The sequence below is a fragment of the Lepisosteus oculatus genome, chromosome 3, assembly GCF_040954835.1.
Source record: "Lepisosteus oculatus isolate fLepOcu1 chromosome 3, fLepOcu1.hap2, whole genome shotgun sequence".
Taxonomy (NCBI): Eukaryota; Metazoa; Chordata; class Actinopteri; order Semionotiformes; family Lepisosteidae; genus Lepisosteus; species Lepisosteus oculatus.
Genome location: NC_090698.1, coordinates 4,225,818 through 4,297,906, shown reverse-complemented (window position 1 = coordinate 4,297,906; position 72,089 = coordinate 4,225,818). Strand labels below are relative to the sequence as shown.

At 39.4% G+C, this 72,089-nt stretch overlaps 1 long non-coding RNA gene across 1 annotated transcript; it reads left to right on the top strand.

The window, feature by feature from the left end:
- Nucleotides 1-23,939: 23,939 nt before the first annotated feature.
- On the top strand, nt 23,940-63,032 carry LOC107076642 (uncharacterized). The gene is made up of 3 exons (XR_001477822.2): nt 23,940-24,112; nt 58,536-58,713; nt 62,346-63,032. It is a non-coding gene; the product is annotated as an uncharacterized lncRNA (long non-coding RNA).
- The last annotated feature ends 9,057 nt before the right edge of the window (nt 63,033-72,089 follow it).

Sequence of the window (72,089 nt, the reverse complement as noted above, 5' to 3'; positions counted from 1 at the left end):
TAATCGTAGTTCACCGAACCCCAGATCTTCATTACAGCAAACTTTGTAATTTCCAGCAGCAGGAGTTACAGGTTGATAAATGAGCTGGTTCACTTTTCTTTTTTCCCCTCTTCACATCAGCCTTAAGTTGGAAATGACTGATCGCAGGCATAGATATATCATATTAAAATTTTACAGTCCTGTTCCCAATGTAAATAATGCAATGCGAAATGGATGTCTGGTCCATTGTCACAGTGACATAACAATTATTCATTTCTTTATTTTTGGTGCCATTTGCTAAACTGTTGGTAGGGCCCCTTATTCATAATCCAATGAGCAATTATTCTTCCTTGGCAAGCTTAGGGAGCCCAGTAGCATGCAGTTCACAATGCACTTTCCGATACCATTGCATTCTCCTCTTCACAGGAACAGAGGCCTAGGAGCTGTGCCGGGTTGTGATTAAAGCACAGTAAAACATGGGAAAGAGGAAATAAATGCATGTTTTCATCCAGGGGTTAGGAGAAACTAGAAGGTCCTCAGAGACTGGGCGGGGCTCCTCAGAAATAAAGGGACTATTCACACTATATTCTACCAATACGTATTCAGTTCTCTTATACAGTAGAGCGGCCCTGTCAGTGCTTAATGTGGATTTGCTGATCTGCGGTTGTACTTTGAAGTGTTAATTCATTGACATTGCCATTTCCAAGTTGGGCTTAATTTGTGTAAATTTCAGGTGCTTATTAAGAGATGAGAGGGGCAGTTTGATGTAGACCGGTATAACATCCACCTCCGCCACCACAGCCAGAAGCAGCAGTGTCAAGCAATAGTTAAGACTCTGGAGACAGGTGACTCAAAGGTTGCGGGATCAAAGCCTGTTCAGGGCCCTGCTGTACCCTTGAGCAAGCTGCTCCACTCTCAGTGCTGTAGGAATGTGCACAAGCGTAAATTGCACTGGATAAAGGTATCAGCCAAGTAAATGAATAATAAATAACGTGCTGGGCCTCTGCCAGTAGCAAGAACTTCACAAGTTCTGGTCTGAGAAGTTCTGTCCTCAAGACAGCCAGTGGTAGTTAATTCAGCTTACTGGGAGGGTCCTAATAATTTGCCTGTTGAATGTATTTTAAGCACACATGAAATACTGAATATGTAGACCTGATAATTGGGCATTCCCAATTCTGCTCCTGGGAACCCACATGCCTGCTGACCTTTGTTCCTCCTGAGCCCTCAATTAACTAATTGGAGTCTTAATGGACCTTATAATAGATTTGATTTTAACTCTTTCTTTTCATTTCCTCAGCACGCAGGTGCTTGCCTTTCGTGTATTGTGTTTCGTGAGTGTCTTAATATTTCCAGCCTGTGAGTAGAACAAAAAAAACAAACTTGCAAAGGTCCTAACCACGTGACTTCTCGGCTCAGTTCATATTCATTTAGACAAGGAGTCCAGCCTTCACCCAGCGGCCGTGGGGATCCCTAGGACAATGATGGTGAACCCCTACTCGATAGACCCCTCACTTTTTGTAGCCAGAGTCTCAGTTAAAGGGTTATTGATGTGACCCATGGGAATTAATTCAGTGAATGAGGAATAGGAGGAATTGGTGAGGCATGGTACAAACCTTAGGCACAGTTGGTATGTGTGGCAGCGTCACCAGACTGTGGCACTGTTCTGGCTGAAGGATAGGAAGGAATTACGCATGTAATTCATGTTTACTGTCGGGCTCTTTCAGAACACACATGTTCGGCACAGCTGGGAGGATACACAGATCTCATTTCTGGCTGCAGTGAGTTCATTTGAGCTTTAATTTTTCTTTGCTTTTTGATTTGGAAGGCAGGATTTACAGTAGTTTCTGGTACACTGTATTAAAGCACACTTGCAAAGTTGTCCTATAAAGACATCTGAGAAGACTAGATACAATAAAGTAATTCAAAGCAGTCATAGAAAATGTATTCAGAAATTTGTAAGGAAGCTTTTTATTATAGTAAACAGGCTCTTGAGTTTCATAAATAATGTCAATACAGTTAATGAGATCTTGGTCTGTATTAATGCCAGACACCTGTGTATGATAACATTTTCAGTGATGCATTTAAAAGCCTCTGCACTGGAATCTTTTTTTTTTTGTTTAGCTCATGTGAAATTCTGATGTTTTACAGCACAGAGGAAATTGCTAGCTTGTGAAGAAAATGAATGTGGCACTTCAATAAAATACAAACGAAACAAAAAAAAAACCTTCCAAAGCAACAGATAAGACAACTTGAAGGTAAGATGTTGTCAGCAGGCAAAGCCTTCATTTACTGCTTTGAAGACTAACCAGTACATGAACACTGACTTAGGCACAAAGCCGGAAGGATGGGCAAGCCACAGCAAATAATGTTTTAAAATAAATAGACAAACTTTGAGCATATAAGCACCTTTAATTGAATGCTCAGTGTTGATCAAGTAAAATGCATTGCAAATTTAAAATGAAACAAGGAACTTCAATATCATAGCAGAATGCATCAAAATTGGAAAGACTACCAGATAAGTAAGTTCCCAATTCCATCGGAAAGAGATTTCTACAGTCAAGGCACAGCACAGGAGAAGGCTCTGTCGCCCACAGTTCATAGTCTTGCAGAAGTGACAAGAATAATGTTTGATATATCAGCATTAAGCATAGTAATATATGGTTGCTTCCTTGTTATTTGGCAACTGCACTATTTTAGCATATGCATTTCTAGCTGTCTCTTTTGGAGTGGAAGTAGTTTGTAAACTGAGGCATCTCGCCTTCTTAAAAAGCTTTAAAGCTTATTGGGCACCATGTTTCATTTTGACAGGTTATCACTTCACTATGGTATTTTAAACTTTTGTATGCTTTGCACCTAAATATAATACTTCAACCACCCTTCAAATTGAAGCACAGTGTTATTTTAAATTTCAATAATAGAACTTACAAAGTCTCTTCCTCATTCTTATAAGAAAGTCTGTTTTATTGCAAGCCACAGAGGGCATTTATTTTACAATCAACTGTCTGACAGATGTTTGTTCATTATTTATGAAGAATTTTAATATTTATTTCATTTTTCTTCAACCTGCTTTTATTTCTGGAATTGAGAATCATAAATCTTTGCTGATTAAGTTTGCTTTATGAGACAGACCGGTACACTAGCAATGTGTTTTATCTACTTAGCCATGCTTGGATTTGATGGGTAGTGATTGCCTTGCAGTGTACAGATAAGATCACTAAATATCTTTTTGGATGGTTTTTCCGATGTATGAATACTATTGCAATATAAATTCAATGCCACAAAATAGTTCTGAAGGCAGTGGTGCTTTTTCTCAAATACCCCAAAAACGATTAAATGTGACTCACTGTATTTGTGGGTAGACCCGTCCTTTGTCCTTTGGAAATGAATAGGAGTTTAACGTTGACCACTCGTTCTCTCTAAGCACAGGCTGAGGACCATGGTCCACGTGTGGCAGGTTCGACCATCACTCTCCCGTTAATGTCTGCAGGGGACCCTGACTGGGGTTTCTCAAGCATCTGCGCCCTGTCAGCTCGGTTCCTGTTCGAACTACAGTAGTTGGCCAGGGATCTCTGTGACTTCCTCGCCTGCAGGCCGTCAGTGACATCCAGGAGGGTCACAGCCCACTTCCTGCCTGCAGAGCTTGAAATGTGCCCATGGGTAAGTAGCTCTGTGGGTAGGAGGGACGGGGAAGGATCACTGGGAGGACAGGGATGGGGACATAAAGGCAAAATGAGCATTTCAGTACCGAGTGGGTGAAAAAAATCCCTGGCACTTATACATACTTACAAAAAGTCTACCGCTTTCCAGAATGAGAGTATGTTTGGTTAACACATGGTATCATTTTTAACTTTTCTCTAACACAAAAATCAATTTTTGTGATTTGTGAGCATCGAGAAAATTCCAGATCATTGCCCTGTAGAGTGTTTTTTTTTAAATGGATGTTTGAATTTTTTAAAACAAAATACAGTGCTCACATCCATAAATTAGTTGCTGTTTAAAGTGTTTTGAGACTTCGCCAGCCCACACTTTCAAAATATGCAATGGGGAATATGTTTAGTGGGATTAAAAGAAATTTGTAAGATCTTTCTCCATTTTGCTAAATAATACATTTAGATAATAAATTCTGTACTTCACAAGGGGATACACAGGGAGTCTCATCTTTGTCTGATTGAAGCACGTGACCCCAATTCAGGAGTCAGTCCCAAAACTTCCTTTTGGGCTCAGACCAAAATGGCCTACTGTATGTGCCTCGTTCTAAAGTGTGCCTGGATAAATTTAAATGCAAAGCCAATTCCCCTTCTCACAGTGGAATTGCTGTGCATTATTTAGTTTGTATGGAAAGGCAGTGTCTCACATGCATTCAAATGTGGCTCCCTTAATAAGCTCAGGGACATTAAAAAACAAACTCTTAGATCCTCTTAAATCAGCAGCATTAAATACACAATATATGCAGACTTGTCTTTTACATTAACTATACATATACATATATACTGTACATGTGTATATATACCAGACATACAGTATACTTATATACATACTGTATACTTGGATGCATAAAACAATTTTGAATTACATAATGTCTGTTTGAACAGAAAATACTGTTTCGATTTAAATTACACAAGCATAAGTGATGCCTCTTAAATGGTTCATTGCCTGAAAGTCACAGCATGTATTGAATTAGTGGATTAATATAGTTTGAGACATAATTAGATATAGAAGCATTGTGAGATTTCTTTTACTGTTATATGTATTTGAAAGTAAAACTGAGGCTAAATAGAATAGCTTTTTAGAAAACTTGAAATACTGACGTTTTTTCCTCCAGTATTTTTTTTTGTATTATATTCTTGAATTAGTAGTTTGAAGCTAAGACAAATTGGGACCTTACACTTGCTTAAATTAATATTACATGGCCCGAATGATCATTTCTATGCTGATGACACTCAAATCTATGTCCATATGAAACCTGACAACCTATACTCTCTAATTGCGTCTCTGATTTAAAACCCTAGAGGACTCACAATTTCCTTCACTTAACTGCGACAAGACTGTGATAATGCTTCTCGGCACCTCCCATCATCTACGTAAAGCCAATGCAGTAACCCTGCATTATCAGTGGATGGCACTGTGCTTGAACTTTAACCGGAACTGAAGAATTTAGGTTTGATATTTCATCCTGGCTTGTTTTTTGACCCTCATGTGCAAAATATTGTTGAAATATCATTCTTGGATCGCAGAAATATTTCCAGACTACATCCTGTTTTCTTTGATCGTAGCAGAAAAGCTGTTCAACACATTTGTCTTGTCTGTAAATGCGTTGCCCTACTTGCTGGGATATCTAAATCCACACAAAACAAACTCCAATATGTTCAGAATTCGTCAGAAAGAATCGAATCCTGACCATGCAAGCGATCACATTATGCCTGTCCTTGCACGGGCTTCCTATCAGGTTTTGAGTTGACTTCAAAATTCTCATGCCCACCTACTGTATAAGGATCTATAGTACATGGCTTTGCACCTCAGTTTTAATCTGACAGATTATTTGTCTACTGCTCACCTAATAACCTTTGTTTGTCCGACTCCAATCTATACAGTACAGTACTGACTGTCCTCCCAAGCCTATGTACATTCTGTGGGTGATGAGGCCTTCTCTTGCTACACCCCAGGCCTCTGAAATTTAACACCAAGGATATCAGAGAATCTTCTACCCTGAGTGCATTTAAATCTAGACTCCAAACCCTTTTTTTCCGAAAAGGCTTTTATTTAAAGTCTGTGTCTGCTCCATTTTCTAATGACCATGTTGCACCTCACACCACTTGTATTTTCTTGTGTTTCTATTAACTGTTTTTTACACCTACACCTAGCTCTTTGAGATGTAGGTGTAAACATCTCAAAGGATACTTTTAAAGGCGGTATCCTAAATACTATCAAATCTTTAAACTATTGAGCTTAATGATCCAGATTCAGCCTTGGGGTTTTTTCAGGACACTGCAAAAAACAGGACACTGCTAAGGTTCGGGTCAGTGTTCCACCACAGAAACACAGAAAGAGATCCATCAAAGTAATATTTACATTTTACCCGAAAAGGTACTCTTGTTCTACCGTGCTCTTTCCTGAGACTTTGTTTTTGTCTAGAATGAGTATTAGACCCCCAGAAGAAGAAAAACCTAATATATTTCTGATGCCAGAATGTGAAGTGAGGATCAGTCCAGTCCTCAAACCCTTAAACTACGCAGAAGCTTAACACTAATTGTTCAGTCATAGTTCAATGGTATTTCTCCCTCTACATGATCTCCCCAGGGAACCATACTCTTGTAGTAGTACCCCTTCAAGATTAGCTTTAACTCCAGAACAGAAAGAAACAGTGACCAGTATAAGGACAAATACAGCATTGCAAGACAGCTTTAAAGCCTTCTTCTTATTAGTATTCTACAGCTGAAACAGTTTTTACTTTGAGTGACATTCGTGACTGACTGTGTGATTTGCATTTACACTGCCTGTATGATGTTATGGTTATGAAGAGGCAGATTGTGCACTTGTTTGTCAGTTTTCAGAATACATCACCCATCATAGTATATTTTCTTATAGCTAGGCCATATACATTGTTGTCTTTCCATTCAGTTTAGCATAGTTTTTCCAGGGAATTGGTGAGTACATACAGTACTAAGAGACAGTAAAAACACAATAAATGAAAATTTGAACCAATGGAATTGGTTGCATTTTAAATGTATTTCAGTATATAATGTTTGTACTGTACTGTATAATATGTACGAATATCTATATACTCTTCTTTGCACAAACAGTATACATTTAGGAATCTGGATATTCCTGAGAAAAACTCACACATTTTGTTAGTATGAGATCGTTGTATCTTTAACTGGTTAACTCTCAAGGGGATCTAAACTGTCACTATGTCAGGATGAAGGAATGATCAGCATACTCAGAGGAGGTATTTTTGACAATTAGATACAGTTCAACAAACAATATGTTTATTGCATTTCATAAATTAGTGCACAGGATAGTCCCATGTGCAGCCTGCCAATATTTATGTCTGAAGCTGTATATATGACTGTAGCAAATAATTAAAACTCCTATAAACGCACTTGTATGAGTGCACCAACAGTTCAGCATTCCTCCGCGCCCTTGACTTCAGCGAGGGCTGCTTTATTAATCTCCAGCTCTGCGACCTTTGGGAGGTTTGCTTGGCGTGGCAGTGAAATTAGAATTGGGAATTCGATTGGTGGGATGGGGGGTGGGGGTGGGGGGGGGGAGATATATTAAAACGGGACGTCTGTGTTATTGCGCTCATGGGCAGAGGGAGACCCAGGCTCTCATAAATAAAGAAGGCTGGAAGCAAAACTGCAGATCCGGCGATGGCTCCTCCAAAGGACCGTTTCTTATTTCTGCCCTCACCATCGCTATCAGTATCTCCTTGTAATACAGTGGGTGTTTGGAGGCCCTGAGAAAAGAACGGTCAAGTAGAAAAGTCTGTGCTCGGAAAATTGTTATTACAGCTGTAAAACCATGGAGGTCAGCAGAAATGTACTTACTATGGGAGCCAAGATAAGGAAGTTACAGTGCTCATTGTTCATCCATTGTATGGGATTCTTGTCGAAAGATGTAGCTATACAGAATTCCCACATGGCTTATTCAGCTGAGGTGCAAGTTCAGCTCTGGAGTCCACACATTGCTGGTTCAGTTCTGGGCCGTGTCTTCAGCTAGCTCTCCATAGGCATGCTCCAAGTGAAAGGATACCGCTGGCTCAGTGTTTCTCCTGAGTGGGTATAAATTGGTCCAGAGATAGTTGGCTTGCCAAGCTACAACAACACCTACAAGCTTGCAGTCTTGACAGTGAGTGCAACATCTCTCCATCAATCACTCCTAGCTACTGTATGGTGCACAGCTTGCAGTGTGTAGACATGGATAGTGCCCATCTTCTTCACCCCTCCTGTGTTGGAACGAGCATTGTACAATAAGGGAATGGGATTTCTTTTCTGGCTGCTTCGATCTGCTGAGGTTAACCTTTGACTGAAAATACAGTGCCTGGGACCAGGTCTGAAACCTAGTACTTACCTATCAATTACAAGACCTTGTGCAGATGTAAATAGGTAAATGCCTAATATACAGTACCAAACATCTTTATTATGTTCTGATTCTTCCTGAGAGGAGTCTAGTTAGGTTTGCTTTTCACTGCAGAAGTTGGTCCCAGTGGAATCTGCAAGCATTGAATCTTATAGTTACAGCATTCAGCACTTTGCCCATCTGTTATTTTATTCATTCACTGTGGCATTATCTTTTGAGCATGTTTTGATTTCGCTTACTACTTCTGATCATGTTTTTGTTTGCCATTTAACACAGCAATGGAGCTGAGCTACTGGGATGGTTTGTCAAAGATGATGTGTAGGGATTGTGCCATTCATAAAGGAGACAAAGGGGCATTCTGCTGGGGTATTTGGTTCAGTTAAATATGTGAAATAAGTCTTTCTCGACTAGACAATACTCAAGGAACCCCCAAGCCTCCAGATGCCCCCTACCCCCACCCCAGAAAAAGAAAGAGAGTGTTGATTTGCACCTTGTAGCCATGGTAGATGGTATTCACCATTCTCAGAGTGGCTCTTTGACCCACGAATCCAGCAGTTCTAAGCAAAGCTGTGACAGCGACTGAACAAACAGCGACAGACAGAAACACGCCTGCCTGACTCCCCAGTCCCATGTCATGGTTGTATGATTCATTGTTGATGAAGGAGGAGGGATGCAATGAGCAGCACACATAATCAAAACTGGCACACATTCTGTATGTGATAGCATAAAAAAACTCCCTTTCCATTGTAGCTACTGTTAAGTTAGTAATTGTCGTGTGTTATCTTACCTGTGGTATCCAGATCAGGAGTGTGTGGGAGTCATTTATGCTGTTGTGTTGTAGGCCTCCTCTTGCTGCAGATATAAATATCAACAAGTGAATCTGTGATTGACTGGACCTGAAGAAGCAGGAGGAATGTTTGGGTTTGGTGTTCAAAACTGCGCCTGTGTCCTTTTTTAAGTATTGGGAAAGAAGAAGTTGGGAATGTTTGTTCTTGAGAAATAATTGGAAGAAGAGTGGATTCTGAATAGTTGGATAGAATAGGTGAGCAAACATGTGAAGAGAAAACTGGACTCCTTTTTGCTACCGTTTATTATTATTATTAACGGTATTATTCCTTTTTTCCATATTTTGAGATTTTTCACGTGTTGATTTCTATCAGCATCACAAAGGCAAGGTTTTTTTTCCGTGCCGCATTACACGGAATTAGTGCGGAATTATTGCAGTGTGAATTAAGCCATCTGAGCTTTTATTTATCGCCAGTTTAATTAGTCACACCTGAGCTTCGCCCAACATGTCCCACAGGATCAGACCTGAGAATGAATAGCTGAACAAACAACCATAAAGCCTGCAAGGGAGTTGTACTTTGCTCTGGAATGTTATCATGCAGCCTTTAAAAGATGGTAGTATGTTGTACACCTGAAAAAGGAGCATGTGCTTAAATTTTTACCTCAAGTACAATGAAAGCTTTGCTACCTGGCATCCTTGGGATATGCACAGTGCTGGTTGAGTAAATACAGTATACCAGTTTTAATTAAATGTTAGTCCAAAATATAAAATAATTTGAAATAAGTCTATGAATAACCTATAAAAACTGGCAGATACTTTAATAGTATTGGTCTATACTCACTTTTCACATGTAGACCAACTAAATGCGCTAATAGAAAGGCACAGCTGCAATATTGCAATAATGCCTTTACATACTGTCTTTGTATAATATTCACTTTTCTGAGCTTCACTGTTTAACCGAAAAATTACTTGCAAATGAACAGTGCATTATCTGTACAGGACTTTTCCAATTTGTATTTATGCAAAGTACAGCATTTCTCAATTTCTTTCTCTGTTTTGGAACTTGACACAAACCTCAGAAGAGGCTGCTTTCTGTGTCTATTGTGTATCATCAATGAGCCAGTGTTAAAATCTGTCATTAGCGCACTGCGTTTTTCTCCTCTTTCAAGGTGCGGCACACTTCCCTTTCAAGTGGATGACTGGTGTCAGTGTTAAAGAGGGTTGCTTCCATTCTGTCTGAGGCCACATCATTGCTAATGTCCCTGAACATACGGCACTTAGACGTAAAAGGAAGCTGAAAACTCAAAATAGTCTGTCTGGAAGGGACTTATTTACAGATATCACAACCTAAATAAGGCTTGACACTCTTGTACTTTTACAACATGATGGGGCTAGTTACTAATTTTTAGACTTAGACTTTGGTCCTTAATAGACTGTGGAACATTCAGAGATGTTATTTTTGACAGCAAGACTTTGTGTCCTACATGTACAGGGAGGCTTCTGGGTTGCAGTTGATTTGTCCAAAGAGAGAATACCACATTGTTGTTTGTTAGAAGCTAATCCCTGTGGTAAATTGGGAGTGATCTCTTGTTTTCATTCTATGTGCCCAGTAGAAAGTGTATTTTCAGTGTATTTATTTATATCACCAAGTAACTCCAGCATCTTAACACATAGGAATTTTTTAACTGCATGAGCCAAGCATGGGCTATTTTTACACACTTGCAGTAATATAACCTATCACTCTCTTCATTGCCATTTGAACTTTGAGGTTTCGGTATTGATCTTCCCTGAGCTATGGTAATGGATAGTCATCAAGTATTTTTCCTAAAGGTTTATGTGTAATCTTATGTGGTTAAGATGTTATAGATTTGTGACAATAAAAGGCGTTCAAAAGGACATAAAAGGTCCTTACACAAGTGTGTATAAATCCTTTTTTGTTAACATTGAGAACTATAGAGAATGGATATGCACATCAGAAAATGAGAAGAAAGAAACATGCATTGCCAGGACTCTGCCTTACATATTATAGTGTGTGCATTTCTTTTCCTGAATTGCAAACCTTTTTTTCAAAATGTTTTGCTTATAAGGTTGCAAACTGTCCTGAATTATAAGGATCAGTATTATTATGGTGTTATTATGGTGACCTGAGCAGCCTTTAATTATCCTGAACCACCTGAAGCAGGTGAGGTAGTACATTGCCTTCAGGTGATTCAGGTCTCCTGTTGAATTAAATCCATGGACCCCGGCATGAGTGATAAGTGGGTGGAGCAGTGGCTGGCTGCCATGTCAATGCTAGCATTCCCTGCAGAGTTGCTGGGGTGAGTGTGACACCTACACATGTATAGGCAATGTGCATTTTTATGCATGTAGATCCTTGGGATCCTTGTTAAAGGTGGGTGCCCATGACGACTAACTTGCTTTCCATGTTTCTGGCCATTCAGGACATTTAGTTACCATTAAAACTTATAGTGCTCTAGTGCTTTGGAATTTTAGGTGAGCATAAGATGTTATAGATTTGTTACAGTGAAGTAAAGTGAAGGCATGCTTTTTATAACATGGGTCACGAGGACTAGGATGTACAGTAAGGTTAATTTAAAGAGCCTTGTGATTTCTTAAGCTCCTAAAAAACAGTTAAATAAACAGTTAAACAATTAAATCCATTGCATTTGTTTGTGTTCTGGTTTGCGTCATTGAAAGCTGCTGAAAATAGCTACTTTTTAAAATCAGACTGTATGGTTCAGTCATGGTCAGAAAATATATTACATCACAAGCATGAAGTAAGTACGTAAGTAAGTGTGCTAGGAATTGAGGTGGAGGAGTGCTTGCGCATACAACTGAACTGTACTGGAATGAAATGAGACATTAAATGGGCTCATCAACCGATTGCCTTATTTGAGTCCTCCAGTAGATTAATCCAGTTCCAAGCGTAAATCTACAAAGTTTTGGTAATCTCCCTCCTACCATTGATTTAAATTGGTAAAGAGACATTGTGATTTGTGAGATATAGTGCAAAACATGCACCAAGATAATGCAAATGTACAAATGCTCTAATAGATTTTTCCATCAGGCAGCAGTTCAAAAATCAATGGAAACAAATGCATTTCTGCAGCTACCACGTAAATGTCTCAGAAAACTTTGCGGCAATTGATGAGCTACTTTGGGAGATATTTGCAGAATATTAAATATTAACTGAAACTAGAAGAGATGAGAAGGAGAGAATTACCGTTATAGTTTATTTTTAATCTTTGCTTTCTAGTGTTAAGCATTAACACTTGAATGGTTTTGGGGGTTTTTGGACCTTTTTTATTTTATACCCACTCAGTTCGGAATTGGAATTTGTTTCCTTACATCCCAGCACAAGATACTGGAGCTCCTCTGCTGATCAGGCTCATGAGGATGGACAGAGGTTCAGAGTTAGTGACTACTGAAGGAGTGGTGTTTCTGTCATTGATGTCATTGCAAACCTACAGGCACCAGGAAGAAATTGGAGTAACAAGCTAATCACAAACTCTTTCCCTGCTGTGCTCTACTAACTATGCAATCTAGGGAATGCTGGTCATAATTTAGGATTATGACCTAGGCTCAAACTCGCAAAGCCTGTAGCATAGCTCATCCAGCAACGTGTTAGTCTCCCTTTTTTGTTTTAATTACATGTTTTATTTTAAATATCTTTTTAGTACAAAGAAAAACAACTGCACAGGTTTTTTGTTTTTGCTTCAGCACAAGAAAAAGAAAAGGAGTGGCTTGGTTATTCAGTGCAGTATTTCAATTGCTTTTCAATTATGGAAGCCTGCAGTATGTTCCGAAATGAATCAGGTTGCAATCAGATAGTTTTGGGCTCCCAGCTGACTTCAATTCACATAAGAAGAACTCATGTAATTTGTCACATGTTGGCAGCTTTATAGAGATTGTTGAAAATAGAAACTGTGGATTTGAGACGTGCAAAAATAGAATTACCTTCCAGAACATGACTTGGGCCATTTGCCAGATGGAATTTTATTTCAGCTGTGTTCAGTCTGCAGAGAATACAGTATATGGGTGAGCACATGTACGCTTGTGTTACAGTATTCATTATTTTGTTGTTAAAAAGCACTTGAAAACATACAGCACAAAAGAATGGATTGATATGTTAATAAGGGGTCAGACTGTGAACATAACAAGTAATCGGTTTATTCCCTGCTGAAAAGAGAAGAGAGAAAACACAACGTTTCGACTGTGGAGCCAGACAGGGCAGACAGCAAAGATTAAATAGCACAGGAGAACAAAAGCTGGGAGAGGGGAGAGGCAGAGAGGCCACTCAGGAGGTGCAAAGTGGAGAGGGCTGAAGAAAGGTGTGAAATCAAAACCGCCTTGAGAATAGAGAAGATCACACAAAAACAAGCCTCTCACTGAGAGAAGAGGGAAGGTGTGAACCCAGTTTCGGGATTTAATCTTTGCTGTCTGCCCTGTCTTTCTCGCACCTGAAGAAGGCTCCACAGCCGAAACGTTGTGTTTTCTTTCTTCTCTTTTCAGCATGAAATAAGCCTATTACCTACGCCTGCTGATGCAGCCACCCACCCGAACTGCTTCAGACTGTGAATATGTTGACAAGCAGCAAAGGCCAACAGTTTAAGAACTCTGTTTGGCTTTAACGGCATGGTGATGTGGTTCTGATCTTCTGTCAGCACAGTTTGGCCCGGTTCTGCTCCCAGCCACGTGATTGCGTTATTTACATGAACTGTATTACAGTATGCCAGTACCTAAGCCCTTTGAGTATTCAGAGAAGTGGGTGTACAGTACATGATGTGTGAAAATCTGCTGCATTTATTTGCAGAGCTAGTGATCCTTGTTTGCTTGTTATGTGTATTCATATTTGAGTTGCGTTCTGATATGTACTGTATGTCCATGTCTGAGACTCTTCATTTTACCCATTATTGTAATAAACGCTCGCATTTGTTTTCATTTGAACAAAGACAGTTTCATTACTGCAATCCTGTTCTTGCTGGACTGCCAAAAGTACTGTGCAATTTCGAGACTTGAGGATAGTCCAAAACTCCTCAGCCAGTAGTGATAGTACCTACTGATTGGGCTTTACAATAGCATGACAAAATCAGACTTTTTGGCCTCAGACCTGTTTTGTTTATGATGTCAACCAGCTTCAGCATTTGTTGAATCATCCTCAAACCATAAGATGTGGCTTTTACAAACTGTGCACATTCAGCTCCACAATCTTACTTTAGACATCTCCCTTGTTACCAATATTCTTCCTTAACCTGAATTCAAGTTTGCTGTTTAGCTTTGTAGGCCAGCATAGTGGCACAGTGGTTAGCATTGCTGTCTCTTAGCACTGAGGCCCTGGGTTCATATCCTGGGGTGGTATCTGTGTGGAGTTTGCATGTTCTCTCTGTGTTCTTGTGCATGTGTCCGGATTGTCTGGTCCCCTCCCACGGTTGACAGACATGCTGGTAAGTTAATTGGCTTCTGTAAAATTGGTCCTGGTGTGAGTGAGTGTGTTTGTGTCTGGGTGCTGTGCAGTGCACTGGTGTCCTGACCAGGGTGTAACCTGCCTTGTGCCCGTTGCTTGCTGGGATAGGCTCTGGCTCCCCTACGGACCCTGTACAGTATAAGGTGGTTTAGAAAATGCATGGATGTTTGACTTTGCCTTGATGAAAATGTTATGCTGGCTACATGAAACTGCATTGCAATGTAATGTTCCCACATCTGAAACTGAGATGTACCGCTTCATTTGAAGAAGAAGAAGGGGTGTGTGGCATTGGGCACACAATAAAGGAACAGAAACCCAGTGACTTCATGAGTGAGATTGGGAAATGATGATCTGCATTCTGTGATTCTGGAGATAGGAGGTTAGTGCATTCTTGATGCCATGCAAAAAAAAAAAGCTGGGAAGTACTGCAAGAAATTAATCAGAAAAGACATTACTGGAACAAAGAAGGCTTCAAAATGCCAAGCTCGCTACACATTATAATGTGAAATGTATTGTAGTGACAGTGCTGTTGAATTGGTCAAAAAAAGAATACCTAATAGCTGTACAAGTGAATTAATATGTGGATATTTTAGTATTATATTCCTGTGTCCTATTGCTGGATTTCAAAAAATTAACCTCGGCTGGTAAATTATTTTTTACCAATACTGTATATTTATTTATTACATTTCTGCCAGAGGAAATATTCTGAATCCTTTCACGATTACTGTTGTGACTACAGAATCCCCTTTCTCTCTCCTTCAGAAGCTGAATTTCTTACGGCTGGGTTCTTGGCTTTCTGCTTTGATCTGAATGAGATACTGTACCACATTGAAAGCAGGGTCAAGCTAAAAAGACCTGCTGTGGTTTTTGGGATGTTGTGCAGTGGCTCATGTTTCCTCTCTGGAAAGACTTTTCTGCTTGAGGTTTCTGCTCTCCAGAGGCCAGAAAAGCCCAGAAAATTAGTACATTCAACTTCACATTTCATCACAGAGCTATTAAGCAGTTTACCTGGATGGAGAAAAAAAGACAAGAGCTCCAGGAGCAGCCAATTGAAATTCTGATTAGAAGGGAGCAAGGAAGAGAACAATTGATTTTAGGTGTACAAAATCCTGTACATCATCCCTTACAAAGTGTGTTTATATTATAATAGTGATATTTGTAATATTAAGCATTATCTGATATATTTTAAATGCATTAGTAACGGAAAAATATTGAGATTTAGTGTCTTTACCTGGGACCATTTTGTGTGAAGACATATTGTTTGGTTTTTCTTTTCTCTGACAGGAATTGCTGGGTCCTGTACTACTTTTGCCAGTCACAAAGGCAGAGCACGAAAAGTCCTATTCCAAAGGATGAGCCCAGAATTAATAAATCAGCACCATGTCCATACTAGACGCTGTCAGAGGGAAGTCTCTCATTGCTTGTGACAGTCCTCCCCATGTGCTTTACTCTGTATCCCAATGTACCAGACCAGCAGGTGTCTGACTTTTCTAAGTCGCTATCCTCTCATTGACTCCTCAGAGCATTCTAGAGATACTTCCTCTGCCATCTGGGCAAACATTAAATTAGTATGGGATTTAACCGACAGCTATGATAACAATCCATGATATGTCTGAAACTGCTGTGCCTCTAATTAGAGAGGGAGGATGAGAGCAGGTGTGATAACACGATCAAAGTAGCTATCATAGGAATGGGCCTCTTCTTGGGCAGTGGGCTAGACACCTGTTAAAGGTCAAAGGTCCTTCGCCAGCCTTTGGGGATTACGACACTTGCTAGCATGCTATTAATTTGAATCACTGCGGTTCCAGATGAAGCGTTTTATGCCTAAGAAGCGTGCTGCAAGGGGAAAACGCAAACAAACACTTTGTGTGAAAGTTATAATTTTTGGTAATTGTGCTTGGCTTGGATTAAAACGCTATTTAACGAGGTACAACAAGATCCAAGGACTGAATGTTTGGAATACTTAGTGAGAAACGTTTGGGTTAACCAGCCCGGTTTATGGGCAGCCTCCTGGCCACAGATCGAGGAGGCTCGAACCCCATTCAGACTGAGTGAACCAGGGGCAGCTACAAGGTGGAGTTGGGGCGGAGGAGGAAGGCTTGAGACAAAGGCGAAGTGAGGCGTTTGAGTTCTTTTGAGTTTATGTACAGTAGCTAGTTTGGTGGTGATGGTGATTAGGTGCAGGGGGTGTGTGAGATTGACTTGTTGTTGTTATCCCTCCCGAATGTCAGTTGATAACTTCCATTAAATGCAATTTCTTCCCCCTGGAGATGCAATAACTCCATCTAAGAGAGAGGAGGCAGGGCACATTGTTCATTTGAAGCCCACTGTGCTGCTTAATAAAGAACTTTCTGAAACTATTCAGCCGTGTAGTGATGGCTTGAAAAAAAAAAGCACTGTAAGAAGGTAATTACATTAGTCTCGATGATGCTATTTTAAGCCCGTGAAGCTAATTGTGCTCATTTGATCTTCAGAAGAAAGACGGGGCTGCCGCAGGGCCAGAGGTGAACTGGAGGTGCAGGCCTTTCATCAGGAGCCTTCCCAGTCTTTTTTTCTGGAGCGGGGATGTTCGCGGTGCGTATCTCTGCACGTCGTGTTCTTCCCGGTGGTCTTCCACGCGGCTTCAGATCCCGCCCTGTACGGCAGGGGCGCGACAAGCCACGGCCCCATCTTTCAAGACGCCCCATGATCCGGAGGGAGGAAAAGCTCTTCTTTGCCACCCTTCAGCTTCTAGGCAGTCAGCCTCCGCCTGAAAGCAGTGGTGGGCGAGAAGGAGGGTGGCGACTAAGTCTCACAAGATTACCAGGGTCATGGGTGCAGAATTTTGCAAGAGTCCTTCACGCAGAAGCCAGGCAGTGAAACTAAAGAGCTGTCAGATCCTTCACGCTGGCTCTCTGTGGCGGCTTGTGTCCTCCCTCTGTCTTTGCCCTCATCCTCTTAGTCTTGAAGTGTGTTTCCATAGGAATAAAAAACTCAGCTACGGTCCAAAGTAGATTGTACAACACTTTTTGGAAAAAGCAAACCAAAGGTTATTTTCCTGTCTTCTAATGTCATTTCATTTCATACTGTACTGTATATCTGGACCTTTAGAAGTTGCCTTAGTACTCAGTTAATGGGCGTGACACACTGTTGATTTGAGATGATAAACCAGCTGATTACTGCCAATCAGCAGTCATTGTGTCATTAATCTTCCAAATAGGCTGTTAGTCAGTTGTGTCTATTAAGAAATCTTCACTCATAGCTTCTTGAAGGAAAAGGTGTTGCATTGTGATACAGTAAGTGGCCCGTCCAGATAGATGATTTTGGTAATTCCAGATTGTGAACACCTGTATACGGTGGGAAGGAAAATTCATTCTGAATGCTGCGGAAAAAAATATAATACTCAATTTAATGTTTGAAACTATGCAGTCTATTTAAAAACAATCATGAAGGAGAATCATATATTTCTTAAGATATGGTTCAGGGATAAAAGCTTTTAACTGCTGATGAGGACCTTGTTACCAAGGAGAATGAATCTGTTTTTATTTGTCCAAATTCAGAGAAACAGAGTATTAAAACTATAAATGCATCCCTGCTTCACACCTTTACATTTGCTCTCAAGTGTGCTAATTTATTAGAAAAGGTTCAGAATGATCAGAATGATGGCGCTGTCTATAATCTGTCAGAACATACAGTACAAACCGTTGGTTTTAAAAACATTGCATTTTTGAGTTTTTTCTGAGATCTTTGAAGTGCAGCAGCTCAGTGAGATGTATTGGCTGTTTATAAAACATATACATTGAAAACAACATGACACTTAGCAAGCTTTTATCTGATAAACGTCCTTCTATGATACTGGCTTGTCAGTCAGTCAGAGTTCACCTATTATTTTTTTTCTAATTAATTATAGAAATGCCCTTGATAGACCTAAACAAAAATCCTAGGTAAATCAAAACCATGCTTTAGATGAACACAGCGATGATTTTTACATGAATAATAGGACTGATTTTTTCATATATGTATACAAGTACTTTTTGGGATTAATTGAGATTCGATTCAAATGTAGTTTATTAAATGGATCAGTATGTTGATAATGACTATTATTTTTTAACCTCTAGTTTTTAGTAACAGCTGTGTTGCCAGTAGCAATTTTCATTTAGGTTTCTGGGATGGATGACAATTAAACCTCTATGCGGTAGCTGCACTTTAAAATGCTTACTTGTTATTAAAAAATAAACATTCTGAAAAATTGTGTATAATTACCGTGCTTTATAAACATGTACTGGCTTGATATTTGGTTTTACAAAAAAAAAGGTGTAGATACATTCAACAGCTAAAATTTTGTTACAAAAAACTTAATTGTCTGATGAGTAGCTGGAACTGATCTTTTGTGTTTAGATTCTGAAAAAATGATAATGTTGCAGGAACCTCTCCGGGCACGTACAGTACAGTACATGACACATACTCCAGCCTCAGCTCCCCAGATTGGAAATGATGTCTTGTCAAGGGTTTGCAAGCTAAAAAGCAGCATGTGCAAGTGACTATCCATCATCTAACAACTTTCTGCATACCTGCAAGCTGTTTTGTAAATTGCTTTGCTTTCTGTCAAAATTAAAAATGCATATATTGCATTTATGAAGGTATAGCAACTGACGTTTTCTTAGGAAGTCTTCTGTGCGATCCTGCTGATTGTGGGCTTGTAGTCGTTGCAGGTTGTAGTGGTGTAATTTTTTCTGACATCATCTTCCATCATTGGCCAAAAAGTAAAGCAGGGCCAGCCTTGTCTAATGACACAGGTGCGGGCTGACACTGGTGTACAGGGATTGTCAGCTGTGCCAGGTCTCAGGTCTTTAGTCTCTGCTGGCAAGAAAGATTGGCAGTTTGTGTTGGTTTCACACAGACCTGTCAACCTTCCAGAGATACAGTACAACTGGGTAAATTCTGTGGTTTGTTTTGCAAGTGAGGTAAATGCTTACAATTTTACAAACAATGCCTGAGTAGCAAATGTGTAATATCAGCAACGAAGGGTGCTTGAGACCTAACCTCCCAGTAGTGTAGTGTTTACATATTAGTTTGCATACAAGAATCTGCTATAATGTCTGAAGGAGCAACCCTAACCCTTTGTATAAAGAGACCTACAGTATGTTATCAATGTGTGATTTTTTTAGAAGTAAAACCTGTTCCTTGTGGTCTTTGCTGAAACTTGTTTATTCTGTTTTGGACGTGCAGCAAATATTTATTCTCACGAAACTCGCATGCCTGAAAGCTTCTCATTTCCACTGTGTTAACGAAAGCCGTCTGAGACAGCTCTGCAGACATGGCAATCGGTGGTGGGCTTGTCTTTGCTTGACGGGGTGGCGTTTTTTAAATTAAGTAAGGCTTCCATGTGTGTTATATTATTTTACATCATTTATTTGCTTGCCCACTTTAAAGAAAAACAAAACGACTTGTGCAGCTGACCATCTGTTATCAATTTAACTCACTTCATTTGTTTTCCCATTAAATGCCTGTGTCCCTGAGATAGCTGATAAATGCAACCTAGAAAATAGACCCCAAAGAACCAAAACCTAACAGCAAGAGCTATTGCGAGACCCAGACTCACCGGAGAATGTTTTACATCATTAACAATTCTCTGTGTTCTTTGTAGTAATTCTGTATTCTTCTGCCTTACAGTTTAAACCTTGAAGGGTTCGTCCGTATTGATTTCTTATGGAGGTTTGGAAAATAATCCAAATCACCTTGAAACAAGATGAAGCAACATCCGTGCACTCTAGTGGGGGACCTGGCAAGTTATATTTTTATGGTGGGCTTTTTTAAACGCCTTTAAACTGTCAAGCAAGTTTAAAGTAAGCTATTAGGCAGCATTTAATGGAAGTAAATGGGTCTGGCATACTTATAGTCAAACAAACTGAAAGCAGGCTGCACAGTAAATGCAAATAGCCCAGCAGAAACATTACTACCGAAAATGGCAGTGGCCAACAGCTGCACTTTTCTGCATTTGTTCTCTAAAAAAGCCTCTGTTTTGAAAAGAGATGGAATGTGTGACAAAATATTGCCAGCGATTCTGGAAAAATGACTCCACAGGCTTCCCTGGCTCAATGGCTAAAGTGAGGTCAAGTCCCTGAGAGACCTCAGGTGTCCAAGTATTGTGCCAGTAAGTTATCTTAATGCCTCTCCAAACATCTGCAGTACTCTATATTAGACACAGGCTCACTCAGGTCTGATGTACTGATTAATCCCTGGTGAAAGTGTGGTATTTAATTGTGAGAGGTGTTGCACCTATAATAAAAATATAATTGAAGTCCTATTTTACCGTAAAACTGCCTGAAAATAATTGTTTTTCATGGACAGAGCTTTTCCACATCATGAAACGTGTTCTGGTAATCTAGTCACGTTAGATGCTTAATAAAAATTATCGGATACAGTTTGCTCATCTCCAGTAATACCTACTTCATACATTTAATATGACATTTTCATTAAAATTGCTTTGTTCTAGTAAAGTCAATAATTCAGTAATTTAGTCGGTAATTCATTTATTTTTTAATAATTGAAGTAGAAGAGAAAAAAGATCTGTCAGTTTCTTTACACCTAAACAAGTCCACGGCACAGACGTTAGGAATCTGTATTAGTCCCAGATGAGTGAACAAAGAGGAGGTAGATTTCCACATTGAAAGTGATGTGTTGTCCAGGGTGTCTTCACTCAGGACTCCTCATTAGAACCCAGAACTGTATCCACAGGCGTTTGTGTAAATACCTGCCGCCTATTCTTGCTTTAAAAATGTAAAGAGAGTGAGAATTGAAAAAATAGGACTCCACAATTTTGTGATGCGCCTGTTCAGTGCTGATGCTTCTCTGCTTGTATCTGTTTGGGAAAACAGCTTTTATGTCATTTTACTGTACATCACCCCATCCTTCAAACCTCAATTAAAGCTTTAAAGTGTGGTTCAGAGAAATACTGTAAATAATAAAGTTGTCAGGCACATTCAGAGGTGAGGTGGAATGCAAAACTCAGGATCCCAAGACCCTGGACACCTGGAGATAAGGAGCCCAGATGTGACTAGAGTTTTTCCTACAGTAGCAGCCAGGGATTCATTGTGGTTTATTGTGTTGGAGCCTTAACTCCTCCAGTGCTCAGTCCTATATATTGATGGTTTGCTGGGGCTTGTTGGCAGCTTTGAATGATGGAATGCTAGCTGTCTCTAATGTCTTATCTGCTGTACGCCAGATAACTAGCTGTTTCACACTGAAGCTTTGACTGTAAATGCAGAAACAAAACAAGAACTGGAAAATTAATTATCCAATCTGTCTCAGACACGACTTTAATCAAGAAGCAGGTCTGTCACTTGCTACAGCCCTGCACATAAGCACAAAATAATGTTGACTGCAGTTACACGGATTTTGTGAATGCCCAGAAATATTACTGACTGTTGTTTTAATGTTCCTTAGTGTGATGTGCATGTGGTAAAGGGCACTGCAATTGTGACAACATAATTGAAACCCATTCAAGCTGCTGAAAATGGAATAGTTGAAAATATTAAACACGTCCCTATGATGTTTAAGTCTAGCAATGCGATATTTAAAAGAGTATGTTTTATGTTCAGGTTAAGCTCACTTGCCCTTCTCAGTGTTATGCCTGCTCTGCTGCACTATCCTGGACTATTCACTGCCATTACCTTAAGACCTATAAGCCTCCTAATTCTGTTGTGGAGCAATGGAGTTTGAAGAATATGCTCCTCAGTGGTATTATTGCTGCAGCTGTCTTTAAAGAATAATTTAAAGAAACCATTCAGTGTATTGTTATTGCAGTGCAATTTAGAAGATGCATTCTACTCTGGGGTCAGTTACAAAAACATAGCTCTTTTCATCTGCAGTAGTTCCCAGACAGATTTGCAATTGAACAGTTTTTTGGTGCTAAAATAAAACTAATTATTATCGGCTTAATTAGAGGTTCTTTAAATGCCTCCAGCTTTTTAACAGTTGTCATTTCAAATTTACTGTGCTTTGTAAGTAATTTCAATATCTGTAGGTTTTTAAGCCAATGGTTAGTTAATTTTGTGGCTCACTTAAGAGACTGGAAGCCTAGCTGGAGTGAAAACATGATGTTGCCTGGTTGTCTTGATATAGCCTAGAGCAGCATAGGGTGCAGGGTTCGAGTGGAGACACTGATGCTAAGTAAATGATACCTGTCTACCTAGGTTCCTAGATCACAACCCCCCCCCCAACCCCTCTGAAGGAGAAAGACACAGATATGTCCCAGGAGACTCCATTAATGTGCTATCTGTAAACTTCTGCCCAGAATCTGACGTTTCAGACAGAGGAGTGTAGTGCTTCAGCCCATGGAATCGGGAACTCTCTTGATGTCTTCAGCTTTTGACTATTGTTGTTTTTTTTTTCTTTGCTCCCTTAAGATGTAAAGAATGTGCACTTGGATTAAACCTCCTCCAGTATTCTGCCTGTTTTTGTTTGTTGTCTTGTCCTATGCTGGTCAAATGGCATTTTCATGTTGAGGCCTATGTCAGCACAATAAATTGCTTGCTTCCACAGTCCCCAGTGTATGACTGTTGCAGTTTTAACCAGGCAGCTTGACTGTCGCAGCTAATTATGTTGTCTCCTAGTTTCAGTGCAGCTGTTGGGTAAATGCTGACAGCAAGAATTGTTTAGGTGTCTTGTGTGATTGCAGGTTTTTCCAGTATGGCTTTGAATGAAAGTGAATCATGTCCTTGATTCTTTTAACTGCCACCTCTGGTCTCTCTTGGAAATACCCCGATATTATACATTTCTGGCAATGCAAGACTGGATTTTAACAGCTGAGTTTTCAAGGCCCCTGAGCTCTGTAAAATAGCATCTAATTATTTAGGATTTAGCAGAATTATATCACTACTGCAAAGATGTCTTTAGTGCTGCAGCAAATACTTTATGTATTATTATGAATTCAGATTTAGAGCTGCTCAATAGCACAGTTGAAGAAACAATGTATCTGTCATTTAGGATGATTCTCACTGAGAATTATTAAGGTTACATAAAATGTTAAGCAATTCCAAACCCTGAAATGAAATATTTAGCCTCTGTGCAGCTGAGCGCATCTCTGGGAAAGCTAGCAAGATAAAGTCTGAACTACAAAACTGGGAAAAAAAAACAACATTTGATCCGCTTTGGGAATCTCGGGAGGCTGGAGATGAGAGGCCAAAGTGAGGGGGTTTTGGAGAGCAATCTTGCTACTCATCTTTCAGTGGGTGGTCTCTCCTGGGCAGGGGTTTTAACGCGCTTTGGCAACAGAAGTGTAGGGAAACTTATTGATCGAAAGGATTCAGGACCCAGTGCATGCTGTTCACTGCTTTGCAGATGAGCTGCTCTGGAGAAGATAGGATTTTGAGTTTTACTGAAATGTTTTTTGGTTGTTGGTGCTCATGCTCCCAACACTGGGGGAGAACTCAAATGAATTTTTGCTGTTTCGCAATTGTGCACTTCTTTTCGACATTGACAGCACTGCTTTGATTTCTTTGTGAACTGTACAGTGTAACTTTCGTTTTCTGTAATGTCTCTGTATTTTCTCTCCCATACTGTATGTGTTGTAATTACTACAAAGAAAATAATTCCTGTGCCTTTTTTTTCAGAAAACACTCATGAAGAATGTTTTACAAACCTGAAAGAAATAGGTAATCCATAATTTTAACTTAACTTTGATCTTTTTAAGCCTCTTGATAAATTCTGTTTTAAAATGATTCCAATTAGCTTCCCGTTCTGGGTTGCAGAACAGTTTTGCTTGCTATCATGAGAGATTTTGGACTGTGAAGGATGCCTGTGCTGCCCCTGAGCGAGATACAGTAAGTAACTCTCCTGTCTGATTCATCTTGTCCACTCAGATGTACTGTACATGTAGATGTACAGTATATTGTGTGGACCAGTGTTTTATACCTTGAGAATCATTTCTCTCAATCTGCTTTATTAAAAGAAGTGGGATATGACCTAGCCCGATCAGCCACTAGACATGAATGTAGAGTTTGCTTCTTTTGCATAAAACATCTGTGTCTTTCTGCATTAAGCCTTGATAGATTAATGTACAGTATTTGCATGGCTGACTCTAGCAGTCCCACTTACAGTACCTGACTTCCTTTGTAGCTAGGACTGGGAACAATACATGTATGTTTACATTGTCAGTAGGCTTTTCCTTGGTGTTACAGATAATAAAAAAGTATTAATTGAGTGCTAATTTAAACTGCCAAAGGCACATTATGCTCTGAAACATCTGAACAATAATAACAATAACAATGACAACAGAAACATCTGCAATAATAAAATGATACATATACTGTACCTCCAACAAACAAAATGCATTAGCTTTTTATGAATTACAAGAAAGCTCCAGACAGCCACAGTGTTTCAGTTTTGCAGAGTATGTTAGAGTTAATTGATTACCCCCAATCCCCCAGAAAACATTTAAAACACCCACCTATTGCTCTGTTTCTCATCTTGTTTATTGGTTAATGTGTTATCAACAAATAGTTCACAGTATTGTATCAATCAAAGCTCTGAGGCAATGTAATTTGCTGAAGCTGGGAATGCAAGTCGAATGCTGTTAGGTTATTGTGTTGGAGTGTAAGAGAAGACATGCAATGGGTAAATTCTCTTTTGTGATTTTTATTTTATCGTGTACAACAATATTGTTTCTGACCTATTTTTGTGTTCCTGTCACCAAGATAAAATAGCAGTTGCAAATGTTTTTTGTGAAATCATGCTATAGCTCAAAACAAAATCCCATTGAAGAAAATGGACAAGGCGTGCAAGCTCGGAAGCAATTGCAATTTAGAGCAAATCTGAAGCCCGATGTTTCTTCTGTTTATAATTAAATCAAATTTAATTAAAATAGTATTTTTTTTTTTATCCAGTTAAAAGCGGTACAGTAGGTTTCATTCAGAATAGATTTGGTGGAAAATGATTTTATGGAATTGCAATTGCTAAAAGCTTGAATTTACATATCACTGAAGTTGGATGTGTTTGCTGACATTAGCTGCATTTCATACACGACAGGAGTGTATGGAGAAATGCATTCAGCTCCAGTCTTCTTCTAGTTCATGGTTCAGACCCTGTAGATGCAGAATATCAATAGGAGGAACAATTATGTTGTTAAAGACAGCAATTACCGTGTGCACTATGTATACCTAATGAGGTTTGCAGTGAATCTTTTGTGAGCAGTGCAAGTCATTTGCTTTCAAAGGATAAGTTCCTCTGTCAGTAGCTTTTTATTTTTTCTTTCCTTGTTGGCTCAGCTGAGATAAGATCTGCTGCAGTAAATGTGGAAAATGTACAGTGATATTGTGAAGAACTGACTTAGAAACATTATGTATTTACAACGATATTGGAGACCTGGCTTAGATCGATTATTTTGGCACTTGGACCGGGGACCACTGTGCCACTCATTTGCTTGGGTGTTACACATTAGTCAGATGGCACGACTTGAAATGTCTGCTTTAACATGGTAATGGAAAACCTCTTATCTCACATTGAAGTGATGTATTGTCCGATGTGTACTCTAGTGCTCTTGTTTCACTGTGTTCTTTTCCACCACCAGTTTCTACCCATTAAATCAGAGAGCCCCAGTCCAGTTAGTCCAGGGATCTCAGAACCTGGTCCTGGAGAGGTCCACTTCAGCAGCATTTATAGATCGGCTTAAATCATTAATCTAAAGGCCTGGATCAATTTTACTGTGCTTAATTATACATAATATATGCTTTATATTATGTGTTGAATTGAGTATTTCAGACACCATTTGTTACAAAACTCAGAATATTCTTCAGCCCTTCAAGGCTGAAGTGTTATCCTTTATTGAAGCATTGCTTGATTAATGGAGCAATTGCTTAAACAAGTGTTCTTAAACTTTAAGTAACAGGACATTTGGGATGACCTACAGTATGAGATTGTGTGTCATGGGGATTGCCGGCACCAGGGTTGGAGACTCCTGCTTTGAATAATGTAACACTACATGAGAAAACTGTTTTTCTTCATGCAGTAGTAAGATCTTCATTTTGACAAGAATGTTGTGGCTCCATTGAGAAATAAAAACATAATATTATCCTTGAGATTTAACTTTAGAGTGAGTACTGTACCTGATTAACTGATTTTCAGTTCCCTACACGTATCCCATGATAGCTGATTTGGTCACTTCCTACCCTCGTGTTCATTTTTTAATTTAGAAAGAAAATTATTTACTTTTTCCCTGATTGTTTCTGATTTAATAAATGAGTACATCTTCAATACAGAGCTGAAACTTATAAATAACTCGAAATTCAGAATACCTGCAAGAGGTAGTAACAGTCCTAAAATGAACAAAAAAAAACAACTAGAAGAGCTTGCTCCCAAATGTGTTTAATTAATTAGCTGCTATGGAAACCAGGCTGTCCAAGGAGAACTTGAGTTCGAATAAAATATATCACAATAAAGGGAAAAACATCTCCTGTGGCAGTTTTTATCTCACCATCACCATGTCCTAGGCTTGATTTCTTCCAGCTCCAAAATTCTTGCAAATCATTTTTTAAAAGCAAGCTCGCAGTGTGCCCTTTGAATCATTACACCAATCCAGCTATCCAGCTATAGTGAGTTCCTGATCCCCGATTTACTTACTGTATATACAGTATTTCCTTACTTTCAGTGGTGTGCATTTTTAAGAAATGTGTTTTGTTCCTATTGGCTATTCTTCTGCAAGCTGCTGGCTTCAGCATTAATGAGGGAAAAAGGCATACAATGTATACCTTGATAGAAGCCCTCTGCCCAAGTTCACAGCTCTCATATCTTAATCCACTATACCTGGGACAGATTAAGTGGGTTTAAGTAAAACCTGTCTAAAGGATTACTCCAAGGGGGAGAGCAATCTGTAAAAGTGCTCTGATATCTCCCACCCCTAATGCCCCTGAACCAAAGAACAAGGAGCCATTGTCCTCCACATTAATAAACTCCTCACAGCTCTGCAGGTAGCAGGTTCCCTGGTTTAGCAATCTTGCAGTATACTTCTTGGATTAACCTTCTGTGGTGCCATGTGTAGGATATAGTAAATAGGCGCCGTCCTTCAGATGAGACGTAAAACCGAGGTCCTGACTCTCTGTGGTCATTGAAAATCTCAGGATGTATCTTGAAAAGAGTAGGGGTGTACAGTAACCCCAGCGTCCTGACCATAAAATTCCCATTGGCCCTTACCAATCATGGTCTCCTAATAATCCCCATCTCTGAACTGGCTTCATCACTCTGCTCTCCTCCCCACTGAGAGCTGGTGTGTGGGGAGTGTACTGGCAAACTATGGCTGCTGTCGCATCATCCAGGTGGGGCTGCACATTGGTGGTGTTGGAGGGGATCCCCATTACCTGTAAAGCGCTTTAAGTGGAGTGTCCAGAAAAGCGCTATATAAGTGTAAGCAATTATTATTATTGTTATAGTGTTAAAATGCACCAAGCAAGATACACGCTCAGCTAAAAAGAGGAGACGAGTCCCACAAGCCATACAACTGGTGCAGAGCAGGGATGGCGTGGTACAGAAACTGCGTGGTGCTCTAATCCCAAACAGAGGAACAGTTCGGCGGGTAATTGTTAACGAGCTCTTACCTCCTCATTGATTTGTCCTGAAAATGCCACGGCAAGCCTGCCATGCCCCCTCTGTAGTGACAGTTCTGTGCAGATCTACACAAAGATTTCAAAAGAATCGTGGAGAAAGAGCAAAAGGGCAATGGACATCAGATGTGAAGGCAGTTAGTGGCTGCTTTCTGAAATGTTGCCAGATTTTACGGCTACAATTAGAGAAATGCTGTCAGCTAAGCCACATAATCGTTTGAGAAATAGCAACACAGTAATAACTAATAAAACACATCTGATTGTGTTCCCCCCTTTCCCCCGCTCCATATGAACCGTGTTGCGAATTAATGGTCCGCGGTACTAATTAAGCTATTAAGACTCGTCTGCAGCAGCTAACGATTTGCTGTAATCCAGCATGCAATCTTACAGCATTTCAAAGCACAATATCAATAGGAAAATGAGGTTAAAAAGGAATGAGGCAGTCATTGTGTTATGGAGAACTAAGTGAGTTTTTTTTTAAATGAACTGCTGAAATTGTTTCAGAGGCAGTGGCAAGGCACAGGGTGATTAGGGCTGGAAATTGAAATTATTGCTTATTATTATTACTTTGACTGATTTCATTTCACTGATGCTTTTATTGAAAGCGACTGAAATTCGCACCCATTAAGACGGTTATACAGAGGGGTATTTCACTGGAGGAATGTGCCTTTTTCATGGGTACAACATCAGTGTCTCGAGACCCCTGCCACTGCTCTGACAATTACAGTACATAAATTTAACCTGATCTTATCTCTTTTTTCATATTCCAATAAATACTTATTAATTTAATATGCAGGGGACACATAAATGTACCTCTCAAAACTCATCTCTTTACTAGGGCTTATGTCTGATTGACATACATTCTATCTGTATGAACCTGCAATTTTTCTCTTTGTTGCTTTTTACTGTACTTCTTTCTTTTTTATCACTATGTACAGCATGTTTGCAGTTGGAAAGGCATTTGATAAAGAAGTTCAGCAGTTTTCTTGTTGTTTTTATTATTATAATGCCTAAAGAAGCAGCAGTGGTGGTCTGTACTGGCCGGGGAACATGCCATTACAACATGCCGTTGAAACCTGTGGACATCCACCCAAATGCACACCCCCTTCCATACATAGGTGATAACAGGGCATGCAGGGGATGCATGTTCATGGTGTGATTGTCTTCTAATGACAGATCATCACTCATTTTTGACGTTGATGATGTTTGTTGATATTTTGTTTTTGTTTTTAACTGGTGTCTGTCTTGCGCTGCTGGAACAGGTTGTAAAGGATGCTTAGTTGGGGCCCAGTCGCAGTTTACAAGTAAATAATTGTGATCAGATGTGGCACTGCAGCAATGTCTGATCATAGTTAGACTCCATGGTGGGTTTCCTTGAATGTTTTTTTTTTCGGGATTTTGTGAGCCCCCCTTAGAAGATTGCAGAGTTGCTGATCAATTCCATTCACTGTTATGATCCTTCCTACCAGCACGGCTGAAGTGAGGTATCCCGATTTTCACTCGGCACTCCCACAGCGCCCGCAGCAAGAGTGAGTGCATTACATCCAATGGAGCCAGTGGCGACTGGCAATACTGCAGGCCCACAGAGAGCCAGCAGGGCCTAGAGGTCACTGTCACATAGTGAGTCCAGGATTCCCTGGTTAACTCATGCCCACACAGTCTCAGCATCGCCTGGGCAACTGTGTACTGTATGTCAGTGTTTTTGCAATATATATATATCATTACAGTCAGATAACAATATACAGTGAAGACCAGATTCTTCAATAGCTTCTACCCACAAGCTGTGGGATTGGCGAACACATTTGGCCATGCCCCTCGGACCACACCTACACCATCTGCTTCATTATAATTTTATTTATTGCACATCTGCAGTCATTGTTTACACGTCTGTATTGTTTACATTCACACTGTTTACTTGTTTACTTGTACACTGTCTGTTGTTTGTTTGTATAGTGTCTTGATGTACTGTGTGCAGTTTGTCTTACACCTTTTTCAACAATCGAGAGATTTTCTGCGAGTAAGAATTCCATTGTACCAGTACATGTACCGGTTACATAAAGATATAAAGTTCAAGTTCAAAATAGGTGATTTGAGACAATTGTAGCCTCTTATAACAGAATCTGGGTGATTGTTATCCTTTGCTTGTTTTGTACGCAAGTAAAAAAAGAAAATATTGTTAATGCTGCATTACAATGTCTGCATTCCAGTATGAATAGAATTACAAATAAAAAATAATTGAATGCTTTTTGATTTCAGTGTGATGCTTTGCTAACTCAATTGGATCCACCTTTTTCTTCTAAGAGCTTTCCTCAGTAGCCCGCCAATGAGCCTTGGTGTATCTTAAACCCTTGCAATGAAGCATTCGGTCATGCACGGCCACTGACTTATTCATAAGACCGACCTGACTCAAGAAAGCAATTTCATTACAGAGCATAGGATTGAATCTGAAAAAAAATAAAATAATAATAAACAGCCTGGCAGGGAGGAATCAGTAATGTCAAAGACATTAGCTTGACTTCACGGTTACCTGGAGTTTGTGCATGCTTTATTGCAGATTCAGAGTCAAAATGTTCAGGCTTGCCAGGTCAAGAAACCCACATAAAACATTCCAGATTCAGGAAGGACTAGTCAGATTGAGTGGAAGCACAATAACAGACATGGGTATTGTACCTCTTGATCTGACGCAAAGTGAGTCACTAACCTATTGTTACGGTTGATGGGCGCAGTTATTGCAGTGTCTTAAAGTCTTATGTGTTTTAAGAATCTAACCAACAGTATCTAGTGTCAACCTTTGTAGTTCTCAGGACAAATCAAATTCCCTAAGTAAAAACAGAAATGAAGTGTTTGCTGAGTGGAAGAGGTTCTGACACACACATATCAAAGGAATCCTCTGGTTTGCCTTGGTTAATCATCTTCTGGGTAAATGATTATGAGTCAATAGTCGTGGAAGAGAGGATATAACAAGCAGGTAGGACAGAGAGGAAGGACACAGGAGAAAAGATAGCAAGACAGAAGGACAAGAAACAGCGCCGGGCAGGGACTCCTGTGTGGATCAACCTTGAAGCCTAGGCTCAAGTTAAATACAGTATGTGAACCTTGTTTAGAGAACTTGCCATTCCGTTGTTTTTAGGAAACTCGGATATCCTGTATAGAAAATCCATAGGTTAAAAACGGCCTCTCCTGGTTAGTGGATATGTTTTTGGAATAGAGAGCATGTTTCCCATTCACTTTGCAGCATCTGATTTAGAGAGATATTGAATTTCAGACTGTCTATTTGGTGCAGAAGGCGAGTTTATCTTTATTTTGTGCCTGTTAGGCATTATATGGGATTCAAATACCTGGTAGCTGTCTGGGGTTCTTCTGATTGATCTGGTAGAAGGCCTTGTTTGTAAATAGTGTAACTTGCATGTTGTATCTTGTGTATTGTGTTTTTAACTTTGTGTAGTGTCATTATTAATATAATTTATTAATATTTTTTTTATCTTTAACCCAGCGTGCCTGATTTATTACTCTTTTCACAAAAGCTGTGCCAGGGAACAAATAACTCAGATGCCTCTAATTATACCAACTGCTCAGCAAATATTTTAAATCCTAAAATCATTTCAATCCTAAAAATGTTTAGGATTATTTTTTTTAATTATTGATTAACCCTTTTAGTGTATTTCTGGTATTCTCCCCTTTCATAACCCCTAGCTTAATAAATAGTTTGCTTTTTTGCACTTGACCTACTGTATAGTGATACTTCCTCAAAGTGCTGTGAACACTTGTTCATCTGAGTCTGCGACAGAGACCCCTGAGAGACCCCTGCTAGCTTTTGTTACAATTGAGCGCCTAATTACTGGTGCTCGTTGATGTCTTTAATTTATCTGCTTGCTTGTTTAGATTCTTGTTTACCTGTTTCTACATTAAGTTATTGCTTTAAGAAATACTCCCTTTTAAGAGTGTTACTCCAACACTTCCAGCAAGCAGAAAATTATGCAGTCTCTCCTCAACTTGTTTATTAAGAGTTTGATACATTATTTCAGTCTAAAAGACTTTTAATAGATGATCAATTCTTGATGAACAGAACTGGGTAGGAATGACAATGTGGTAAACACTCCAGCAATGAGTTATTTTCCCCTCATGTGCAATTGGTTACATGTCTGTTAACACACCTAAATGAGGGGAACTGGTACAAGGTCAATACCAATTACAAGTTCCATTCATCTCTTTTTAAAGTAATATTCTTCAGAATAGAAAATTGAATTATCCTGCAATTACGATCTTAACTGGAACAAAAAGCAGGAAGCACAGGGGTCCCTTAGGACCAGGGTTGAAAGCCACTGATCTGAGGAAGTGGGGGTTAAGATGTTGTTTTATCACCTTGTGAAAGATACAGTGTTCCAGTGCTGCTGTCTCCAATAACGTCCACATCTAAACTGCAGTCTTTACTTCCATCCCTGTAATGTAAACCACTGCTTTTATGTTTATTACATGGGACCTCCAGACTGAGAAAGGATTATCCCTTCTGGGATGGCGGCGTGTACAACCTTGACAAGCGCAGCCTGTATTGGCGGAAGGAAAACGTTATTTGTTTTCTGTGTTTCTATTTTGCTTAACTGACAGGTTGGCCCTGACTGTATTGTGAAATAAAATGCAGAGATTCACAGTCTGATCTACTTTTAGTTAAACAGCTTTGAGACAGTTTTGTTAATCACATGTTTTTTGTAGTTACTGTGTTGTACCTCAATTGGCTCAATTGACTGTCACAGTAAAGGCATTTAATCAGATTTGAAACACAGGGGTTTGTGTGGTCTCAGGTGGGGTAGTACTGCTTTTCTTCAACCATGAAACCCACTGAAAAAAACAGGTCTTAGTTTAACAAGTGAGATGAACCTTTTATAAATGTCTTTATTATTTTTATGCTGTTATGCTATTTATACTATTGCTGTCTTGCAGCACTGGGGCATCGGATTCAATCCCTGGGGTGCTGGTGTAGTGGAGCTAGTTTGATGACGTCATCGCCCTCCCTGCGCGTAGCAGGGACCTCAGGTCTCCTTTAGCTCACTCGGCTGGTTCCCTGTTGCGTTACACCGGAGACCCGGGTTCGTGCCCCAGGTGTTGCAGGACGAACGGGCGGGGTGGAGCGGCGAGGGCACGAGCCTGCGCGGAACCGCCACAGTCACACTACTGTATGTGCATGACGTTTGTGTGTTCTCCCCCTGTGCATCTGGGATTCCTCCAGGTTCTCTTGTTTCCTCCCACAGTCCAGAGACAAACTGGTATGATAATTAACTTTGGGGAAAGTTGTAACTGATGTGAGTATGGCGGTGGCACTGTGGCTTGCGAAGGACTGGTGTCTCATCCAAGGTGTATCCTGCCTTTTGCACTGGTTAACTGCTGGGATAGGCTCTGGCTCCCTTATGACTCTGTATTGGATAAAGCGACTAGAAAATGGATGCATGGAGTTTTTTGGCTGTTATATTTGTGCCACTTTGAGATCACGTACTTAACCACGAAAGAAGCTATATAAAATAAAATAGTAACATTCTTCTTATAGATTTCTTCCTGCACGCCTGAAATTCCCTTAATGTCGCACTCCATTTACCTCTAGACTATCGGGGTGCATAACAGATACCATCCCATTCTTCCAGCAGAAGTATCTTAAGCTTGAGGTTGTGGTAAGAGTAATGGTGAGAGGGACGGCGCATTCCAACTGGATCTAGTAATATTCAACAGCATTGAGATTTGTGGGTTCTTCTGGCTAGGGAAGGTGATGAAAGTCTGTCTCATACTACTTAAGGCAGTCAGTGAAATAACCTTATCTGAGGTGGTGTTGTTAGTATTTACAAGCTATACAATATACAATCTAATGAATGCCTTGGGGTTCCTTTTGTGCTTGGTGGTGTATTATGCCTAAATCGGTGGCGCTTCTTTTAGTTATTCAGCACATACAGATGATGGCCTTTTGTCTGGGAGACGATAGGAACAAAATAAATGCAAATTCATATTTTCCTTTACCAAGTCCCAAATCCAAAAATCTGTTTTTGTGCTCTGTTAAGGTGATTTAATAAAGTTACTCTGTAGGCTTTGTTAATGCTCTTAGAAGGGAGCCTTTGTAGATTTGTAGAGCATTTTTATGCTGTGCTGCAGGGTGAGAGCCTTAGGGTGTACCCCAATCCCCAACATCAGAACACAGATGAAACGGTGCAGGGTGTGAGGCTGGCTGGGTTTCAGTGGGTTCGAATCTGCACGGGTGAGATACTGATTTATTGGCACATTCCAGGCCTGTTTCTAACACTGCCATGACCGATTACAGGCGGTCTCTTTTTAACAAGATCAGAATCTGCCTTTGATCCAGTTTTCTCTCTGTGAAGCCCCTTGTCTTCTGTTTCTTACTAATCTGGAATTAATCTTGTTTTCAACAGGACCAGTCCTATAATGTGGACATACAGTACATGTCAGGGGACTGTACCTGCTAGAAAATGTATCTGATAAGAGGCAGTGCAATATTTCACAGCAGCTAAAAGCCACTGCACCTCGATTGGCAGAACCTCAGACCAGAGTTGAAACCCAAGATTAATACCACAGCCGAAACATTGTGCCTCTTTTCTTCCCCTTTCATGAGGTACAGTATAAACCTTTACTGTTCCTTTGCAGCTTATGCATGCTGCGCAGCTACATACTCAAACTAATACAGAAAAATATTGGCTAAGATGCTGTACAGAATTAAACTGCACAGATGTTTGCACAAGTACTTGTTCATTAGGAGACATGGAAACCTGGGAATTTCTGTGGCTGTATGCTTCCTACCACAATCTCTGTCAGGTGTGTCTGTGTGTGTTCAAATGGTGGGAGCCATTATTCAGCACCCAACCTGTCCTCCTACTAAATTAAATGCACTCCTGGAGGAAAAGAAAGGGTTGTTTTCGCCGTTCAGCTTTTTACAAAACTTCTGGTTCTGTCAAAAATGGCTTACTTATGGGGGAAAAAAAGAAGAAAAAAACAGTGTCACCTAGAGTAAAAAAATCACCTAATTTTTGTTATTCTTTGTAAAATGGTTCCCTTTTTATCTACATTATTATCTGGTGTTGTTCATCTTTGGCAAAATGTTGGAATCTGAAGACATTTTGCCAGTTCCCATCAGTTCTAGTTTAAGGATTGAAATTGCAGATTCTTTCAGATCCATGAGACTGCAGTGCACTTCCTGAAGCTGAGCCAGCATTATAAGTGGAGAGTTTTAAGGCAACTTGGAGGATGGTTCTGCATACAGTACCTGACAATCAGTTCTGTGAGTCTCGGAGAGCAAGTGTGGATTTCAGCAGCTTAATGATGACTTTGCAAGCAAAATACGTTTAGGGGAGCAAGAAATCTACGGCACTTTGCAGAAATATTCGCCTCTTTACAATGGTATCCCATTTTGTTGAATTAAAATGTAAATGACTTACCCCGCTCAGGCAGAGAAAATGAAAGTGTTCATTTTTAGCCTGCATGTTTTGATTAAAAAAAATGCGATTTAAAAAAGTGTTTAGACATTATTCGATTGGGTGAATACTTTTGCAAAGCACTGTATCTGCAATCTGTAGCTGTGCCTTGCACCACCTTCCTTTCACCTACAGTGTGTTTTCTCTTGATGCTCTTTGCAGATTAGAATCCCTGTTAATTTTAGACCTCTACCTAATGTATTAGGCTGCTCTGCTATATTTGTTTCAGAGCCTCTGGGCACACATTATACCCCCTCCTTGCAAGGATTAAACTTACATGCTAGCCACCCTATATAAACAGCCGCATTGTGCAAGATTCTCACCATGTAATGCCGTTTATATATTGCGTGGGTGCCTGTAGAAATTCACGCACATCTGAATTTCATATTCCTATTTAAGGTAATTGGAAAGATAATATAATCACCTCTGCAGTTTCAAGTTTTCTTTTGTTGAATTCTTTACTTCTCAGGTGATTCATTGTAACATCTCTGTCTTTTTTGAAAGGCGTGTTCTGTTACTTAGGAGGGAGAGAAGCTTTTAATTTAATAAGTCTTCTAGCTTAGGAGTGGCTGGGGCTGCTGCCTAATGGAAAGAACTTACTGCACTGATGAGCCTGTTTTTAGGATGAAACAGGTCTCCAGTTTCTTAAACGAGCAGCCCGGTAAATTCATTTTTTTTTTGTTTAAATCTGTGCCTCTATTTTTTTTAATTATATTCTTAATATTTGCATACATTGTATATTTCTACAAAGACAGGGATCAATTTCGCTGAGAAGCTGCACATTTGAAGTCTAGGCAGACAGCTGTTGCTAGATGATCCATTTTTGATTCTTGGTGAATTGAAATACAGTACTGTATATGGGTCAGGCAAAACAAAGACACCTGCCACAAGTTCATTTTTCTGAGAGATGGAGTTTCCAACAGAAAGTAGAACAGAGCAGTGGACAATCCCCTTCAGCCTCACTCGTGACACCACGACATTGAGTCTGTTTCCTTTTTTCTTTCTAGTGGAACAACCAAGGGATGTAGATTAGGAATGGCGAAAGCAGAGAGTTTCGCAGGGAAATCGATCCTAATCTGATAAATGCTTGTTCTCATTGATGCATACAGTAGCACCAGTTAAGTAATTGTACACCAAGTGAATCCATGTACTGGCTTAAATGAGACTCTGTTACCCCTCCAGGGAGAAGCCAAGCTTAGTGAAATCCTGCAACAGCAGGATTTTCACCTGCAGGTTGGAAAAAAAAAACGATTATTGGAAATGTGAACAGCTTTCAGTCCTCTAAAGATCATATCCATAAGCCATGTGTTAGATTTGCATTACAAAATGGTTAGAAAATATATTAAAAGTTTTTGGAAAGACAAGGAAATATAGTTAAACATTTTATTTTTTATTAGATAGATTTTTGCTTTAATAATCAGTTTCTTTGTATAATATTTGTCTATTTTTTCAGCTGTTATTGAGGCCAGCAACTCTCTGTTAATATTAACTGATGTGGAGCTGATCAGACTTTAAAAACTCTAATGAAAAATCTATTAGTCTTTAAGTAGGTTAGTAGGCTCAGTTACTTACCGAATGATGGGATCTGTACGTATCTGAGAACTCCTATGGAAAGTAAAGCAGATGAGATGAAGCATTCTGTAAACTGTGAATAGACATGTGATGCTCACAGGAGACTACATTGTAGTTTGATTTTAACTTGGGCTGCTTGCATTGATTTAAAAGCATTCAGTTTGAAAAAAGGTGAATTTAGTTCTCAGTTGCGGCAGTTTAATTATTACCAGCTGTAGATTTGTTATTCATAAAATGTTTCAGATTCTCCATAGTCGAAAGTATCCTTTATAGTCCATCACTCTAGACCTTGTCCTGATCTGCCATGTTCTATTGGATTGTGTGAAGATAAAAGCAATCTGTTTGGCTGTGTGTGATGCCCTAGACAAACAGCACATTCTATCAGCTGGGCTAAGATGTCCCCTGTGTGTACTCATGGTGCAAAGGCAGATAAACACTTCAGACAGCAAGCTGTGGGTATGGAAACTGAGCCATAGAATTACTGCTAGCGTTATTATTTTTATTACTCCTGCTATCTGGTGCAGCATATTAAATTCTTGGCCTGTGTGACCAGGGTTCAAAAGCAAGGCAAGGGCAGCTCCCTGTTGGTTATGGGTGGAAAGAACAGTAATACTAAGCTGATTAATAATAGGGGTGATTCCAATGCAGGGGTATTCAAAGACAAATAAGCTCCAGTTTGTGCATTTCACATTAAATAAAAACAGGTGCAGAAAATATTCTTTGCTTCTCCTGTTAACCTAACATACAGTATTACCTGACCTCTGGAAGCAACAGCTTAGAGTTCCTGGTGAAAATACTCTGTGCTCCTATAGATTTTAGAGCACTCAAAATGACATTTAGAAGTAAAACATCCTCATATTCAGATAAAGAATCTGGAAAGATGCTGCTTCTTATTAGTAGTGGTAATTATAAAATAATTATAGTAAAAACTAGTAGGACCTGTATCTTGCATTTACAATACAGTTGTTATAGTGGTACCTGCTTGACTCAGTATCCCTATCCATTTAGTCACATTTAAAATAATTGGTGTTTACTTGAAAGAATGAGTATAACTTGACAGTAATTCATCCCATTCTGAGAGTTTAGACACACACTGTGTATAATTGTCTAATCATTCAGCTCTCTATCTGGTGTAATGTACACTTTTTGGGATAAATGAATAATTCCAGTTGGAAAGCTAGTAAAAAGTGATTTGCTTAAGCGAAATCACTCATTTATTCATCAGCCCAGCGTTTGCGTCGTGCTGTGCATGTGTGCTATCACTCTTTTGAAATATTGCTAAAGCACTGCATATGTTATTGTTCTCATAGAGGGGATGCTGATGAACGCTGTTTTATGAGATAAGTCATGTGTCAAATACCATTTCTAAATACTTGTGGCAGATAATTGAAGATCTTGAAAAGTTCACGTTTTTGCAAAAATGTGAAAAGCAGGTCTGATTCCTATGGAGTTCAGCACTGTTTTAAAGTTCAGAAGGTCTTGCTCATCTTGGACTAGGTCTAAACCCTTTTCTCCTTGTCCTTTCTGCTGTGATATTAGGACCTGCTCTTTAATTGTATTGCTTTTAGTAGGTTCTTTCTTCCTTATACAAGTTCTTGGTGCTCCTTATACAGATTGTGTGTTTAATGGACTAATTTGCAAAGTAGAGTTTGCATCACATTCTCCTTCTTGAGGTGAAGTATCCACAGCCACAGTTTTTTTCTCCTTTCTTTTAACTTTTCAGCTTTAACATCTGCTTGTTGTTTTGCAGCTTTGCCACACGAACATAGGTTATAATTTGTCTATCTGATTAAAAGATGAATCTGTAGAGGTGTGGTGGATGTAGATGTAATTTGCATTTTCTGGCGATTTTTGTGACTGGGGTTGAAAATGATTGAAGGATTTTTATATAGGATGTGTTGGTGCAGTGTTAAGAATAGCAATGGGGCTTGGGGTTCAGTTCCTGTGGTGCTATCTGTAAGGAATTTGTATGGAATTTCTTCTGGTCACTCATTTCCTTCCCCAGTCCAAAGAGATACTGATAGGTTAATTGGGAAGACGTTTCTGAGAAGACTGTCCCTAGGGTTATTGTGTGTGTCTGTGTGTGCCCTGTGATGGACTAGCATCCCACCCAGGGTGTACCCTGCCTTGTGCCTTTTTTTTAACTGTGGATGAACAGATGTTTTTGACACATCTGGTTTCAGTGTCCGTTTTCCTGTACCATCAGGAAATGTAAATGAGCGCAAATCAGATTTGTTTTTCTGCTATAAAGGCCCATTTCACATTTATTGCAGATGTATTCCTTTCCACAGGAAAAGCTTTTACTTTGTGGGAGGGAGTCAAGATATACAGTAAGACTAAAAGACTTCTTATCTTCTCAACAATTTACTTAAATAATTCCAACTTTTCCAACTTTTGTAAAATAGTTAATGGGTTAGAGTGCAGATATCTGTTACTGAGTGTCCTTTAATCTATACTGTTGTAAGTAAGCATTCTTGGATCTATATGGTCGTTAGGTAGAGCCTAACTCTGAGGAACCAGATCAATGCCAGGGCTTTGAGGTGAGATACAGTCAAATGTAATAGTTCTCATTAGGCTTGGTTTCCTGGCCAGAGTCTACTTACACTTAGGCTTGTTTTGCATTGATTTACAATTTAACAGACGTTTGCCCGGCATCCAGATGTGTCTCATTCAGAAAGCTAACCTAGTGGCTTAATGTTCACATTTTCTCTCAGCTCAGTGTGTGCTTCCCCTGCAATCAAAGATGCTTCACGTGTTCTCTTCCCTATTCCATTATCTGCAGAACTTTGTGTGTCCAATAAATTACTATATACTGTACATGCACACATAAATTAAAATTATGACGTAAACATAGTGCTAAACTGGTTTAAGTGAAGAGGTCCTTTACACACAGCATGAGTATGTGAGTTGCATAGGGATGGGAAGAGTTTAATTCCATGCTGAAACATAAACATGTAAAAGAACAAAATCGTTTTTTGACTGTAGAATGAAAATCTTGGAAAGCGTGGGAGCCAGAAATCTGTGAATGAGTGGAATTTTAGAAATAAATTAGCTAGGAAAAGCAGTAAATCTAGTCCAGCAAAAGTTTCGGTTTCTGGCGTCTTTGTAGAACAGGAGTCTTTTAATCCCTGTGAAAGGTCAGTGTAATTGTGGCCGGGAGAGGTAGAACAGGGAACTATCAGCTTAAAGAGAGATCTCTGATCATCACTTCTCTGATATGTTCCCTGAAACAGTCAGCCAGTCTTCCTTTTGTTGCCCCAAAGTAAATGTCAGGTCACTTTCTGCAAGAGATTCAACAGATGACATTTCTGGACAAACGTGATCATTCTCTGGGTGGCCAGAGGGTCCAGATGTACAGTCTGTGCAGGGGGATATGTACTGTATTTGCGAGTGATGTACAGTAGCAGCTTTTGGGTCAGCAAAAATGCATTATGTGCATGCTGGCTGTGGACAGTAAAGGGAACGGTGGACAAGAAGGCTGTGCAGAGACGTTCCAAGACGGTCCAAATTCATAAAAATGGAGGCATTCTGTTTGGAAAGGCAAAACGGTGGTCCTGTCTTCAGGGATTCCTCTTGGGGCTGGTTTGTGCCGGGTGCAGGGCGAAAGGTTACCCCTGCCGTTGAAAACAGTGTTTTTATGGGCGTGGTCATGGAAGTCAGGCTCCACACTGCGTAATCAGCGGAGACTGATTTAGTTTTAGTAAGTGTGGGATTGAAGGAGGTGTAAACAGATAAGTGTATTAAATATCACAAGCCTTAAAGAGTTAAAAACCTCAGGTACTGTTACTGTATATTACCTTAAACTTGCTTCATTTTAGTTTTTTAAAGTTTTTTCCAATGTTAATAAAGTGAGATACAGCTTCTCAATAATGAAGATTAAAAATTATTTCTTCTTGTTCCTTAATCTCCCACAATGTATCTATTCCTCCATGAAATAGAATCTACACAGCCCACATTCTATTTTAATGCCACTGCCTGTGATTAAGGGTTTCACAATGAAGACTAGTTAGGTATGTGTGCGCTTCACGCAGGAAGAACTCATTATATTGTATCCATGTTAATCAAATGACAAATGCGTTTTGCAATTGATCGAAGGGATTTTCTAGCTAAAAAAACACTTTGCCATTATCTGCCAGTACTTAATTAAACTCAAATTATATGAACAGGAGAAAATAGTCCCTGTATTGCATTACAAGTAATACATTGTACCTGAATCTCCTTTGAAGCCTGTTTGCTAAGCCTTAATCTACCATTTTATTCTATTTAGGAAGAAGAATTAAAATGCTCTTTTTTTTAAATCCACTTGCATGGATGGTAGTGGTATTCTTTAGGTCCAGATTTTTTTTCCCAGTGTGTTTAGATTGCTTTCAGGAGTTTTAGTTATTATGCAATATTTCACAGCATGGTAAATGATAACTGGAAATAAATACATGAATGCATTTGCACTCCCCATGATATTCTAAACATTCCACAGAAGCTTTGGAACTGTTTTTTTTTTTATTTGACAGAACAGCAGCAAGTGTGCGATATCTCCATACAGCTGTGTGATCAGCCCTCCAAGAGTGATTCTTCGGTTTTCTGTTCTTTATCTACCTGTCAAGTAATCAATTGACCACCGGTGAACTAATTAACACATTTAATTCTTTCGCATCACAGGGGAATGGGTTTTCTCTGTATCCTGACAGCTAGTATCCAATCAAATTTAATCAGCACTGCGCCAGTTTTGCAGGGCACCAAGGTCCTAATGGCAAGATAAGATTGTATTAAGAATAATGCAAGCGTATGCAATTTTCAATACACACAGTTGCATGTGTAAGTACTGGCCACTTGTACATGGCTGATTATTTTAATAAACACTGTCTGTTAAGCTGTGCCTTTAGTGATGGAAGATTAATAGTAATTAGTTAGTAATTAGTGCTGCTATTGTCATGTTTCCCAAGACAAGTTCCTGTCTTGGAGTACCCCTGTGTGTCCTGATTTTTGGTCCAGTAACACTCTTCTTTAATTAAGCTTAATTAACTATTATTAAAGCAATTTTTGATTTTTAACCATTATTTGCATTCAAGTCTTAATTAAAACAAAAATCTCCTTTATACACAGTATGTCCAAGAAATTTTGCAACACAGCTGAACATGGTTTCAGTTTGTTGGTTATCAATGAAGTACAGTGTACACATGATTGGTTAGTGGATGGGTCTAGTTCAGATTTTCCAAGCTACATACTGTATTTTTGCACATCTACAGATACTCCTCCTCATAACTAAGAACTCTGTTCTGATTTGACTCCTGTAAAAAATTAAACAAATGGTAAAATATATTTTACAGTTGCTTAGACCCATTGTTTTCAGTTACAATCCATGCCAGCTAGATAACTTTTGCTTCAATCGATTTTGTTCTGCACACAAGACATTAGAGCTGCATAACCTGGTGATTATCATAGATCTGAAAGGTACTGAAGTAGTGCAGAAAAGTACTTGTCATATTTGGGGGTATTTTTAGGGTGAAAGGTTTTTAAGGGCTACATAAAGTGTCTAACTAACGAGCTGGTGAGAGGTTTTGAAATTCAGGCTTTGCCAAGTCCTGTTTGGATAAGAAGCTTGTCGCCCATAGCTGCCTTGATAGGTATCAGCTAATTTGTGACGAGCAGTCTCAGCTTGACCTCTTTCTTCATTAATGCACCTGCTTCCCAGTCTCCTCGCTGAGGAGCTTTAACGAGTACAGTAGTGTGTTTTTCACACAGAAGTGAACTCCAAGCTTCTCTCCCAACAATGTTCTGTGGTTGCCTAGAAGCTTTTTCTTGCTTTGAACTTCCTTCTGTTTTTTCAGATATATCAGACACAATACAAAGCCCCTGCTAAATTCGCTGCAGTAAAGGGGGGGAGGGTCATTTTTAAAAGCAGACTGTAGACTATACTGTAGACTAAAAAGTATTTTAAGTACTTTATTTTTTGTTCTGTTGAAGGTGGTTTCATCCATTTTTTCTGGAGTGTTCAGAGTTTCTCCAGCCATCACAGAAGACTGGACACTCCCGAACGATGAAGCAGCTTTCACTGGGAGCTGAGAGATGGCGTGATTTTGAAGTCATGCATGTGCTTCTTAACAGTGGCAGCTGATGGGCTCATCAGCAAGACAAACAGTAGGACGGGTCCTTGTCAAAACACATGCTGGCTGTACCTTTCCATTTGTTTTTTTCACAATCAGATTACGGGTTTCAGACAGCTGTGGCTACAACCAGGGACATTTGCAGATACAGTACACGGATTTGGTGCTTAAGGCTCCAACCAGCATTTTGGAAAACAAAGAGTGATTATCTGGAGCAAAATTACCCAGATTAAAATTTAAATGAAACACTCAATGCATGCTGCAAAATGAGCAATGACTTGGATGTTTTTGTGTTGCCTGAAGCAAATTGAATTTGTTTGGAGTAAATTAATTACAGTGGGATTCTCAGAACCAGCGTTGCCTGCTGAATTATTTCTTGCTCCCTACTGGTACAGTACTTACTTGGCTATCTCTTTATTCATAGAAATTAAACAATAATCGCTATTGGGCAATTTGTGTAAACTTTTTGGAGTTGAAGCTGGCCAACATCAAGATCTTTCTGGAGAGGCTGTACCTCTTTTATTAAGATGAAGTTAAAGGCAGAATTTCCAAACTTCACTTTTGACTAAAATTGATTTTGTTCAGTCATAAAGTGCTTAGCCACCCACCCCAAGCAACAACAACAAAGTATAATATTTGTGCATCCCTCTCTCTCTCCCTGTTTTGTGATTCTCTTAGAAATAAGGAGTTTAAATATCATTGGAAATTCATGCAGCCTCAGTTCTTAATTGTTTAATTGAACCTTTTATTGACTCATGTGATCTAAATTACAACTATTTCTAGGTCATTAACCAATGGGAAATTTGAAATTGCTTGTAACACCTGCAAGACCATGGTAGAGACGTATTACGTCTGTACTTAATGCCTTTAAAACACTTTTTGGTGTGTCAAGTTAAAACTACTTACACAATTTGTTCTTTATGCATCATTTTGCAGTAATCAGTACAATACTCTGAAATGGTCTGTTCAAACATTATTTTTTATATACAGCAGCACTTTTTTTACTTTCTTCCTAAAATGGTGCAACACCAACAGGAATTTCGAATTGTACCAAATTACTGCTTTAACTATCCCAGTATTCATGAAATGTAGTTTGTACTTGATAGACACTATCATTAAATACATGGTTCTTCCACTTTCAGGATATTCTGTTTTATTTATGCAATGCCTTTCATGAATCATCATCATAGTTAAAAATCAATATGTTATTCCTTCTTCAAATAACATGAGTTTTGTCATAGATACACAAAAACAAGTTGGTGACTGAGTCAGACTTTGGAAAATGGCTCTTTAGAATTCTTTAGTATTTAAAAGTTAAAAAAAATGATCAGTGTTAGAAGTTCAGGATGTCAGGATTTCCTTTTGAAATCTCAATTCAGATTCCCAGTGGATCTCCCTGCAGAAACGAACGGTTTGAAGTGATTTTTAGTTTTTTTTTGCGCTCCTCTTCCAGGATTAAAATGAGTTGCTTTCATATTGCTAACTAGGAGAAGCAGCCCTGCTTCTGGGACAGTCTTGCGCTGTGTTAATACCCATGATAGAGTCTGTATGTTGTGAACACTGCATTTTTTTAAGTTGTGGGTTAGGCGATGCATGCCTTAATTTGTTTTATTTAGATTCAGACTCAATTGGTTACCGCTGTCCTACTGAAATAAGTTAACAGGTTCTTTTTTCTTATTCTGTTAATTTGAATTACTGATTCAGTCAGGCAAGGTTTAATTTATGTAACACCATTCAAACAAATCACCCTTCCCAAAAGTGCTGTCCACTGAATGGGTTCATGGGGCATTTGAAGATCGCAGTCTCAAACTAGTCACCAGCAGGCTGGTCACCCCTGCTATTGAAGGGGATTGCCTTCAAGAAATGACTAGACGAGATTCTGGAATGAATCAGTTAACACTACACGAATTCGTAGGGGCGGGCAGTGAACCAGATGTGTACTTGTGAGATAATGTGCCCATTATATTACATGTTGTAGTGCAATATTAATTTGTTTACAATATTTGTTTTAAAGGTGTTTTATATATTTAACTATTTTATTTTTGTGAATTTGTTTTATATATCTAAAGAAGAATTACATTTTTAAAGACGTTCATTTGTGGAAAACAATAAACAAATGTAACTGTGTTACAAATGTAACTGTGTTACATTTTTCGATTGGTTTACCTGCTTGTTGTTTGTTTGCTTTTGTGCGGTGCTCCGTTATTCCGGTGTGCTCCACGTGGATCGGCTGCCAGTATGAGGCGACCTCACGCTACTTTCACAGCTCAATACGCGATTTGGAACGGTGATGAAAAGGCGTGAGGGAATCATGTAATTAGTCACCCCCTGCGATTCCAAGTCGTATCATTTGACACACCCTCTAGGACCAGTGAGCAAAGAGGTTCTGGAAGTCGTGTCGAGTCCTGTAGTGTGACGTCGGCTTCAACAACCAATTTATCTGGCTTATTTTCTTACCTTAAAATATATAAAGTAAGTGATGATATGTGCTGAACACGGCATGAAGATATTGCACTGCACGGACATGTTTTGCTCGAATCTGAACCCCACAGTGATGTGGGCCTGGGTTTTCAAGCAGACAAGCTGCAGCAGCTGTCCAGCCTGTCCCTGTGCAGACTTGCATGAACTGATCAGTGGAATGGAGCAGACTGGGAGAGCAGAAACCAGCTTGACTGCACTTGATCTGACTGGGGAACAGCTGCCAGAATTTGGGATGATTGCCTCTTCATGCAAACAAGTTTGCGAAGACTCTGCACCTGTCCTCACAAACCCATGCTGTTTGTCAGTCTTAATCAAGCACAAAATGTCGACTCTTTGATTTTTTTCCAGTTTTCAGTTTTAGCTTTTTTGCCTCATGTGCTTCATACTCCTTTATAGGGGTAATCAATGTGTGTTCAAACAGCTGTTCAGTGATTGGACAGATCAATTAGCTTACAATTACTACATTTTAGCATGATTCCCTGTTCGTCTTAATTTCATAACCAAGAAAAAAAAACAAGAGCACCCTATTGCAGAAGTAAGAGATGGAGATTAACAGTGCATTTGAAATAAACATATTAGTTTGTGTTGCTGCAATGCTTTCTTGAAAGTCTCATAAGCTCACTAATAGGATATTCCAGGTTAGCAGAGCATTGCTCTGCTTCCATTGTATTTGATGAAATTTTCATCTTAGGCTTGAAGTGTGTAAGTAGCCATACATGTATTGTAAGGTAGAAGTTTACTTTTTAAACCTGTAAATAACCCATCAGAAGAATGTTGAAAGCTTCTTATTGTTTAGACTGAAGAGGGACGTTGCCACACAACAAAATCTATAAATTTCCATCTTATTTCCAAAATGCCATGAATTTAAACATTAGAGGATATACATTGGAGATATAATTTGTGTTGTTCAAGACCAGATGTACTATATTAAAACAAGTGCCTGAAAAATGATTGTTACGAAAAAGCTTAGATTTGGCTGAACATTCTGTATGAGAGGCTACAAAGGTGAGGAATCCAATTGGTAGTGATTAAGTGAAAATAATAATACATTAAATACACAAAATACACAGTTGATTTAACTTTTTAAATCCTTGTTAGGTGTAAGGAAATTTCCACCACAAATGTGCTTTAGCTCAAACTACCATTTCTGGAACAGAAGTCAGACAGATTGGTCTAGTGGTTAGATTGATTCTGCTGCAGTGTTGTCCCACTTTTTGTGCATTTGTGTCATATTTAGATTACCTGCCAGTTATTAGTTTTCAGTCATTTTAGCTCCTGTAGAATCTCAGTGTCAGGGCAGAATTGCTTTATTAAAGATGTGTTTTAATTAATTTATTCTATATATGAACTAATGCTCATATACAGTAGGTGTTCTTAAGGAAGAAATGTGACCCTTTGCTAAACATTCACTCACTGCCAGTGTCCTTTTTGAAGGTTGTAACACATTTATTCACCAAAACAGTGGGGGTAAGATGGCAATAATTAATTACCATTATTAATTGCGCTCCAGATTAATACGTTTTAAAATAGATCTAAAAATGATGTCCAGTACACCAAAGATCACCCGTGTGCTCTTGGGTTTTTTAAATATGTTCCAAAATTGTTTAAAAATAAAACACAATAATGAGATAATGAATAATGAGAACCCCTTGTGAGTTCCCTATGCATGTTTGTTATGATGTTTTCTAGTGTAAATCTAATTTTACTTAGAACTTACAGACTCTCATTATAACATATTGGTAGAATTGTGTGAAAGTCTACAGCTACAGAATGTCATGAAATGGAGTGCTGAGATCACTACAGTACGTTTATTACATAACGTTCTGTCAGTGCCGTTTTACAGATATTTTTACCTGTGCAGATGTGCACTGCGGACTAAAGGTTATAGATTTTTGTGTTAAATGTTTTGGGATTTTGTTAAGTGTTGTTTGTTACAGTAGTGCTAAATAATGTGTCCACTTTGCTCTTCTGTCTTGGCTGATGTTTGAAAATCTTACGCTTTAGAACATCAACCTACAGTATGTCCCAGTTTTTAAAGCTCATTTTGCTTACTGTATGTATTGCTGTACCTGCTGGCGATCCCTTTAGATATAAATATATTAAATATTCGAAAGTCTTCATCTTTTTTTCATTTTTAAAAGTTTCGAACTGTAACTCCCCCATGCTCAGCTTCCTTCTCTCCTGCAGACTCCCCGCTGAATGAACTCCGCTCACCCTGAAGAGACACACAGGACAGAGGTGGCATTGCTACACTATGTTTACCATCTAATCATTTTCACAAGATTTGTTTCACTATGCACTAGAAAGAGGAGCTTAACACCCTGTGCTGTAGTAAGAATACGATACAGGTACAGGAGAAGTAAAAGCACTGACAGGTTCTGTACTCTTCAGCCTAGGGTAATTATTCAGCATTGCCTCTGTGTACACCTGTGATGTCCCAGACATACCGTACGGCTCTCCGGGAAAAACAAAAAAGGATTTTAAAATGATTTACATCCATTGGTTGTGTTGTTGTTATTTCAAAACATTACACAAAGGTTGTAAAAAGCCACAGAACTCCTTCGGGCTGCCTGTATTTTAATATTGTTACATTATGATTCTGTTTCACTTGAGTTTTATTCCCAAATGAGAGTACAGCAGAAGACACCATAAGATTATTGAAGGGAATATCACTTGAAAGGGGGAGTAGGAAGAATGTGACAGGCTTCAAGACATACAGGATGGTTGTGCACTTACTGTCAGAGGTGTGTGAAGCCGCGTGTTCTGTTTTGCTTGTCAGGTAATTGTCTATAATCAGTATATACTTCTTATGCCTGTGCCTATTCTTATCCCTTCGTATCTCTATCCATTACTATGCCATACTGTATATCTGAACAGTAACTGTGTGTGTTTATGGTGATGGGTATACTATGTCTCAGGATGTTCTTTTGTTTCATTTTTTCCAGAATATAGCTACGTGCTCATTATGCATGCAAAATGCACGTCGTTTTCCAGGCAGGTTTCCATACCCCAGGCAATTATTTGAAATGTTGCTGGAGATAAGAAAAATGGCTGAAAAGCTGTGGTGCTAATAAGTAGTGAAAACAACAAAAAAAATAATAAAGGGCTGTGCTTTGCAACATTTTCTCCCTCTGCTTCCTCAAATGGGCGGATTTCGAATGCAAAGTAACAACAAATTAACCTGTTAACAAGGGAGAAGAGCCATCATTAGTTGTGCATTAATTAAAAATTGAAGTGATTAAGCCTGCAGAACGTAAATGGCATTTACAAAATCTTGACACCAGTAATATTTGAATCAGCACATTTAGGAAATACTTACTGTATCGTTATGATTAACTGCTCTCGACATTTGAAGTTTAGTAAGTACCTTTTCGCATGCTGTAGATAAGTAATATTAAACCTTAATTAATGACTCCACTTAACTCTTAATCTCTTGATTGCATCTAAACTAGGCAGTAGAAAAGTTTCAGATTTCTGCTAATCCGAGTAAGGATCCGGGATTGTAGTATGGGTCTGATTACACTACAGCTGTCCTTGAATTGAGCAGTTCACTCAATTACCACGAACCCTTTAAGAGCCTTTGAAATAATCAATCATGTTAACGCTTTAATATTATGGGAACAAATCCTATACAATAATTTCCGTCATGTAATCAGATTAAATAAAGAGAAAAAACAGTCAAGGAGCAACATGATTGATTCATCATTCATTCTAATTCTTGTTGATTTCTGTTTCCTTGTATTTATGTGGTAGGAACATGTCTAATAAGGCACAACAGGGTTATTCCATTGACTGTACTGTGCTCATCCATACATAGGAGGGCTCTCAAACCTCTGCTGTTCCAGTCCAGTTGTTGCTTACTGTCCTTACCTGGAGGGAATCCGTTCTGTGCTCTTAGTTTAGCTTGAAAAAAGTGTGTGATTCTTGTGCATTGACTTTTCCCCTGTAAAAAAGTAACAGTTTATTTTAAACTGAAAGGTTGTTTACACCACTGTACTTTTTGCCTTCGGGTAAGCAAAGACTTCCTCTGAATCCCCAGAAGGGTTAAGTGTTCTGTTCAGATGTTTTTCAGTATGTTCTTTTGTGGGGGATTTTTTTACACAATATCTAATCACTTCTTTGGGCTTTAGACTCCCTTTGAAAAAAATAATCTTCCTACACATGTGCACTGAAGATTATAGTGTTCGCACAACATTCCTTGAGGAGAAAAGTGGGATTTAATTCTTAATTTACTTTAATTTTTTTAAAGAGAACACTTCTATTGTGAATGAAACTGAGAAATATACTGAGCACTAAAATAAACAAATCTCTGCAACTGGGAAGGAAAACATCTTCTCCATAGCAGGTGTAATGGCACTTTATTGAGGAGCAGTGACATACTAAGTAAATATAAGTAAGTTCATTGTCAATTAACATTTGTCATCAGCGATGGGTGTACTATGAAAGTCACAGGCCAGTAGCTGTTCTGTGGGATTAGAGCCTGGTCAGACACATGTCTCTTCACCGTTTTCTGAGCCTTGGTTACCACAGATCATCCTGCAGATAGAATGAGGCTTAGTGTTCATGCCTTCTGGCGATTAGGGTATCTGTGGTAATAACTGCCACTTTCTAAAAAAGATGCATTTACAGATCTGCTGTAGCAAGAGTAGGCATGTTATTCTGCTGGAATTTTTATCATGTCAGGATCAGCTCACAAGAACGTGAGGTGCTCTTCAGTCTTCAGTCATTATACTATAAGTGGAGGTCTTCAGCAAAAAGACTCTCATGCCACGGCTATTTCACTTGGACTACCTCATCGATTAGTCTGCTGGACACAACACTGTTGTTAAGGGGGTTCTACACCAAATCTTGATTCATCGTTAAAAAAGGATTAATTATTTCTACATGCAAATTGACCTAAGTTGTTGCTAAACAAACAGTATTTGTTGCTGTCTGCGTTTTTCATTCTTACTTTTCACCAGGCTTGACGTTCAACCCGACTGCATATGCCCTATACACCGTTCTCACTAGTGAGGTTATTTAGTGCTTGTACGACAGAGTCACTCAGCTCACCAAGGTCAGTTGTGAATGATCAATCAAAATGATGTGAAAAATATATTGTATCCTAAATCCATATGCTGTCTTTCTTAAAACATACGCACATAAATGGAGTTTCCTTTGACAATCGGTTTTTGAATCAACTTCCAATCCAGGAGTAAAAATAACACCTGTTTGGATAAGTGAACTGTTTTCTGTACAAGAAAGAGTGAGAGAGTTTAGATTTGAAATAAGGGATGTGAGACATCCTAATATATTTACAGATGATGTAATGGTACCAGAAAAGGCACTGGTACTATTTATACAGTAGTTCTTGGAACAACACCAGAATGCCACCGCCCTCAGGCAGCTGACGAGTAGAAACGTTGATGCGATCGCCACTCGAGAAGCTTTCCCGTGACCTTGGCCTGGGGAAAACCTGCCCCGTTGCTCTATTGATCATCGTGGATGCGTTGCTTCATTTATGGACCTGAAAGAATATTTCTGCTTAAGGCTGTGTCAGCACAAGCCGCATCCTGTATCTTCCGGCGAGGAAGTGCCAATTAGCAAGCACGTAAGGGGATGCGCTGTGAATAATTCATGCTGCGTTAAATGAATCGCTTGAATCGTTTCTCTTTTGAAGGATCAAACCTGGCCTCATCCCGCTTAGGTATTTCAAAGATCCCCATCCCTACCAAATCCATAAGGCTTTTTCCATCAGCACTGCCATTTTAAAACTTATTTGGCTAAAAGGGTCGTTTACAGTACAAATAATGTGGTTTAAAAAGGTGTGTTTTAGGGGATAGAGGAGCTCTGTCTATCTTCAGACACATTTGTCTGAGGCAGGGGTTACCAGTTTCAGCAGATGCAAATACTTCACATAATGGAACTGGGAAGAAAAAATGGGGGAAAAAAGGAAACTGGACGTTACTTTTTGGTGGGTGATTGTGCAAAAAAGTTACAAGGGGGAGCCTTGCTTTGTAGGCGGCAAAATGGTTGAGTTGTTAATGGTGCCAACTCCTGTAAATATGTTTCTCGGCCCCATGAGTGTGCCTTTTGAAAGCAGGAAAGGCGGTGCTTGAACAGAGGGGAGAATTGTAATTATACAAATGAGACTGAACAAAGATGAGGAGAACAATGCTGTATCTGGCAAAGGTGATTTTATATTATGCCCAGTCATGCCATTTCAGAATAACTAAAATCTACTGCTTTGCTACTCTCTATTAGGGTAGCACAAAGATATTACCTCAATGTATGCCTTTGCCCTTGTGTATGTTTATTTAGCAATCAGATAGCAGAACTCCAACATTATTTTAAACTGGTTTTTTACAGAGCAGTACTTTTGTTGATATGACACGATGGATGGATGTGAACATACCAACCAAACTTTAAAGTTAGCACCAGTTTAGGACAGGGCACCTCAAATCCTGGTTTCTAGGTTTTTCATTCCATTTCAGCTTGTAACTTACTGCATATCAGCTCATTATCGTCTCCTTTAGGTGTCAGGGCTTCAAAGAGACCTAGAGAACCTGGAGACAAACTAACCCTCCAGACTGAAGACATTTGTCAAGACAGATTCTCATTTTGCCTTATAACAGAGTGTTTCAGGGAAAGTTATATGGCGATTCTTCTCTGTGTATGCATATTACGGGACACATTGTAAACACTTCTTTCAGAGACCCAGGAGGATCTAAGAAATATTATGTCGTTTTCTCTACAGTTGTAAAGGAACTTTGCATTGCTTGAAGTTTATCAATTCAGGATGAAAGCATTTTAGGTTTGTACAATTTCAGTGCCTTAATACTCTTTCAGGATTCCTTGAAAAACAGCTTTGATGAGAAGACATGAAAGGTTGGTGTGTTTTATCCCTGTAATTCTTTTTATACAATATATTAACACAGTAATGAAAGTGTGTGGAATAATAGCATTCATCTATTAATTTAATGAGGCATCCAGCAGTACCCACCTCACGATAAATTAATGCTGTCAAGACTATTGCATACCCACACAGACTAGATTATTCTGTTTTTTTTCTTGTTTTTCTCCTAATTAATTGAGCAGGGCAGTCTGCAATAACAGAGTTCGCAGTGTGTTCCTTATAGAACAACAGAATGCATTAGGAAAAGAATATAAAACTGATTGAGCTTTAGAACAGCATGTCGGCATTTACTCTTGTTCCTTAAATTAATAACATCTGTACCACGGTACAAAATACATGGTAGAATGACTACCACACTTTATTTTTATCATTTTGAGCACTCATTAAAAAGCAATTTTTTTAGAAACTCATTTTAGCACATCCCTGATCTAACCAGTCTTGTCAAGGTACAAGGGAAGTGTTTGTACCCGTGAGCCTTCAGTTCTGTCTCTGAGCTTTGCGTGACATTTGGTGTTGCAAGAGCTTGGGAGAGTTTGACAGGCTGTCTAGCCAAGTCGCGATCCGATCTCCTTCGTCATTGATTTTAGTTCTGCGTGACACAAGCCGAGGTGGCAGCAGCTGTGATGCTGACTGACACCTGTTTTGGCTTGCAGATCTGAGCAGTGAGGGATAAATGAAGGACGTCCTTGCGCAGTACAGTTCCTCAGCTAATCTCGGCAACTCTTCCATAGCCTCCTGCTGTTTGTGTTGCATTTGGATCGAGGGTTTGGGATGACTGGGGGCCAGTTGTTTTTTTATGTGTTGGTTCAAGGCTATGTCAGCAGTCTACTGGTTAAAATCCCAGTTAAAAACATAAATAGATTTTGTACAATTTATTGTAGCACATTTTATTTATGTGTATTGGAACAAAACAAAAAACTTTTTTTTCATGCACATAAATTAGTGTGCGCCTTAACTAAGTCTCAAGTGGCAAGCTGTTCACATGTACCTCTTTAGGATACAAACTCTGGACAGTGCCCACCTTGATTCCACAGTCTAATGACAAAGTCTTTGGACGTGATCACAGATTCAGAGTCCATAGACTTTTTCTATTGGCAGGACTTTCAGGTCCCTAAATACCATAAAGCGTTAAAAAAAACTCCCCCCTAACATAAAAAAAACTCAATGAGATCTCTCTTTTCATGAGTCTTATAATGTGGGTTGCCTTCCTTCTGTCCTCATTGCTCACCCCCTTAAGTGCTGAAGTGAGTTGCGTTGCTGTTCTTTGGATATTCTCAAAGGCTTCTTTTTTTTTCATTTTTACCATGTGCAGAGCAGAAAAGTTAGCATTATCCCAGATGGGGTTTGACAAGTATGTTCTGCAACTTCAGCATACTTTAGCTTCTCTTGACTTTTATTCCAGATTATTTTCTATGCATCCAAGCATCTAAATGTATTTTTTCTTGGTTCTATACATATAGCACATGAAAAATATAAATTGATTTTATGTGCAGGCCTCACAGTTAATGGTGATTTGAACCTTTTGCTGTGTTATTGCAGTGAACATAAAGCTAAGCTAAATGTTTAAAAGCCTTTAAATCTCGTGAAACCAAAGTCTCATTTAAGTACAGTAGAAGGTGCAGTCAGGTGTCCAACAAAAGATTTTGCCAGTAATTAAGAATGGTAGTCATGATCAGCTTGCTATACTTAAACATGAACCTTAGCAGCTGAGGTGCATAATCAGTAATTTCAGCAGTTTCTCAGACAAATGTCTCTCCTGAGGTTATGAGTGTTTTCATTATGAGAGAGAACCCAAATAAGCTAATTCCTTTGCTGTCAAATCCTGCAGCACATCTGCTGTTGAATTACCTTATGCACATGCGTTTACACACAGTAAACTGCAAAATGTTGCTATGCAACTTCTAATTGAGCACATAATTTCAGTGGGGAACTGATACAGCCATTAAGATGGACACACCTTTTTTGTGCAGGGGGAGTCATGTTTTCCCTACCCAGGGCAGACAAGTGTTTGCCCCTCAAATTAAAAAAACTAAAATGCATACCTCCTTAAAACTGCAGAGTTTGGGGATTCAGTGTTCTCTTCCAGTAGGGTATTTAGAGGCCTGATGAGCTGCATTGCCCCTGTGGAATCTCCATGAAAGCTTATTTAGCAGAAATATCCAAGCAATCCCTGGCATGTAATTCACTCTGGACATTTTTTAAGCATACGGTAGCTCCAAGCTCTTAGAAGAACAGGCAACCTTGGTCAATTATTAAAGGGGTAATGCATCCTGTTAGAGTGTATAATTGCTGCTATAAACAACAGAATCCGCAGATATAAAAAGAAGCTGTGGTAATCAATTAGCATTTGCATTTTGTGTGGTTTGTTAACAGCACCACACGACTGATACTTTGGGGGCAAGCGGTAATCAGATGAAAGTGTCGTTTTTACTGAGCCATTTTTTTGTGAGTGAGAGACACGTCTCAATATCTGCCCTGACCGACTCGGAGGAGTAAAATTCAGTGCACTTGGCTTCATCTGTTGGCACTACACCAATGCACATTCCAGCTTTACAACGTAGACTAAAAGCCATGAAAGCACCAGAAATTCCAGAAAGGAACTGAAAAATGTCCACCTTTGTGGACTTGAAAGGATGTTTATTTTTAAAAGAGACGCAGGACGACTTGTTTCCTTCTCTACACTACATCCTGCTGAAATGTCAAAACTGGGACTGGGGCGAAAATAACATCTTTAGCTTTTCCAAGATGGACGTTGCGTCAGTTTTAATAACCTAAGAATTTGTAAAACAACTCCCAAAGGCCAGGAGCAAATCTTGCTTTGGAGACAACAAAACTTTAAATATATGCCTGGCAAATAGGGGGAAGGGAATAGAAATTTACGGATGAGTTGCAATGAGCAAATTAAATGTCCTTTACAAATAGCTGTAAGTATCAAGCTTCAGGGTAGGGGCAATTTAAGAAAAAGGAGTGTAATTCTCTATGCAAGTGTACAACAGTGGAAAACTTAAAATTCCAGTTAAAAAGACTTTAATAATTTGGACATTCAAGGCATTTAGAAATGTGGCAGGAATATTTTTTATCATAATTTAATTTTTATGTAAAAGATTGCTCAGAATTCATTGCAGTTTTTTCATACTGAGAATTAACACATGAGCAGAAAAGGTACTTGAATCACAGAAAAAGATTGGTTATTTTAGAAAAGTTTTAATTTTATCACAGTGCAATTCGTAAAAAACGAGAGATGAAACAGAACTCGGGATGTGAAATGTGAGTAACTGGATGGACGGTACAGGTAGAAGTCTTCTCTGAATGGCCTGATGCAGAAATAGCCACAGATAACTGTGAAATGATGGCTGGTTTGTGCTTGCAAATGCATTCTTCTGCCCACATCACGTTATTTGGAATGGACAGTTTTGCTCTCTCTCCACATTTCGGCCTTGGAGCCTTCTTCAGGTGTGAAGACTCCACAGCCGAAACGTTGTGTTTTCTTTCTTCTCTTTTCAGCATGGAATAAACCTACAGTATTACTTGTTCCTTTGCAGCCTACGCATGCTGACGCAGCTCCCCACCTGAACTACTACAATTTAGGCTTTGCTGTGTTATATCGTTACTCAGTGAGTTATGAAGTCATAGAGTGGCTAGTTAATGGGAAAGATCAGTTTTTCCGATTTTAAATGCCTATTATACAAGACGATCCACAGAAAGTGCGTCTGACCTTGCTTAAGATGAGTTTGTTAAAATACATTGAATTCCAAAGACAGCTTAATTGCTCATTTGTGAACAAATTTACAATGAGCAACAGAAAGAAAACTAGTTCTTTCAAGTGTTTGTTTGATTTTCAATTAGAATTATTTTTTTCCACCCAAATTTTCTGCCATGCTTTGTTCACCCATTCTTCGAATACTTATTAAAACTAATTTGCAAAAATGTAATCTGTGAAAATTCTCCAATTTCTGGAGCAGAGACAATAGTATCTGTTTCTCTTTTGGGGATTCTGACGTGATATGCCATGTTACATTCTCTTACATTCAACTGCAGATGGGCTTAATCATCTTTAAAGTCATCTAAATTACAAAGCACCCTGCATAATTTATACCCTTTTATTTCAATTACACAGCATGAATGCAGACAAATAAACATTTGCACTTTTTTTGTTTTACTTTTACATGAGACCTATACCTAGGTTTGCAAGCTGCAGATGTACATGAATAATTTAGTTCTTTACAGTACATAAGGATAATTAAACCCCTTCTCCTCATCTTTTAATTGCTATTTTTTTTAATTATCCTTAGCGTGGGGCCATTTGTATTAAAATTTTACACAAGTTAAAAGCTTGTTGTGGTTTTCCGATTCAGAAAGTGATGTTTATTAACATTATTGAATGCCTGTTTTGAAACTGTTTTGTCACAAATGTTAGTGTGTATTTCGCTTCATAGAAAGGAAAGACATTGCAAAACCTTGCACTGCTGTTGTTGTACATGCCAGACTGTTGAGTGCGTTATGGAAATATTCAACCAGAAAACTCTTTAGGCACAGCAGATCTTGTTGCTTTATTGCACTGTCAGTACATTAGCACGGGGCTAGAAATTAACACCCTCATAGTGTTCAAAGATTTCCGAAAGAGCCTTGTTAAGGAAGATAACACTCTTTCTGATCTTTTATAATAATCTCCAGTCCTTTCATTAATGCTGAAGGGACTGAGGAAAAGGCTATGTTCTTGCAATCTGGGCTGGTCATGCATTATTAATGTTTTGAGGATAAGGGTATATGGTGTGTGCTTTTTAGAGTATACTGTACATGTAATTGATAGGATTTCTTTAGAAGTTGTTTCTATTATAGAAAGGACTTTGGAATACAGTTGCAGCAACTTTATATTGATTCTTGTCATTGATGTGATCATTCTTTTGCACTTTTATTCAGTTCCAAAATTGTCATTGTGTATATGTATGTTTGTTCTTAAGCTAAAGATATGAAGGAAAGGAAATGATTACATTGACTATATATGGTTTAGGGGATCAATAAGATAGAATTAATGGCACACAACCACACTCGCTACATTACTACAGGTTTGGCCTGGGAACTACAGTATTTAACATCATGACATTCAGTCTGTTTTCAGCTCCAGGTGAAACCCTGTATCATCCAACTAGCACCAGGGGACATGTTCAGGATGCTGTAAGCAATATCAGACAGGAATTATGGAGAGCAGTCAACACATTAGAGTTCTAGAAAGGAAAACCCATTGGGTGAAAGATATGAAAGCCTTTTTAGACAGAATCCCATTACATACACTTTTCAGCCTGTTCTGAGGGTGGTGAAGCTATACAGTCTTAGTGCAAAAACAAAAAATGTTGTTCAAAGGTGCTTAACCCTAACACAGGTGCAAGATGGGCAGACGTCTCTCATTTGTGACTGTTCTTATGCTCTGAATTTTTTTAACAGGATCATTCTGATATCTAGCTGTAAGGGTGGCTTGTGATAGTGTTTCGTCCTTTATCTTCATCTTAATCTTCTCTTGATGCTACACCCCCTGCTCTCGAGAGCCATGTGGTTAATGAGAATACGCAAGAAATACATTCTTCTTCTTTCTTGGCTTGCTTTCTTCAGCACTCCTCCTTTATTTCATCCATTGCCAATGGAAAAAGAAAACATGTTTTTTTAAATGCTTTTGTGTTTCCAGTAATCTAACTGCAAAATAGAACTGACTGCTATTCTTCTACCAACTAGCATTTCTAATTCATCAGTGGTATTTCTATACCTTACTGTTTCTCTGTGCATAGAATCCATAAGGACCAGATAATGCATTATAGAACTGAAGGCTAATTGGTTCTGTCACCTTGCATCTAGGTTCTGCATCCAGCTATAGATGAAATAACTGCCTTGGAAAGGCATCTTTCATATAAGATGCAAACAAGGTCATCTCACCTATTCAGATCTCTTCATTCTTGCTTTGGATCTGCCTTTTCAATGTTAGAAAATATGAGTGTATTAGGTTAAAACTTCACAAATCTCATTTTATAACACAAAGGCCATGTAGTTATCGCTGTCATTGTTCAGTTTCAGCGGTAAATACATTGACTTTGAAAATGATTATTTTTCTTTCTTTTAATGTCGGGTTATTATTGTTTTTCCTCTTCTAGCTCCTTCCACTTGAAGTTCCAGTAAGCTCTGCTTCAGCCCTGATGCCAGTCCACATAGAGAAGAGCATACAATGCCCACTTCTCGGAAGGAAGGCCTGTCAGAGCCAGTGGTTGTCCTGCTCACTGCCAACCTACAGTTCAGATAGCAGGCGATGGAGGACAGCTGCTGCTCTCACAGGTAATGTTGGAAGCTCTCTCTCAAGCCTGGCATTGAACTCAAAGCACTGATCCCCCCTGACATCCACCCCTGCTTCATTCCTACACAGAAGGTGACTCCATGATGTTTTGGGAACCATTATTTTTTCCAGTCCCAGTCAGCTAATGGCATAGTCTTAAGTCTGTCATTTCTGGATTACTGGGGCCGATGCGAGAGGCAACAGTCATATGCATGTCCCTTATTCATCTCATTTGTGGCCACTGTCGGGAAACAGATGTGGAAGTTGAATTAACTGTAAAATTGGAAATAATGAAAAGATTATATGGTGTTCAATCATTGAGGTGCTCTCCTGCTAACAGAACTGCACGCTCCTGGGTTTCCACAGAGAACCATTTACGGCATTTATATTCGAAGCTGGTTGTATATCTCTGCTGCAATTTGCAGAGAAATTGCTGCCCTTTACTGTACTTAAATCACATTAGCAAACTTTAAATTTAGTGTTCATTAGAGTCCATCTTGCCAGACTACAAATTTATTAGTACATGTGTTTAAAAAACAAGGTTGAAGCTGAGCCTCAGAGGAAGAGCTGTGGGCTTAGAAAGTATATTTGCACTAATCTAATTGCAATTGCAAGTATGAACATTATAATGCCAGCCAATGTAATACCACTGTAACTACTGTAATATCAGCTAGAAGTCATAGTAAAACGGGTGTAAAATTAAGTATTTGTAAAACAGTATGCCGATTTAAAAGCTTTTGGAGGTGTATGGCATAGTACTACTACAGAGGTAATAGTAGTATCTTCAGAATTCTATTAATGCAACTGTTCTTCGCCATCAGTCATCCCACATAGCACTGTTATTGTCATTTGTTGAACCTATAACTGTTGTATTGCCTTTGTAATTAGTTATTAGATTGATGAATGCAGGATGTCTTCACAAAGACAAGTAATAACAATAAAAAATAGGTTATGATTCAGGGAAAAGGTTTAAATAGCTGTTAAAGCAAGTCTTTTCTATGAAATCTATTTGTGCAATTATTACACACGAAAAATGGACACACTTTTAAAGAGAGAGTAATGTATTACACTGTGGGCCATATGACCAAACTGACATCAAGAGATTGACTTTCAGAGGAGAGACGTTATGCTAATCCTTGTGAGCTGATTAACTTCCAGCTGAGGTCAATAAAGCCAGCTTGGGATGGTAACCCCCTCTAACATAATTGTCAGACTACAACCTGAAATTCATTTTAATCTCAGCATTTCACTCTAATTCCATTAAACAGAGTCAGGGCAGGGTATTTAAAACTTTAATCCAATTTTAGGGCTTTCACTTTTCTTTTTTCTAGATGTACACTAAAGCCATCAAGCTCTGCCTAGATCATAAAAGAAGGAGAATCAATTGCAGAGGAATGTCTGATTCCATCTTATTATTACTGTTGTCTTCTCTGTTTTGCATTAAAAACAACCCTTTCTGCATTCAGAAAATATCAGCCATCCATTCTGATGTGCCATGTAACTGATGCCTTTCAGAAGAAGAGTATATACAAGTTACCCACGGAACAAGCCCTTCCTCACTATCCTGACTTGTTATTTTTTTACAACTGTTACAGAGTTTGCACTGTCCCAACACTTGATCATTAGGTAAGGCATACCACACTTTGCATAAATCCCCCTAGTGTTGAAGAGGATTAATGGACCGTGTGCTACCTTGAAGCAGATTTCTAGTTCAGCAAAGTGTACTCCTTAATTTCGCACCTGATCAGCACAAAGCCACTGTGGGATGTAGGTTTAAGAGGCTTATTCCAAGTTCAATTTCCAGATGTGCTATATATCTAAATGCTGGGATTTAGCTCATGCGTGTTTCTCTCTTTTATGGTGATGAGTTTGTTCATTTGAAATGTTTTTTTTTTTTTGGCTTTGGAATGATATACTGTAGAGTAAGGTGTGAGAGAGAACTGGTGCCCTATGTCATGAGGTGTTGGAAATCAGGAGAAAGTGATCAGCCATATAGGAAAACCCTGAACATGTAGTGGAAATCAAAATATTATTATTAATTCCTTACACTTATATAGTGCTTTTCTGGACTCTCCACTCAAAGCACTTTATAGGTAATGGGGACTCCCTTCCAACACCACCAATAGCACCCAGCTAATCCCAGCATGTTAAACCAGCTGCTGAACCACCCCAAACAGCTGTCCTCCACCGTCTTCACAGATAGCAAACAGGTCCTTGTGTGTAAAATCATCTGGCTGACAGCAGTCAGTGTTGCACTCCTCAATGGAAATGCAGTACCATTTATCCATTCACTTACCCCTCCATCCATTTTCTAACAACTAGGCAAGCAGTTGGCTCAAAGTAGGGTTGGGACGTCAGTCCATCACAGTGCGCACACACACACACACACACACACACACACACACACACACACACACACACACAGGCAAAGGAAAGTTCCCAGGATTTAACAAAGTAAAATTCTCAGAAGGCAATTAATTTACTAGTACCTCTTTGGACTGTGGGAGGAAACTGGAACACCAGGAGGAAACCCATGCAAATACAGGGAGCACCTACAAACTCTAAGCAGATAGCACTCCTGGTCCAGAATTGAACCCAGGGCCCCACTGTGAGGCACTGCTAACCACTGTGCCACTGTGCTGTCCCACCTTGGGTTATTTGGGAAACAAAATGATAGTGCTCACAGTATAACTTTTATTATTATTGGCATTCTAATCAATATGTTTGTAACTTTGCTTTTACTGTACAGTATGTCATGTCAGACTGGCAGTTCTAATTGAAACGGGGACCCCCTGGGCTGAACTGCTGTTTAGTTTCTCCATTATATGTACTGGAGCCATGGAGTTTCTATTCAGGGAACCACCTTCAAAAGAATTCTCCCCATTAGAAATGCTTTAGAAACCAGCTGCAGTCATTCTTATCAGTAGGATCCCCTTCTCCCTGCTGAAGTAAAGCGCACTTAACAGATATTGTAAACAAATGATTGTCATTTGCATCATTGGCAGGTCAATTTCGAAATGTAATCCCTGCACATTGCACGGGCATATTAAAAAAAATAATGCATCCTCTAAAGGTTCTGAATATTCAATTAAAGATAAGGCCTTTTCATTATAAACAGTTATGGTCTGTCGTTCTTTTCTCTCCCATTCAATTCATCCGAGGAATATGTATATTTGTGTTTTATTTGATTCGGAAGTCTTAAAACGCTGTAGCAATGGACTTTTTTTGTGGTTCATAATGTGTTTTCTGATACAAATGTGGTTTCGCTTGGGACTGCGTGATTAATTGGTTCTGTTCTTTTTAATAAACACTGCCCCCCCCTCCCCAAATCTTAATTATTTAATAATTGGTTCTGTGAATGCTTCTACAACTAATAAACCTTGCACATGATTTGAATCATTTCCCAGCAGGAATAGCTGTGAAACAAAGTAAAATTGCACAAGCTGAGCTTAGACCTGTTCAGAGAGATGATTCATTCACAAATTAAGCAGTTTCTGTTTGCAAGCCCACCCCGGAAATCTGAATCATGCAATGATGGGGTCAGTGAGCACTGGTGACATTGAGCCTCTTTGACAGCCTTTGTTTGGACCAGGTATGACTTCTGTTTTCTCATGTCGTTTTTTTTTTTTTTCAGCTGGGAGGCTTGCCTGTGTCAGTCTGCTGAAATGATGTCACAACATGACAGCTTGAGAGCAGAATGCAGCCCCTATTAAGTCAGAATGTCCAACCCCAAGAATCAGACAACAGACTAAAAGTAGAATTATATAACTGGTGAATCAATATTTAAAGAGTTGTGGCTAAATAGGACACAGTATACCCTCTCTCTGGACATGTGCGAATGTGAAGTAGTGCATCTTTTCATGCATTGAAGAATCTGAGCCTGGTAAACAATGATTTTAACAGATAGCAATGCTCAGCATTCCCTCTGCTGCGCGAGTCACACAAATGTGACTTTGATCATTCTTAAATTACATTTCTGCATGCAAAAAAGACGTTTCAGCCTACTGACTGTGTCTGATGGAGAGATCTTTTCAATCTGATGACTCTTGCTGAGATATTTTAATAATTCACTTTTAAACTTTGAACATTACCTTTGCAAAATATTTTCCATTCTCAGTCGTGCGTGAACACAAAGAGGGGAAATAATAATTTGTCATTTGAAGAGAACCTTTGTACTTCCTTGGCCATGATGTTAGTTCATTTTTATGTGGTACTGTTTTTTGTTTCTGGAGGAGTGTGGAATTAAAGACATTTCCTTTTAATGCAGTTTGAGAACATAAAGATTATAAGTGAGACAAGGTCATTCCATCCATCTTAGCTTGTTTCCTTGCTAGTATATTAGTTAATCTCATCTAGGCCTTTGGCTTCAAAACCAGGGCTGGGTAGCTTGTTTCAGACACCCACAACCCTTTGTGTGTAAAAGCGAGGCTGACCAATCAGATCTGTTTCTGATGCTTTGAGTGGCCAAGATTAGAGTGATCAATTATCCAAAATAATGGGTCAGGGTATTGATTATCCTTGTTTAAAATAGTGGTTGAAGTTGACTATACCTGTTCCCAAAACCCAACTACTTCTGGGCATTCCCAAAAAAAGTCAATGCCTCAGGATACAGTAAGTGAACATGCTCTGGAAGAGACCACTTGACTTCCAGTCTGGCAGTCTAGTAATGTTATATGATTGGCTTATGCAGCTGGGAGGTGAATTATCTTTAATGAAGCCTTTGACTGCATGTCATAGAACGCAGTCATGGTTAAAATCAGCTCATCTCCTTCAGCTTCAGTGTTCTCAGTTTACTAGATATGTAATTCATGGCGTTGTTTGTATCTAAATGATTCTAAAGGCACTTACATCCAACTCAGAACATTCCTGTTTTCTTTTGGATTTCTTCTTTATAAATAATAAATATGTTAGTGTCCCCAGTTCAGCCCCAGACCCCAGTACAGAAATGTGTGAATTCTTCCAGGGCGGGCTAAAGGGCCCCTGTGTTTCATTCTCTGCAGCAATAGAATCTGCTGTTTAAGGCCTTGAATAGTCTGGGGGAGAAGTCACATGAGAAAAATACAATGTGCTACAGTATATAAAGTTTAGAAGTATTTTTGTGGTTCTAACTTCACATCTGGAATAGTTGTCACATTTCTTTTTCCAAAATAAAATTTTAATGTACAGTATTTAATATGGTAGGAGGACAGTTTTCAGAAAGTTTCAAATAAAATTACCAAATTAAATTCCGTTTTTATTTTTTGCTGACACGATTTCATGACTTCGGCCCCTCGGCTATTTCTAATAAAACATCTTTGTGCAAGAGCGTTAAAGTTACTTGACTGTATTTGTAGATTTTGCAATGCACACAAGTTGTAAAAACAAAGATGAAATGATCTTAAACCTGTGAAAGCTCTGCCTCTCGAGAGGATGCTAGGATCGCCGGGGGGGTTGGTTCAGAAACAGCTGGTTGCAATGTGGGCGGTGTGTTTTCGCCTCTTTTTCCCCCAAGTACTGCTGGGACTGGGTAGTTTCAAGCATTGACACATGAAGCACTAACTCCTGCCTGAGCTGGAGAAAACTAGAGAAAGATGGGCCCTGGTACAGGACATTTGTGGGGCACCCCCTTTGTACAGTACCTCTTTTTCGCATTCCAGTGGATCAGGGACTCTTGGTATTTTGGAGAAGGTTCACCACTAGATCCCCAGTAAGGGCTGGACCCAGGAATACTTGTGTCACATGAATATCAGGTTAGTAAATGGGGATTCTAAAATTCTAGAAAAAAAAAACTTGTGAACATTTATTTTACAATCACAATCGCCAGTCACGTGGCTGGTATGGATCAGCTCTGGCATGCCTTTAATTCTTTTAAGAAGTTGTGCTTATATGATTTACAGAATCGTGCAGATTATAACTTTAAGCAATGACTTGAGTCTATTCCTTTTCATTTTGTGATTGCAGACAAATCCATGGCTTGCAGCCTTCTCTCAGGGCAAATAAATTAAACATTACACGCTGAACAAAGAGGTGAGCTGACCACTTCCAAGAAGTGTCCTTCAGTTTTTGCTAAATGTTATCGTAGGTCCAGTTGGTGATGGATTTAAAGAAGCAGATCTCAGAATTACCACCAAGTTCCTGTCACTCCTTTGGTTTACAAAGACCTCAAGCTGAAACAGTGGGTGAGCTTTTGCACCTGTGACTTGATGCCATCTGATTGTGTAGCTACAGTACCATACAAAGGTGACCTTGACTTTACTGATGGAGATTTCTATCTCAAAGCATTGCTTAGGCTACTTTTCCTTTCTTGCAATTATTTAATTCCAACAAGAATTTCGTTTCCAAAGCCAACTGTGTAGTGTGTACAGTTAGAAGTTATTTTTTAATTTGTGGCAATTATAGTGGAAAACACTTTAATTAAGTGTGGCACTAGTTTTGGTAGCAGAGGGTAATTTACCATATTAAAATCCTTGCTTATGAAAGACAGGCTATGACCGTGCTTTCATTTTCTATTTTTTCCAAAGTCATTTTTTACTTTTTTTTTCTCCATTGCACAAATATAATAGCTGAAGACATGTTAATGAATCATTCTCTGATAATTGCTCCAACCCTTCTTATTTTGAAATTCTTGCCTAATTCTGCCCAGAGATCTGTCTTTCCTGGCTTTACCCTCATAAATCAAACACTTAGCTGTCGACAGCCCTTTTCAAACCACTTCCCAAGGACACACACACGCCCTTTTCTTAATAACCTTATCCTCCATATCTGCTAAGGACTTTTTTTTCTCTGTTCCTGTGGTCTGGTGTTAAAACGTTCAGTATCATTTCATGAACCTGTTCAGTATCATTCAAAATTATTAATGCCCATAACTCTTTATACTGTATGTAAGGTGGGGTCTGTAAAACGTCTGGTGTTTCCATGTGTAATGTGTTAGAGAAACAGACCCTTTTGTGATCCTTGTGTGGTGTTGAGTAGGTGACTTAAATCTGTCATTCAGAAGCATCAGTGCTTGTTGTCTTTGTGAGTCACTTTGGATAGAAATACAAATTGAATAATTGTACAGTATGTCATTTAAACCCCCCAAATTCAGTCTGTAACACATTTGTCTTTTACATGCAAATGCAAGATATAGTGCTACAATCTGCCATTTTCATTAATAACTTTGAAGACTGTTGCTATCTGAAGATGTTGTGTTTTGGTTCTCTGTGGTCTATCATTTTAGGGATGAATGTTGGTTTCAAGAAGTAAATACTTTTGCTTCATGAGTTAAGTGTAAGAGCTGAATCTGGAGAGATGAAGAAAGCCAAATTACAGAGTCATCTTATTAAAAATGTTCCCATTTCAGTTCTTTTGGAGCAATCAATCATCTTATTTAATCTTATTAGCGTTTTATTGAATCATTGTACTTCTCTCCGTAGGGTACAGAATTTACAGCATGATAGTTGGTCCCATTTTGGACATTTACAAGGCATGTAAAACTAATTCATTCTGGCAATATTATCAAAAGTTAAGGTATTTTATTCATGAATGTGCTCATTATTTAGAAACTAATATACAGTAAATAAGTGTCATTTTTGTTCATTTAAAAATTGTTTCTTAGAACATACAGATTCCTTTAGTTTAAAAGTTAAAAAGACTGAAAAGAATTCTTTAAAATTATTTTTTATGTCACATTGAGAAAAAAATTGGAACTGCTCTTATTTAAACCACAATATGTTCTTTTTAGAGGTACATAAAACAATGGGCAGTGTTTGTCTGCCTAAGGGAGGGATTGAATATGTTTTCTGGTGTGTTAAAAGTTCTAGATCGCCATCTGCAATTATTTCAAAAGCTTAACTCTATCTTCTGATTTTTATTATCCTGTCATGACTTAGAATCCCCACTCTAAAAGCACTACAGAGAAAGGAAACACGTGCTGTTGTGCTGTTTATCCCAAAATCAGTTCTTGACAGCGAATCCATCTGTTCTCTTACAGATAGCGGGAGTCTTCTTCGCAAGATGCACAGAGGAAGGTGCAGAGCCAGGCCACAGATGAGATAAGGGAGAGGGCTTTGAGTGCTACACATGCGAGGTGAGGGGTGAGGGGGCCACCTGTCACATCAGTGTAAAAAGACACGTGGGCCTGCTGGTAATTAAGTATCTGATAATCATCCAAAGCAATCTCTTTTCCCGACATCTCATTAAGAACGTCCGGAGGAAAAACAATCTCAGATAATGACACAGTTATTAGTTAGGAATAGCTGCTTTACAGAATGGCCTTAGAAGGGTTTAAAAATGTGTGTAGATCATAATGAAAACAACAGTTTTTTTTCTGAGGGGTAGTCATTGTATGTTGCAAATGTTGAAGAGTGTGCCAAATTGTACTATCACAGACTTGCTTATTTTTAACACAAATGTATATGTTGATTAATTTATTTGTCTGACAAAGCAGAGGTGCTTTAACACAGGATCAAAGCTAGCTTACCACTGCTTTCCGGGTACTTTTTTTTAATTAACACATTGGTGTTTCTTTAGTTTTCCTGTGAACCTCGCCAGACACGGAATGATCTTTGGCAGAGTATTCTTCAACACACTGCTGGAGTCAGCTGTCTCACGTTTATGGAACAGCATGAACCTGTGGTGTACATTTCCAAAACACTAACAGTTCAAAATATTTTCTGCGTCTCACAAGACATTTGTTAAACCCTTCTCTTCCCTCGGTCACTCCGTTCACAGCCAGCTGAGTTTTATGTCCTCGTTACTTCGTCTCAGTCTGTCATTGTCAATGTGTGGCATCGATAAATAACACTGTTCAGGGATGCTGTGCTCATCCTCAGGATAAAGCATGGTGTGAATGCAGCTTTCTGTGACTGGACTTCTATAGGCTTGATGCAAATCTCTTTCTGTCTTGATACTGTAATTGTAAGGGAGGGGTGCTACAGCATCTTTTTTTTCCTAAGGCACTTGTAGCTGTGTCCCGTGGTTTTTAAAATGCATGACTCAGACACCTTTCCATCATACCATTGCCCATTGAAGAGAGCACACAGATATTTGCAAGGAAGAGGGGCCCTAAAGCAGTAATTAAGAGCGTTTTCCAATTTTGTTTTGCTGTTTGTTTTCACTGATCTCCATGCCTGGACAGAAATCCAAGCGCCATTTGCAAAGCTGCTGAATCTCTTTCAAACTGTTGTCTTCAGTGCCCCCATCCTCCAGTCCTTCTGATCCATAGTAAGCCTTCAATTTCCCTCAAAGTTCCCGGTAGACTGCTTTCAGTGATTGATTGGTTGAATGATTGATGGCTCTGGCACACAGACTGTCTGGGTTTCAGTCCCCTGAAGGGCCCATCGCTGCAGAAGCGCAGGAGTTGAATACTGCTACCATGACTGATTCCCTGATTCTCTTCTCGTTCCTCTGTTGCTCCGGCCTTGGCTTCTTTACAGAGACAAGCTCTTTCCGAACCTGAGGACTGACTTCTTAGTTTAAATTCAAATTCAAAATAGTTACAAGTCCGGCCAAGCAGAGCCATGGTAAAATGAGTGTCAGGAGGATAAGTGAGTATTTTCTACTTGTTTTTATTTTTCACCTACACAATTAGGAATCCATCCATCCATATTCAGTCCACTTTTCCTGGTGAGGGTCGCAGCAGCAGATTCCAGCTCCCCCTGCGGGATTCCCAGGCGCTCCCATGCCAGCTGAGAGAGATAAACCCTCCAGCGTCTCCTGGGTCTGCCATAGGGCCTCCGCCCAGTGGGATGTGCCTGGAACAGCTCCAGCTTAAGCCGACCGGGGGTTTCCTCATGAGATGCCCAGACCACCTCAGCTGGCTCCTCTCGATCCGGGGGAGCAGCTGCTCTGAGGCTCTCCCGGATGGCCGAGCTCCTCGCCCTGTGGCGGAGAGTCAGCCCAGCGGCCCTGCGGAGAGACCTCATTTCTGCCGCTTGTATCCGCGATCTCGTTCTTTGGGTCGTTACCCACAGGTCGTGACCGTAGGTGAGGACAGGGACGTAGATCGACCAGGTAAACTGAGAGCTTTGTCTTCAAACTCGGCTCCCGCTTCACCACCTCAGACCGGCACAGTGCCCGCAGAACAGCTGGCGCTGCCCCGACCCGCTTGGCGATCTCAAGCTCCCCTCTTCCATCACTCGTGAACGATCGGGAATCAACAGTTGTGAATTACTTCGCCTCACTGATGGGGAGAGAATTAGGCATGTCAACATGTTCCATCTCCACGCAAAGCCATTTGTCGTTTGATACACTCAAAGAGAATCACTTCCAGCTTTCAGGTTTCCTGCAAGTCGAAGGAGTCTCTGTTTGCTGGAAGGAGAGAGACCTGGGAGGTTGCTCTGCAGGAGTGTCCAAATCAGACTTTTTTGTGCAATACATACAAGTCGGTTAAAGAGATATGGCAGTAGTTGTACAATACCTACTCTGTGTTGTGCTTGTTTTTGCGTTGCAAATGTTTGGATATACGGTAGTAAAATGTTGTATGATTTCTTACTGTAATTCAGCAGCTTCACATTGCAGATCTATGTTAATGCTGTGAAATGTTTTACTGCTGTTTTAATGTTCACCTTACCTTGCAATTTTAAAAATCATAAATGCCCGTCATGCCCCTGTTTATATTGTAGTAGCCAGGCCCAACTTGGAGCCGATCTAAATGAGCCCCACTGAACTCGACTGTTGATAGAGATTTAACTTGTATCGATGCTCCACGTGTTGGTATGCAAGACACCTCCTCTTCTGATGGAAGTGAAAATCTTTCAACTGGATTTGAAGCACCGTCTGATCTGAATACTGTCAGCAATTAATTAGCTGAAATGGCTCCTTTGAGGAAAAAAGTTATGAACATCAACATCTTTCATACTGTTTGTGAGCCTGCGCAGTTTATCTGCCATAAAAAAGGCTGTACATCACCACAGCAGTCAAGAGAATCCTGAAACAACTGTTCAGATTATTATCATTTAGATGGAAAAATCTATTAAGTTGTATTTTGAAGTGTGCTGGCATTCAATATTCTGATAATGGTCGTCCTTTTTTAAAAAAAAAATTAAACGTAATAGTTATGGTTCTCTGCCACGCTGTATCTCGTCCTCTCCATACTAAAGAATGAAATCCTTCTTCTTCCCCTTTCTTCATACAGGTTACTTTGCTGGGAAGTATTTCAATGGACTCCTAAAGATGTGCATCAAAGAGAGCTCCTGGCTTAAACAAAGCTTTACAATTTTCTTTTGCTGGATGTCTTAGATATGTTGTTGAACCAGGGATTGGATTCCAGTTTGGAAAGGTTGCTCTTGATTTGTACTGGGAATTTTGGGAAGTTTGGTATTTATAGCAATATTACAAAGAAGACTGCAGCATTTCTAAAAGAGGGCAGTGTTTCAGCTACCTGACTTACTTATTCATGTAACGCCAGGCTCATTTCTTATACCTCTGGTATACAATTATCACAATGGTAATAACAAAGAAATATAGTTATTTCTTTTTCCCTCTTGTAGTCCTAAATGTTTATATTCCATCTGAGCCCAATGAACATCACAGGGCAGCGATATCTCAAGGATTTTGATAGCTCCCTTGCAGTACCATGACAGGACTGTTTTCAGAAGAGACATGCTGGAAACTGTAAAATATGCTCAAACCTGCCAAAAAAAGACTACCAGCGATTGACTTCGCAGAATGCCCAGCGGCATTCAAAAAAATATATTCCATCAAAGTCATGCTGTGTTTTTTTTAGAAAAGGAAAGAAAAGAAATGGATGCTTGAATTCAAACTCCCACTTTTCCCCATTCAGAAGACTAATAGCATCTCTGGCATTTTCAGGCTTATCTTCCCAGCAGCACATGGTTAAACGAGAGGCGCACCCGGAGTGCAGCTGTGTGATTTTGCCCCCTTTTTTATTTCAAGAGACACTTGAGATGGTTAATGATACCTGTTTAATTAGAGCTTTCACCCATCATCCACACTGCCTGAGATTGCAGGCTTCTTGCTTGGAAAGGAAAAAAAAAGTCAGGAGCTGTGCAGAACAGCAGGTGCTGCAGGGAATTAAGTAGTGTTGGTGATCCTCTTGAGGAATTTAAAAGAGAATAAAATAAAGACCATTGAATTTTACTTACTTTCTCAGACCCTAGGTCTTTAAGTACCTGCTTTTCAGCTGCGCATTCAATAATAGAAGCTAATGCCAACATGGAATAGCTGGAAGATCGTTACAGGGAATTGTTATATACTATTCCTTATTCCGTTGGGGTTTTTTTTTGTAGGAAAAGACGTTTAAATCTCCTTAAAATAATCTTCCAGCACTGGCTGAGGGCCCTCAGGTTTGAGGGATGGGAAGCCAGTGAGAGAGGATTCTTAGCAGCAGAGGCATAGCCAGGTCAGTGCAGGGAATCTGGGGGGGTTGAGTGCTCCAGAGTTTCGTGGTTCAGCAACTCCACTGATAACATAGTGCTGGAGGGAAGAGGGAAGAGATCTGCCTCTGGAAAGGGGATTGGAGGGGCACTAACCCACTCACCTATGGGGGCAGCAGGGACGCTGAGGTGGAATAGGATATTGCAAGACCCGCACAGCTTTGTAAACTCGCGCAAACATGGCCGCGAACATCTTGTTCATGTACGAGCAGGTCTCCTGGCTCTTACCGCAATGGGATTATTACCCTTCTAGTTTGCCGCGCTGCTTAACAGCTGGGTTGCTTGGAGCTACCCCCCCCCCAAAAAAAAAAAAATCAGCCTCTTTGTGAAATCCAGTGGAGAAATCCCTGCCTTAGCAGCGAGGCCAAGACAATCAGAAAACTGGAGCAACTAAAATGGAATGTACTTAATGCTGTGGACTATTGACAGCGGCGATATCACAGCGACATTCTGCAAGGTTTATGCTGCAGGCACTGCCTCAGCTTGGCAGCCAAAATGACAAATAGAGGGACTGTGGGGTTTGCAGCTGTGTTGCTCACTTTTCTCCCCACCACACTGATTACATTGGGATCCCCGGAAAGATAAATTCCATCCTCTCGTTTTGAAAGGCCTTGATCGCTTGAAAGCCAGCCACCCATCTCCTCTTGTCTAACATAAAGCGGGCGCATGAGCCGCTCGGGTGAAAATACAGGACACACCAGGAACTCAGCCATCATGATGGAATTGTGGTTCCACACGGGATTTTGGATTTGGAGAGTGTGCATACTGAGAATGACGCCAACCCGTGCTTCCAAGGGAGGAAGTGGATTAAAGGCAGTTTATGCATAGCAACAAATAATAAGATGTATTCCCCTATCTCATTTTTTGCAATCTGTTTTTGTGATGCATTAAGCCTCATTTAAATTTTTCGATCACAGCAAGATGAAGTTCACCATACTTTAAGAGGCTCAGTCAATTGCCCAAATCGTATAAATTACCGAAATGTCAATGAACATTGTTTTGATCACAGTGTTTCTTATCAC